The 72,089-nt window shown below is 31.3% G+C and overlaps 1 long non-coding RNA gene across 1 annotated transcript; it reads right to left on the bottom strand.

Annotated features, from left to right (window-relative positions):
• Positions 1-35,988: 35,988 nt before the first annotated feature.
• Positions 35,989-38,211, bottom strand: LOC112284364 (uncharacterized). Its single transcript, XR_016504205.1, has 2 exons — positions 37,843-38,211; positions 35,989-37,325 (listed from the first exon to the last, which is right to left on the bottom strand). It is a non-coding gene; the product is annotated as an uncharacterized LOC112284364 (long non-coding RNA).
• Between the last annotated feature and the right edge of the window lie 33,878 nt (positions 38,212-72,089).

The following is a 72,089-nucleotide window of genomic DNA, read 5'->3' as shown; positions in this document are numbered from 1 at the left end:
GCAACATCCCCAATCCGAATTTTGACATCTGGACAAGCTCCATATAATTTGCCTCGTGTGTTATTAGCTACTCGTATTGCCCATCTATGTTCCATATCAATTGGCCATTTTTGCTTCTTATAAAGATCTTTCGACATGAGGTTTATTTCAGAACCATGGTCGATTAAAGCAACAATTGGTTCTTCTATATCTCCTACTTTCACCAATACCTCAGTAGTTGCCCTTGCCCAATGCTTTCGAGTATAATGGCTCAAAGTTTCCATTTCCTTATCACTATAATCTTTGTAATATACTCATTGATTATATCCATTCTTTTCATTTGTTGGTTGCTTGTAACCAATATCAACCTCTTCTTCATCTTTATATATTCTTGCATCAATAGCATGATTCATTCCAGTTTTGCCCATTAATTATCTCTTTCGCTTAATGCTGTCAATGATAACATCATGAAACTCCTTCTTTGCAATTCCCAAGACTTCTTTCAATGTGAATTCCACCTTAGCCTTTAATATACATTCTTCCAACACCCCTTTCAAATTTGTTGCTGCTTCAATGTCAGAAAGTAGCTTATTAGTAATTGATTTGTCCTTATCTTTTGTCTCCCTTATTTTTTCTTCCAATAATGCTGAGGTATCTTTTACAAGCAATTCTTATGAAGTTGCCTCCCGAGCCTTGTCTCTTCGAGTTTGCCTCTTAGAAGAATTTCCTTCTCTAGTATTATCAAAATTTCCTCGTCTCTTTTCTTCCATCAAAGCTTCATGTTGGCTCTTAGCAATATATGCATGAACTGAAAGAGACTCAACAGGATCCTCCCAACCTGTTGCACCTCGTATTGTAGCTGCAGTCCTCAATAACGCTTCTCGAGATAATTTTCCTTTTTGCATTGTAGAAACGGCAGAAGCCCAGAATTCACTTGTTTTCGTACTTCCACCAAGGTCATCATCTACTCTAGTACCATAACTTGCACTTTCTCGTGCTGCTGTTTCATGCTCTTTTAAGTAATCTTGAACCAATGCTCTCATTCTTCCCTTGCCAAAATTGGTTTGAAGAAGATCCTCCCTATCTTGTAATGCTATCTTCCCATCTTTCCAATAAATAATTCCTTATCGTATCATATTATTAAATTCATTGCAATCTTTTCTAGTGAGTGAAGCATCATTATACCAAATGCATCTTTGTACATATCCTTATTTTGAAACATTCTTCAAATTCTTTGTAGAAGTATTCTCTTCAAGTCTTGCCAATTTGATTTGAAGATCTCGCATTCCTCATATAATTTCTTCCATCTCCATATCTGCTTTCTTTGATAAGGATGTCGAAGGTTGAACTGTAGGCATTGTTGGTGGTATTGTACGTAATGGAGCTTTGGATGCTTGTACTGTTTTTGGAATATTGCTCCTATCCTTCCTCCTTTCTCTTTTTGTAAGAAACCCCATCGCATCTTCAACATTCTTCCACTTTGTTGTCAATCCTTCATCTTCTTCTTTGTCTTCAAGAAGGAGTTCTAATTTCTCTTGCAATTCTCCATCAGCAGCTTGAAGAAATAGATCAACTTTGTTCGGCTCCAATGTCAATTTTTCTACCTTCGACAATTGAGAGTACTGCCTCTCAAATTTCCTTACTAGCTCTATTGCTTACAAATTCTTATTAGGTCGTTCAATCCATTCCAAAAACAGCTTTTTAGTAACGTGATCAGTATCTTTCAAGAAATATTCGTCTTTCAATGCATGTGAAAAAACCTCCCATAAATTCCTATAATGATCTGTAATCAATGTAATATGGTCTCTTATCTCCGGTATTGTGGCAAGCCCAAATAATTCAACCATTTTCTTCTCAGAAACTTGATTTAATTCCATTTCACGAACATAACATCTTAAATACCTTGAAATATTCCTCCCATCAAATTGATCAATTTTATTGATCACTGCTTACAATGCTTTGGTTGCCAAAGCTTCCTTTCGATCATTGCTTTGTTGTTGTTGTATTGATAATGAGAAGGCTTGAAACATACTAGCAATAGATGGATCCATGTGCATACTTTGTCCTTTAGAAGAACCCCCACCAGAAACTCCTCCCAAAAATCCTTCAAAATTTTTATTTTTATTTTCCATAAAAATAAAAATAAAATCAAACGAAATCCAATACCTTCCATCTCAAGCTTTCACGTCAAGTTCACCACTTTTGTCGTATTACGTGCTTTCTTGCTCGAGAACGCACCGGACGTCTGGTTGTAGAAGGTAGTATGGAGATTCGCTAATATTCAAGCAGTCTATTCGGTTTTGACTGTTGGAATATAAACGACTACAAGAATATATCGTAAATCTATACGGATGTCCTTCGACTGCTTGCCAAAGTCCTTTTTGCCCCAGCCGGTAGGTCTCTAGACATTACAGAGAACCTCGAACAACTCAAACTGCTAATCTTCGATACCGCTTTATACTCACGATCTTGTATCCACTGATTGTCTCGTTAGATTAATCCAATAAATTTCATTCACTTCGCATACTCAATCTTATAGATACCCTTTTAATTCTTCATCACAGACGTATCTCGATTTCACAACACAATCAAGAGTAATCACACCCACTTCATTAAAATCTCAATTCACCAATACAGCACTGACTTCAGCAACGATTGCCTCCGTCTTTCCAAAACCCTATGAAGAAAAAAACCCAATTCTCTGTCTTTTTCCCCGCTCCAAAGCATGAAGCTAGCTCTCCGACCCTTCTCCAAAACCTTATTCTCTCCTCCAAAAAAAAACCTTTATTTCTTAACCTATCCCCCTCTCTAACCATAATTCTCCCCTCTCTCAAACCCTAGCCTCTGAATATCTTTAATCTTCCGTCTTGGATCCGGAATTGGCTCCGTCGTCAGAGCTTTTCTCCTCTATTTTTACCTTTAAGAGATCTTTTTACCAAAAGGACGTTTCCAGAACGGCACAAAGGACGGAACACACTGAAACGGAATCAGAGTCCCGTAATCGGGACCACATTGAGTCGCCGACCAATTCAGGTCTCATATTGGGTAAGATGCCCGTAGCAAGACCTGGATGTTCCCGTAATTGGACCGCATTGGGTTGCCTGACCAAGTCAGGTCTCATATTTGGTAAGAAGACCCGAATTGGATGTCTTGAAATTCGATCCAATTGGCTCTTCGAACCAGGCTCACCCATCGTTGAATTGGTCCTTTCTCTTCTTGCTGACTCCCGTTATTGGAATCGAACAAAGCATTTCAATATGTCCATGTCGATTGTAATGGGTTGACTGAACCTAGCCTCTCAGTATTTGCACTGGAATTGGTCGTTCCTCCCAACATTCGAGGTAACTGAACATAAATAAAAGTCCCTTTTTTTTATATTTTCACGGTATACTCGTGTTATAACATGACAACGTGGCCCTTACAATTACTGCACCATACATTGGTCCTAGTATTGGTAGGCTTTTACCTCTTCTCCTTATTTTTGGCCATATTGACGACCATTTCTTCCATTTTCTTTGTCAAATTCAATAACAAGGTTTTATTGGAATCTTTTAGGGCTGTCATTATTGGTATCTCTGTCGTAATTAATGCTTGTTGATACGATGTCATATGGCATGATTTCCTATCTGGAAATATATGTGATATCTAGTTGTAGAGAGTGTACCTTAAACCTTTATATGATTCTTTTTTTAGCTTCCAAAACTCCTTTATTTTTGTATAAAACTCCAAATATAACAAAATCCCTTCAAAACATATTTTTTCCGCGAAGGAGTTTTCTCGCCCCGAACTTTAAAAAATCATAACTATTGATCTATCTGTTCAGTTTGTTTCAAATTTACAAAATAGGTAGAATTCACCTTTTAATTTTATCACAAAAAAAACCAACCACAAATTCACTCTTGGTCTTCAGGCATCTAAGAAACCCTAGCAAACAATCCAAACTCTAATTTGCAAACACCTAAAAAACTATTTTCCTTATATCTCAAAAATCCAAACTCTAAATGTTATAAAACTTATGCACAAAGTTTACTAATATGAAATTATACATTCTTTGAAAGTTTTAGCCAAAAATTTATCAAATTGCTCAAGATATAGCTCAAGAGACAAGCACTAGTAAATAGGTTTACTTACTACCCTTAGATTGCATGTGCTGACTTCAAAATCCAATTACTCCTTCATCCCAACTTAGAATCAAGTATATGAAAAGTATAGCCGCAAAATTGCCGATCCTCAATTGCCATCCGTACGCGTGCGTTATGCCCAAAAGAGTGACGGTATGTCCAAAACTAACATCTTAACTTTGAGCGCCTATAACTTCTTCATAAAAACCCCAAATGACACAAAACTTATACCAAAACCTTAACCAAAAACCTAAACCTTCTGACCCTAGCCTTCAAAGTTCGAATGCTCTCGAGAAACTAATCCTAATTCCTAATATGGCCTTGGGCAGCCTCTTCAAAGCCCATTGGTCATGATTTTTGACCAATAGGAATGGATATTTTTATTTTTCATCTCCATTCATCTATATTGGTGCCTTAATTACTCCTTTTGCTACCAAAATCATTCTTCAATCCTTTTTCTTATAAGATTTATATAATGTATGCTCTAAACACCAAATAAAAGAACCAAAATAAGTTTTCAAATGTCACCAATGTCTAACAAAGGTGACTCTAAATATTTAGAAGTTACTATCAACCAAAACCAATCTTAAAAGCCACTATCAAAAGGAAATTAAAGTTATACAAATTCTATAATAATCTTTTTAAACAACCTCTTCTCAAAGTAATAATCAAATTATATTCTACAACCAACTAAAATCTACTAACATGGCTCTCACCATGTTACTTAATAAATTATATATTAAGTATATAATTACATTATTTTTATATAGTAGCCAAATCACAACACGACAACAGAAAATATAGAGCATACGTTGTTGTCACGTTCGGTGGTATAGCTTGCAATGGGGTGATATTAATTGGCCCTTGAATATTGGTATTGGAATTGGCCCTTGTTTCTAACATCCGTGGATAACTACCCACTGATTTGTTCAATGTCGGATTTTGATATCTACCTTGAACTGGAATCATTGTGGCTCCCACAGTTAAAAATTGATCATAATGGCATTCCTCCCAAACCTTGGCTCTATTAAGGGACTCAGCCACCGTAACGGGTTGAGCTTCCTTTACAAACATTTTGAGCTCTGGTGGGTGCAAACCATTGATTAATATAGATAAGATAAATACCTCCGACATTTGGTGATTCGGCCACTTACTGAGTATATCAGCCACTCAGCCATAGTACAATTCCACTGCCTCCTCTAGGATCATTTTGCTATTCATTAACCTCTCTTGAAGGCGGTCCTCAAAACCAATTGGCTGAAAATGAGATAAAAATGCATTCTTCAATGCTTCCCAATTTGAAAATTGATCCACTGATTGGCGGTTGTACCATTCAAATGCCATGTCTTTTAAGGTCACTGGTAGCCATCGCAACCAAATATCTTCAATTTTGTCATTATTAGCTACACATACTATAAGAAATTGAGATAAATATTGATCGGGATCTGCACCCAAAAATCTCCAAAAAGTAGGTAGTGGCATGACACTAGTTGTACGATTGCCTACTGCACCCATTTGTACTGCAATCAGAATGGCTGGTCCTCTTGACGCCATTGAATTTTTTGTTATGCTAAACTCCATTTTAAAATAATCTCTACTTTTCCTTATTCTAATTTCCGAGCTCTCAGTGCTCCTCAATTTATTGTTATTTTCCACAAATAGTTTTATTGGTTGAATTGCAGGTGAAAACGTCAGATTTTAAAATACAATATAATTATCTTTATTGGCGACCAATTTGTGCCAATTTGAAGAGCCACTATTGCTCGTTTCAATGATACCTCCTACTAGAAAAATACCTAATAGAGTACCAAATTCTTCTACGCCTCCTTCTCTTTCAGTTAACGGCCTCAAGATTTCTATTGGAATGTTAACAAAATTTTTCGCAAGTGTTCTTGGCAGTTTTTCTAATGAAACATACGATTGCAAAATTAACAGTCTATTTAGTTCTTAATATGTTCGGATGCGTCGACAAGCTTGCAACCATAGTTTAATCCAATTCTATCAATGCTTCCTTTTAAGATTACGTTCTTGCTCTTCTCTAAGCAAGTTCCTTCCTTGCGCTCTTCCTTGTCTTTCTCTCAAACTGATTTATTTTCGTTGATGTAATGCTCTCGTTCTTATTAACCATAATCTTGCTTCAAATACTATTGAAATTGTCTTCCATTGCCAATTTTCTCACACATTTGGTAATTAATTCCTAACACTCAAAGCTATTATCATTCCCCGGCAACGGCTCCAAAATGTGATTGCTCGTTTTACTTATTTCAAATTAATGTGTGGGAATAAACCTGTATAAGGGGATTCAAACACGGTAAATGACTAGTTGCTTAAGCATTCACGTTAAAGTCACACAATCAATTACCTCCTGAATGTATCGTCTCTATTTTCAATATCTGAACACACAAGGAAACTATAATCTCCTCCTTCACCTTATCGGTCTCTTCCTTACAACAATTCAGTCAAACCAATAACTGCTATTTCCACCAATATATTCACCCTCATAATCTCTAACTGTAATACTACACCCTCACAGCTTTCAGTACACAATTACCCTCATTCCAATCACTGGAATTCTTCACACAGAACTGCCATTCACATTACAATGTTTCACACAAACACATACTCATTCTCTCTGCTGAACTACAATTAGATTTTAACATTCAATTTTTCTTCTTCTCAAATAATACCAATCACATTTCCATTCCATAATTCACTTCACAATATTCAGAAACTCTCAATCCTCTTATTCAAAGAAAATAACAAACAAAAGAAAAGAGATAGTACCAAGCTTACCTAGCCTCACAACTATCACAACGATGGCACCTTAATTAACTTCTACAATTCCTATATACTTTCTCTTGATTCTCCAGATTCCAATCGTAATTCTATAATTAACTAATTTTAATAACTAAATCACTCATCTGTCCTCTTGAATTTCCTATTATATGGACTATTAATATATTTTACCAATATCTTTCAAAAACGAATTAATATCTATTCTACAGTCATATATAACATCACCAAATAGATCCTAGATAGATAATATATAGACAGACAAGAGTAAAGCCTTCTTCACTCTTGTCAATTTCTTTTTTGCTTCTAGTCTAGATTCAAGAGTCTCTAGTTTCCTTGTCTTTTACCAATAGCCATTCTAATTTCTTTTTAATATTCATACTTTTTTATTTTTATTTTTTCACTTTTCTTTTGATACAAATTTCACAAATTTATGCATCTTCTTTCAATTCATGACCTCGACTGATTAACAAGAGTATACTTATAATATTAGAGCTTTAGTTTCTCTCAATTTAGAATACATTATTTTTTTTTATAAGACATAAATATATTAGAAGTTGTGGATTATTTTCTTCTAAATTAATAGTGTTCTTAATATCTTCTTTATTTTCAAGTTCTCTCTTGTACTTGTCTTGAATAATATTAGACATTTTTTTTCTAAGTATTATCATGACAGAGCTTCTTGAAATGAAGAGTGCAATGGCACAAATGGAAGAGCAATTGAAGAAGTTGATGCTTGTGATGCATCAATTCAATTTATCGCCACCAAGAGTAATAATAATAGCAAGAAGTAATGATATAGACATGATTGGAGCCGCTTCAACATTTATATCAAATCACATTCTTACTTCTAAAATAGAATATTTTTCTAATGTTAAAGAACCTAAATTTGTCTTATCTGAGAAGTTTGTTGGTATAAGATCCAAATTTTGATGATTTATCAATTAAGTATAACTTATGATTGAACTTAAATTCCAAAGCTATCCAACACTAAGATCACAAGTTAGATTTATGGATGCAATTCTTTTACGTTCAGCATTATCATGATTTTTATATTTTTTTGAACAACGAGATATAAAATTGGATAATCTTGAGGTTTTTTTGGCAGAATTTTGATCTATGTATAATAAAAATAATGCAATTTGTGTTGCAACCAATAAGATTCATATCTTGCAACAAGACAATTGATTGGTGACATCATACACTATCAGGATAGAGAGAGTTTGCTTCAAGAAAGCATTGGGCTCCTAGTTGCTATTAATTGCTCAATCAAGTCTTGAGATAAGAAAGACTAAGTTTGTATATATATATATATATATATATATATAACTTTTAGGAGCAATTATATCAAATATATAAGTCTAAAGTTTCCAAAAATACTTAAAATATGATAAAAAAAAAATTCTAAAACCTTACATATCCTTATGGAGTATTATTTCTAAACTTTAACAATTCATATCTTCTAATCGGACCATTCAAACATACTCAAATTTTACATGAAGTAATCATGTACTTCTAACAACTATTACAACAAATTTTAATTGCTAATTCATTGCGGATCATGAGATATCACCAAAACCCTAATAATAGCTTCAAACCCTAGTTTTTATATACCTGCATGCAATTTTCTTTGTATCTAACAAAATAAGCATTAAAATACCACAAAATTTTTATATATAGCTTTTTAATATAATAATCTACCTTCATCAAAAGATTTGAGCCTAAAATTTGTCAAAAAATTCAAGATATGGCTCCAATCATTATAAGAATAAAAATACTTACTTATTGCATTTGATTTGAATTTGTTGACTTTAATTCTTTATAAATTCTTCATTTCAACTCCAAATCCATCAAACAATATATGAAAAGTGTAGTTGAAGAATTTTTCTCTCCATTTCCAATCGTTGATCCTTTGTTGCTCTTCGTAAAAGTATGTTATGCTCCAAAGAGTGACACTAGATATGAAATTGACACCTTAACTTTGAGCACCAATAACTCCTTCATAAAAACTCTAAATCACATAAAATTTACATCCAATCCATATCCAAAAACTTAAACTTATTGATCCTAATTTTTAAAGCTCAAATGACTTCTGATGAGAAATCCTAATCCCTTATAAGGCCTTGGGCAGCCTCCTTGAAGCTCATTGGACATTGCCTTCAATCAATAGGAATGAAGATCTCCATTCTTTGCCTTCATGCAACCATGTTTTTTTTTCGTCCCTCCCAATAAGCCTCCTACTAGTTAAGATTTTTATCTTAAGGCTCTAATTTCCTCTTAAGGCTTTATATTAAATATTTAAGTCCTATAATTATTTTTTTAAATACTATAATCAAAACTCAAAATAAATTTTCTTATACCAACTTCTTTTAATTTAATCTACTAACCATCCTAACACACATCTAGATTTATTAACATATAATATATTTTAATTAATTTTTATATATTATAAGCATTTACAATATGACAATGTTTTATAATTTTGACAACTAGTGACTAATATCAAGTGAGATGATGCTTCTATTATTAATCAATTTCTATTTGGATTACAATATGAAATAAAGAAATTGATGCTCAACTTACTTGATCCTCAAACATTGAGTTAAACAATTGACTTTGCTATGAAGTATGACAATCTGCTATTTAAATTTTAATTTGAAAATCACACAAAAAAATCTTCATATTATTATAATTTAATAATACCAATAAACTATCAATTTAAATATTTAGAAATAGAAGAGATGAAAATTAATGTAGTATATTTTAAATATCTTAGTAAATAAGAAAAGACTTATTGTCATTAAAAAGATTGTGTTTATATTGTAGAGAAGCTAAGTACATTACTCAACATTGTCCAAAGAAATGATGCAACTATAAAATAAATAATACAACTATCAAAGATGAAAAAATGTTAGAAAGAAAATTTGTCCAACTACAATAGGGACTATGCAACTCAAATCTTATATAAATGAAGGTTGATAAAGTAAATGTTAGACAAACAAAAGATATTACCTAACGTAAGTTGTTAATGGTTAAAGGGCAGCAAAAGCTAATAAGAAAGTTAAGGTGGCGACTAAGGTTTATAGTTGCGACTAAGTTAAGTGGCAGCTTGGTTAAGTGGAATTTAGGATTTAGTTGGATGAAGTAAGGATGAATGAGGATGAAGTTGAGCTATAATGGATGTAAACTCTACCTATAAGTAAAGAGTGTTGGAAATGAGAGGTATCTCATTCCACACTTCTCTTGTGTCTAATCTTATTAATTTCTACTTACTTGTATCTTACTTATTGTATTTCTTCAATAGGTTATGGGCCCACACACAATTGATTGTCCTTCTAAAGTAAGTTGAAGTTATTTGCTAGTTGTTACTCTTGTGTGGAATAGATCTTATGGTGTTTGCTGATATAAGGACTTGTATAATCTAATCTTATATTTTTGCTTGTGGAAGTTCTGATTTGGGACTTATAGATCCCTAACATCTATTTGAAGGTTCTTAATTCTTAGGATTAAGTGATTAAGACCTTATACAAAGATCTTGATAGTATCTTAGGTGTTGTGGAAGTTTTAGTAAGAATGTGAGTTTTATGACTTAGAAAACTTGATGGTGAGGTTAATTGGAGTCCACATACTTGTTTGAAGCTTTAAAAATTGAATTGGAAGTATTTGGAGTGAAAAAACACTCATTTATTCACAAGAGGGCATTTTATAATTTTGCTAGTGCAAAATTGTTTTAATAATTTTAAGCACATAGAGACTCTTTTTTTTATATTATTTGATAGATCTATTCTTAGACATAGCTTCTAGTGAGGGTGAAGGTTTGAGAATGATTGAAAGGTTTAAAGGTGACAATTTTTACCATTGGAAGGTAAAAATAGAACTTTTGTTGGCAACTTTAGACCTTTGGGATATTATAAATGAAAGTAAAGAGCCTCCAAGCATGCATGCTAATGCTTAAGAGAGGAAGGACTTTACAAGACGCGAAAAGAAGGCTTTTGACATGATTTCTATCAATTTGGATGAAGCCAACTTTTCTCACATTATCTCTTACAAAGGACCAACAGAAGTATGGAAGATCCTTTGTAACATATATGAGAGCAAGAACTTATTCAATAACATCTTCATAAAGAAGAAATTCTTCACTTGCAAGATAGAAGAAAGTGATGACCCTAGGGCTCATGTCAATAAAGTAAAGGCTCTTGCTAATCAACTTGTAATTATTGACAAGCCTTTAGAAGAGAGTGATATTATCATGACCTTGTTTATGAGCCTTCTCAAGTCCTACAACTACCTCATTGTGGCATTCAAGTCCATCAAACTAAAAGAGCTTACAATGGATTATTTGATGGCAAGACTTACTTATGAAGTAACCAAAAGGAGAAAAAAAAAAAAAAAAAAAAAAAAAAAAAAAAACCTCAAAGTGAGGATTTGGCTCTCTTTTCAAGACAAGGAAAGGAGAGTTATTTTAACCAATGTGGTAATATAAGAACTTACTTCATTTGTAGAAAATTATGTCATTTTGCTAAAAATTACTACAAGGCTAAGAAAAGAGATAGAGAAAGTACAAACAATGCTTTTGATGAATATAGAGGTGATGATTATGTATTCATGGTAAGTGAAGGTACTTCCATGGTTGCCATGTCCAAGTAGATTGTTGATTTGGGTGCCACCAAGCACATGACTCCATACAAGTGTTGATTTGACACTTATGAAGAAATTTCAGCAACAAATATACTCATGGGAGATAATGGCTTAGTACAAGCTATTGGAACGGACTCTATTACATTAGAAATTGTTGTGAAAGGCTAAACTAAGAGGATCAGATTGAAGGACGTCTTACATGTGCCAAAGATGAAGAAAAACCTCTTCTCGGTGAGTAAACTTATTTCACATGGTTGTAAAATTTAATTTGATAAGAATGGGTATTTTTTTAAGACATTGAAAGGAGATGATGTTGCAAAAGGCTTTAGATATGGCAACCTCTTCTTCATCAAGTGTAAGAAGGTGAATGGAATTGAAGTAGTAGCATTTGCTGAATTTCTTCAAGATCAAGACAAGTTTGGCATTTGGCATTGACGCCTTGGTCATTTGAATGCCAAGAACATGAAGGAGCTTCAATCCATAGTAAATAGCTTAGATCTTGGTCATATAAGCCACAATGCTATGACACTTACTTGTAAAGGTTGCATTCAAGGTAAACAATAAAGGGCTATATTTCCAAATGGAGTTGCAACACATGCAACCAAGTTGATGGAAATAGTCCATTTTGTTTGTCGACCTTTGAGGACACCATCAATAGGAGGTGCAAGATACTTTGTTACATTCATTGATGATTTTTCAAAGAAGGTGTGGATTTTCATCCTCAAAGCAAAAAAGTGAGTGTTTCACAAGGTTGAAGGAGTTTAAGGCACTTGTGGAGAAGCAATGTGAATGCAAAATCAAGATATTATATACGGACAATGGAGGTGAGTATATGTCAAAGTAATTCAGTGATTTTTTGAAGATGTATGGTATTACAAGACAAACCTCTACTCCTTAGACTCTATAGCAAAATAGAATTGCTAAAAGAGAAAATCACACTATTGTGGAGATGGCAAAGAGTAAGCTACATGTACAAAACTTTGAGTTTGAGTATTCGGCAGAAGCAATAGTAACAATAATATATACAAAGAATAGGTGCCCTATAAGTGTACTTACATCAAAAACTCTTGAAGAAGCTTGAAGTGGGAGGAAACCTTGTATTTTACATATGAAGACTTTTGGATGTATAGCATATGCAAAGACACCAGATTGTATGATATCAAAATTTGATGCTAAAGGTACAAAATGTATGTTTGTTGGATATTATTAAGGTATAAAGGCTTATAGGTTCATGTGTTTAGAGACCAAAAAGATCATCAAAAGTCGTGATCTTTGGTGTGCTCCTAAAACACAATAGTACTTGTGAATACTTGGAGATGTGTCCAAGCAGAAGTAATAGTGTATTTGTAGACACATTCAAATTTAGAAAAGAAGGAAGAAGATGAAGATAATGATGGTTGTAAAGATAAAAATGAAGATCAAGAGGCAAAGAAGGTAGAGAACAAGGCCTTTAAAAATACTAAAACTAGCAATGAAGAGCATGAAAATGTTGATGATGATGGAAATGAGGATTATCAACCTTTGAGTGAGAAAAGACTACCTACAAAAGAAAAGAAGGTTGGAAGAGATTATAGAATACAACAAGTTGAATCTTCTTCAAATGAAAGGAGATATCCTTTGAGAGATAGAAAACAATATAGCGAATAGTTGAAGAATCACATCTTTCTTCAAGTAAATGAAGAATATGTCAATGTTACTTTTCTTATTGATCCATTGAGTTTATGTAATGCAATAAAGTCTACGGATGCTTTTAAGTAGAAAAAAGCCATGGAAGAAGAATAACAATCACTCATAGACAATGGAATATAGAAATTGACTCAACTTCTACAAAATCAAGCTTCAATTGATTGTAAGTAGGTATTTAGAACAAAGAAGGATGGAATAGTCAATGTTGTGAGGTATAAGATAAGATTGGTTGCCAAAGACTACTCTCAAGTTGCTAGTGTTGATTTTAATGAGACATTTGCTCCCGTGGCCAAATTCACCACCATTAGAACCATTGTGGCAATTGGGGCAGCAATGGACTTGGAGATACATCAAATGGATGTAAAGATAGCTTTCTTAAATGGATAGTTAGAAGAAGACATCTAAAAGAATCAACATCATGAATTTATTGAAGAAGGCAAGCAACACCTTATTTGTAAGTTGAAAAAACACTTATATGGACTCAAGCAATCACCAAGGACATGGTACCAATGCATAGACATATTCTTTATAAATGAAGGATTTGTGAGAAGTGATGCTAATCATTCCATATATGTAATGCAATCAAAAATCTTCTTGCTGATTATTATTCTCTATGTTGATGATTTAATCATCTTGACCAATACGTTACAAAAGATAGATTGGTTGAATACAAAGCTAGTAAAAAAATTTGAGATGAATGATTTGGGAGAGCTTGACTATTACTTAAGAGTAGAATTTGTGACAGATCGAATTAAAAAGATCATTACATTGAGCCAAAAGAAATATATTAAAGAAGTATTAAAACAATTCAATATGAAGGAGTGTAAGTCTATTAGAACACCATTAGAGGCCAATATGAAGTTGATAAAGCTCACGGATGAGGAATTTTTTGAAGTTGAAGACAAAATGAAAGATGTTCCATACAACGAAGCAGTAGGCTCACTTATGTATGCAATAGTTGGCATAAGGATGGATCTTGCATATGCAGTGAGTGTTGTGAGTCAACACATATCAAAGGCTAGACCAATCCATTAGAAAACCATTAAAAAGATCATGAAGTACTTAAAAGGTACTTTGAATTTCAAATTATATCTTGAAGGTGATAATATTACATTGCATGGTTATTGTGATGCAGATCAGACTGGAGATGCAAATGATAGAAGGTCAATAATGGGATATGTATTCTTTTTTGGAGTGGGAGTAATTTCATAGAATTGTAAGAGACAACCAACAATTACAAGGTCAACAATGGAAGCAGAGTACATGGTAGTAAGTCATCGTGCAATGGAGACAATATGGCTAAGACAAATTTTAGAAGACATTGGACTTGTGCAATTGGAAGCAACTCCAATGAAGTGTGACAATCAATGATGCCTTGCCTTTGCAAAGAATCTAAAGCATCATTCAAGGACAAAACACATTGACATTGAACATCACTTTATATGAGAAAAGATTGAAATGGAAGTGATTGGCATGAAATATTCTGCAATAGAAGACATGCTTGCTGATTTGCTTACAAAAGCATTGATAAAGAATAGATATTACAAATTAACAAAGATATTAGGATTAGAAACCTTTAATCAATAACAAAGTGAGAGTGATAAAATAAATGTTGGACAAACAAAAGATATTACCTAACATAAGTTGCTAATGATTAAAGGACAACAAAAGGTAATAAGAAAGTTATCAAGGTAGCAGCTATGATTTATAGTAGCAGTTAGATTAAGTGGCAGCTAGATTAAGTGGAATCTAAGGTTTAATTGGATGAAGTAAGGATGAATGAAAATAATGTTGAGCTACAATGGATGTAAACTCTAGCTATAAATAAAGAGTGTTAGAAGTGACAAGTATTTCATTCTACACTTCTTTTGTTTCTAACCTTGTTGATTTCTACTTACTTGTGACTTGCTTATTAAGTTTCTTCAATAAAGGTCCTATCTTTTGCTTAGAATCATTTCCTTATTTTACGATAGATGTGCATTTAGAACCTAATTATCACAAAGCCTCTACATTAATAGATTCAAGAACCTCAGCTTGTTTCTTAAATGAAAACTTTGTTAAAAGTTATAGAATATCATTAATACAAAAAACTAAATCCATATATGTAGAAATTATAGATGGCCATCCATTACCTTCTAGAGATATTACTAATGAAACACTTCTTGTACGTATAACAATAAATGGTCATAATAGTTACATAATTTTTAATATAATTAGATCTCCTTTTTATCCATTTATTTTAGATTTATTGTGACTAGAAAAGTATAATTCTTTGATAGATTGAATTTTTTGTAAACTTGAATTTTTTCAAAGTATTATTAAGAGTTTTATAAAAAAATTATAAGTATAGTATAGCCAAACTCATACTCATAGACACAAAAGCTTTTTTGTAAGTTACAAAAAAAGAATCACCTTTTATTATTTATGTCACACTCATTTTTAATAATGGAAAGACTTCAAGTGGTATTTTAACTAAATATCAAGATTTTTAAGATATTTTTGAGAAGAAGAATGTAGATAATTTTTTAGAACATCATCCATATAATTGCTCAATTAACCTTAAAGAGGGAAGTTAGCTGCCATTTGGTCCAATCTATAGTTTATTACAAAATGAGTTAGATGAACTCAAAAAGTACATTGACAAGAATTTGGCAAAGAATTTCATGTGCTATTCAAAATCTCTTATTGGAGCTCCTATCTTATTTGTGAAGAAAAAAGATGGATCACTGCAAATGTGTATAGATTATTGAGGATTCAACAAGATTACCATTAAGAATAAATATGCTTTACCTTTGATATTTGGAATTCTTGATCAACTAAATCAAGTTAAGATCAATACAAAAGTAGAGCTATAAGGAGCATACAACTTGCTTTACATTAAAAAAAGAAATGAATAGAAGATTCTATTTTAAGCAAGGTATGGATACTTTAAATATAATATCATGTCTTTTGGACTTGAGAATGCAACAACTACTTTTCAACATCTTATAGATGATGTTTTTTGTAAATTTTTAGATGATTTTGTTGTCTATTATTTAGATGATATTTTAATCTATTCTAAGAAGACAAAAGAGCATAAAGTTTATATTTGTCATGTGTTACAAAAATTTAGAGATATAGGATTATATGCTAAGTTAAAAAAGTATGTATTCTTTATTATTCAAGTTTACTTCTTAGGGCATATCATTTCTAATAAAGGACCTATGATGGATCTGAAGAAAGTTTAAACTATTATAGATTGGAAATTTTCAAGAATAGTAAAAAAAATTATAATACTTTTTGAGATTTACCAATTACTATTGGACCTTCATCAAGAATTTTTTTCAAATTGTAGCTCCTCTTATATGTCTTATATGCAAAGACAAACTTGATTGAAGCAAAGAAGCTGAAACATCTTTTGAAGCCTTGAAGTTGGTATTTATTTCTGTACTAATCTTATATCACGTCAACTTTTCTAAGTTATTTTTTATGGAAATAAATGCATCAGATTTTGCTATGGATATTGTTTTGTTGCAAATAGAAAAAAGATGACAAGCTCTACTTAGTAGCTTTCTATTCCAAGAAATTTTCAATAGCCAAAATTAGCTATCAAATCCATGATAAAGAACTTCTTACAATTATAGATTCTTTTTAAAAATGACATCATTATATAGAAGGTGCTTCTTATCCAATTACAATATATATAAATTACAAGAATCTTGAGTATTTCATATCAATACATATTTAGAATCATTATTAGGCTTACAAGAGCATATCTTTGTTAAGATTTGAATCCAATATCACTTATCGACCAGAAAAATAATAAGATTTATTTGATGCCCTTTTTAGATGTTGTTGTCTTGTATCAAAAGAAAAAGATATAATTTTTAATTAACAAAAGATTATTTTATTGATGCCAAAATAATTTCATCTTTGAATAGTGAAATCAACATTGACTATTGATTCAACTTTTCTCCAGCAAATTCAATCAAGTATGTCCTCTAATCTTCTTGTTTATGATATCAAAAATACTTCTTTTAGATCTCGTGATACTTTCAAGTTGAAGTTCAAGAACAACCTATTTTTATTTCAAAGGACGCCTATATATTCTAGAAGAAGAAGCTCATTTATGAGTTCTTTAAGCATGTCATGACTTTTGAGCAGCAAGACATTTTAGATAAAACAAGACTTTGAAGCTAATATCTAGAGATTTTTGGTGGCCACAAATTTAGAAGGTTGTAAAAGACTTTATTCAATCATGTGATATTTGTTCAAGGTCAAAAATTCCTCTTCATCAACCTTATAAACTTCTTCAATCATTATCTATTCCAAAATAATTATAATCTTCTATTTCTATAGATTTTATTATGAATCTTCTAGTCTTAGGTTCGTGTGATTCTATATTTGTGATAGTAGATTGTTTTACTAAAATGACACATTTTATACCATGTACTAAATCTATCACAAATGAAAAAACTACTAAGCTTTTTTTTCATAATATCTATCAATATCATGGATTGCCAAAAGATATTTTATCAAATAGGGGAACTCAATTTATATTAAGATTTTAAAAAATACTTTTTAAGATTTTAAAGGAAGACATAAAATTTCTTCAGCCTTTCATCCTCAAACTAATGGATAAACAAACTACGTAAACCAACTTTTGGAGCAATACTTAAGGTATGTCATTAATTATCAACAAGACAATTAAAGAACCTTCTTGATATTAGTATAATTTACTCATAATAATATGATACATTTTTTTATATAATAAATACCTTTCTTTGCTAATTATGGTTATCATCTATAAGTTGATATTTTTTACTTTTCAAAAGTTAATAATCTTCTAGCAAAAGATTTAGCAAATCATTTATTAGAGCTACATGCAATAATGAAAGTGCAATTAAAAGTAGCTCAAGAATGACAAAAGATCAATGCAGATGCCTATCAAAAAGAACAATAAAAATTCAATGTAAGTGATAAGGTATGATTACTTTGTCATAATATCAAGACTACTCATCCTTGTGATAAGTTGGAATACCACAAGCTTGGATCTTTTTTTCTTTGTGGAAAAATCAATCTAGCTGCTTATTGATTATATCTACCAAAATCAATGAAGATCCATCTTAACTTCCATGTGTCTCTTCTTGAACTATACAAGACTGTGAATATATCAAGAAGAAGACAAGTCTCACTTCCTCCTATAGAAATAGACAATAATAAAGAATTTGAAGTGGAAGAAGTTTTAGACTTAAGACTAAGCCAATATAAATTAGAATATCTTGTCTATTGGTGTGGATATGATAGAATGCACATAGGAGCCAGGAAAAAATCTTACAAATACAATAGAGAAGGTCAAAGTTTTTCATCAATAACATCTATCAAAATCAAGATGAAAGATAGCAAATCCTTGCTATAAAAGAAACACAATTCAAGAAAGATTACATTCTATCTTCTATCCTTGTTTGTAGTTTTTGTATAATTGTGATATTCTCATATTATGTGAAGTCTTGCTCAAGAATGCATCAAGCGCATAGTTGTAGAAGGTAGAATGGAAATTGCTACAACAAAATTTTAACTCTAATAGAATAATAAATAAATTTTAATTAAACCTTGATAATATTAAATAAGCTTCAATCAAACTCAAAAAAAACATTAAAGAAATTATAAAAAATCTTAAAGGAATTTTTAAAAAAAAAAAAAAAAAAATCCATAATAAACCTTAAAAGAATCCTTAAGAAATCTTTCAAAATATTAGAATAATCAAAAATATATATTAAATAAATCTCAATTAAGTTCTAATTTAATACTCATTGAAATTCTAATAGACTTTAATCAAACCTTAGACAAATCTCAAACTCTAAACCAAATCCCAGATAAATCCTAAATTCTAAATCAAATCTTACACAAATCTTAAGTACTAAATTAAATCCTAAAAAAATCCTAAATTCTAAATTAAATTTTAAATAAATCTTTAATTTTAAATCAAATCCTAGACAAATCCTAAATCCTAAATCAAATCCTAATCCTAATAATATTTATAACTTTAATATCTATCAATCAAACCATTGATTTTATTTAAATATTTATACACTTTTAAAAAATTAAATTAGCAAGAAAAAGATAAAATTTAAAGATAATTGCATTTACCAAATGGAAGAAAAATCCTAAAAATTACTCAGGTATTGACTGGCCTCCTATTCAATTCTAAATATCAAACTTCTAGTATTAATATCTCTTTTTTAAACTATTCAATTTTCTCAAATTTTACATATATGTAGCAAATCAAGTCTATTATCTTCAAACAAAAATTCTACCCTAATCCAACTAATAAAATATTAAAGATCTTAGAAATCCTAATTACTTTTTAGAGTTCTATTTCTCAGACTTCAATCTACTTGAAATTCAATAATCTTTAATTTAACTATTTGATCAAGCTCAAACTTATAGCATAAATTTTAGAAAAATATTTTTATAAGTTCTCAATATTTGAACTATAGATCTACTACCAAACTCACAAAATTCTCAAAAATATAATACTCTTTTTATTTCATAAATTCTAAGGTCATCTAGAACAACTATGACTTTACAAAGCTCTTGTAAAGTCATTACACACTCAAATCACTCAAAATCAATGTTTAAAGAAATCCTTTCAATTTTGCTTTCTAATCTCACTCGTCAATTTACTAAAGACTCATTGAATTACTAATGATGCTCAATTCTGTACCTTGAGATTTGATTTTAACCTAGGTTGATAATTGGTCCTCTTTAGATATCAAATTTTGATCTTTTGAGTTAATTTTTGTTAATTTCAACTCCTAACTTCCTTCTATATATTTTCATATTCTTTATTTTTCTAATTTATCTTTTTTTTATTTATTTATGGTCTTACAAAGTAAGTAGAAGCTTACTTTATAAAAAAGTAGCATTTACACCTTTAATTTTATTTTCTTTTTTACTATTTTCTATTTTCTAAGATGATTTGGTATAATATTTGAAGTTAGATCTTCTATAATATAATAATTTCTTCACCTTTTTTACCTATTAGTCATATTATATTATATCAATATTAAGGAGATAGAGAATCAACAACCAGTGGATGCAATTCAAGAGCCATCATTTGTTGACTTTCCAAACAAGATATTATAATTATCACAATCTTTAAGATAATATAATAGGAATAAAGACCTTCAAGAACAACATGTTCTTTCTCAAATAGATAGTGAGATACAATACATTTGATATCATGACCTGAGAAAAGACTTTCAATGTTTGGTGATTTTATTGGAGGTAGGTACAATTTTCGATGGTATTATAAATACTTTTTTTGAAGAAAATTACAAAGGTTTCATCAATGATTAAATTACAAAGTGATCTTTTTGCCTTGAAATAAAATATTATTGATTGCTAAAAAGACCTATCAAGTACTTTCAAAAGAAGTAAAGATCAAAGTACCTAAAAAATGTAATTTGTCACATCTTAGACTTCCTTGATATATGATTGCCGCTCCTCAAGAAACTCATCCCTAAAAGAGGAAGTAATGTCACAGATATATATTTATTATAATTATTATCTAAATAATATAAATAAATAGAAATAGATAAAAATAGATTAATTTCATAATATCTTCTAGAAAAGCTTTCTAAAAGCTTTTTAGATGTTATTTTGGCTTTACATATGTTTGTAGTTGATTGGTAGGTTAGAAACTTGATCAACAATCTATCTATGTGCCATATATATTAGTAGCTTGTGAGACAAGCTAATTATGTGGTGCCTATATAGAAAATTTGCCTTACAAGTTAAGATACATGTAATGCATAGTCAACACATTTTTGGAGGTCCTATAGAATGTCACCACATAGATCCTACATAGATAGTATATATAGAAGCAAGGATGAAGCCTTCTTTACACTTTTCAACTCTTTTCTTGCTTCTAGTCTAGATTCAAGAGTCTTTAGTTTCTTTGTCTTTTGGCAATAGCCATTCTAATTTCCTTTTAATATATATACTTCTTTATTTCTATTTTTCACTTTTCTTTTGACATAGATTTCAGAAGTTTATGCATCTTCTTTCAATTCATGCCTTTGATACTTTTGTTTCTATAAATTTTATCATGGATCTTTCAATCACAGGTTCTTATGATTCTATATTTGTGATAATGGATTATTTTATCCAAATGGAATATTTTGTACCATATATAAAATATATTATAGGTAAAAAAATAAATAACTTTTTCTTTGATAATATCTATTGCTATTATAGACTATCCAAGGATATTATATTAGATAGAAGAATCTAATTTGTATCAAAATTTTGGAAATTTCTTTTCAAGATTTTAAAAGTAGACATAAAGCAATCTTCAACTTTTTATTCTCAAATCAATATACAATAAAGTGATTAAATTAAGTTTTAAAATAGTATTTGAAATATACTATCAACTACCAACAAGATGATTAGATAATTCTTTTATTATTGGTAAAATTTGCTTATAATAATATGATACATTCTTTTGTACAACAAAAACCTTTTTTTTTTAATTATAATTATCATCCATGATTTGTTACTTTTAATTTTTTTTAAATTAATAATCCTAAAAAAAAGATTTATAATTTTTTTTATTTGAGCTACATATAATAATGAAGGCACAATTAAAAGAAGCTTAAGAATGAAAAAAGACCAATGCAGATGCCTATCATAAGGAACAACCTCAATTTGATGTTGGCAACAAGATATGATTACTTTGTTGCAATATCAAGATTAGTTGCTTTTATAATAAGTTGCATTATTATAGCTTAGACCATTTTTCATTTATGAACAAATTAATCCAATTGCTTATTGATTACATTTATCAAAGTCTATGAAGATCTATTTCATATTTAATGTATCTCTTCTTGAGACATTTAAGAGAGTGAATATCTCGAGAAGAAGACAAATGCCATTTCTTTATAGTGAATAATAATTAAGAATTCAAAGTAGAAGAAGTCATAGACTTAAGGCAATATCAAAATAGGTTGGAATATCTTATTTATTAGCATGGATATGATATTAATGAATCTTTATAAAAGCCTATCAAAAATCTTATAAATGCAATAAAAAAATTTGATGTTTTTTTATTGATGATATTTATTAAAATTAAGATGAAGAATAATAAATCTTTATTATAAAATAAATTAAATTCAAAAAAATTAAATTTTATTTTCTATCCTTATTTTTATTTTTTGTATATTTGTAGCATTAAAGAAATGAACAACCAATAATGAGTAGATTCTATTCAAAAACTATCATTTTCTAACTTATCAAAGAAGACATTGCAACTATCACAACCTTTAAGACAATGTAATAGAGATGAAGATCCTTAAAAACAACATGTTTTTTATCAAATAGATATCAAAATATAATGCATTTGATATCATGTCCTTAGAAGAGACTTCTAATATTTGGTGATTTTACTTCTTCTTTTAACATCTTTTAAAGTAAACTTGATATTAGATATTTACTAATTTATGGCTATTAATTAATTTATCATATATATTTTGCACTTATTTCATCATAGTTTTTAGAGTTAAAGTTCTATTCTAAATTGATCCATTTAAATCTATATTTTTATTTTTATTTATTTTTATATTTTAAAAATTATTTTTATACTATACAAGATATTTTCTATATTAAGATACAATCTTACAAGCACCAATTTAAAAGCATTATATATTGTATCTTTTATTTATAAATAATAAGTGAAAAAGATGAAAGTTATCCTATACCCTATATTCATTTAGAAATGATGTCAAGCTTCAACACCCTCTCATTTCAAAATTAATCTAAAAGTTGAAAATATTCAATTTCTCTAGCAATGATATCAAGCTTGAATAATTTTTAATACCAAATATAGTTAAATATTTTTACAATGATGCTAATCTTGAGCAACTCTACAAACTACAAGTAATCAAGGATATCAAATTATCCAATGATTTTGGCAATGATGTCAAGTTTGAGCAATCAATCATATTAAAGGTAGTAAAAGATGTAAGCTTGATCAATTCCTTTGGTAATAATAATAGGCTTGAATAATTAATAATATCAAAGATATTTATTAATGGTAGGACTTAGAATAGATTAAGACAAATTTTAAAAATAAATATGTCAATAAAATTAAATACATCTATATAATCTTATATTTTAAATTTTTAAATCTATTATGTTAAAAATCAAAATCCTAAAATCAAAATCAAAGCACATATATCTTCTAAACTAAGATCTTATGGAGCAAAGAATTTATACAATTGAAATTATTAACCTCAAAAATAGGAAGGTATATTAAGTCAAAATTAAAAAATAAAGATATTAAAAAACTAAAAATATCTACATAATTTCAACTTGTAAATCATAAGTTATAAATCTTAGACTTATTATTTCTTTTAAAAACTAATCAAATTAGATAATTTAAGTGTGTGCTTACAATAATCTTGTTGTATATGTAAATATCTTATTTAAACTTAATTTTATGTTTCTTATTATCTTATGAGTGTATTATCAATTGATTTTTGACCTATTTTAAAAAATATTTTTTTAACAATGAATTGATAATTCTATTTGAAAATAATATCAAGCTTGAATGTGAGGTTGCCTAAATCATTTCGCAATGATTTTAAGCTTGAGCACCAACTTATATCAAAAGTAGTCAAAGATGTGAGATTGCTCAATTCATTTCGCAATAATGTCAAGCTAAAACACTGCCTCATATCTAAGGTAGTCAACGATGTAAGGTTGTCCAATTCATCTAGCAATAATATTAAGCTGTAGCACCTACTTATATCAAAGATAGTCAAAGATGTGAGGTGGATGAATTTATTTGGCAATGATTTCAAGCTTGAGAACCTAAATATTTTTAAAATAGTTAAAAGTATGATGTTGCTCAAATCATTTGATAATGATATTAAGCTTGTGCTTTTACTTATATTGAAGGTAGTCAAAGATGTAAGATTGTCCAAGTCATTTGGCAATGATATTAAGCTTAAATATCAACTTATATCAAAAATAATCAAAGATGTGAGGTTGCCTAATTCATTTGGCAATGATGTTAAACTGTAGCACCTATTTATATTAAAAGTAGTCGAAGATGTAATACTGCCCAATTTATTTGGCAATGATATTAAGCTTGAGTACCTAGATATTTTAAAAGTAATAAAAAATGTGATATTATTTAATTCATTTGGCAATGATTATAAGCTTGAAGACCAACTTATATCAAAGGTAGTCAAAGATGTGAAGTTGCCAAATTCATTTGGCAATGATGTCAAGCTGTAGCACCCACTTTTATCAAAGGTAGTCAAAGATGTGGCATTGTTCAATTCATTTGGCAATAATATAAAGCTTGAGCATCTAGATATTTTTTAAATAGTTAAAGTTGCCTAATTCATTTGACAATGATTTCAAGTTTAAGCACTGACTTATATCAAAGGTAGTCAAAGATGTAAGGTTGTCCAATTTATTTCACAATGATATCAAGCTTGAACACTTTCACATATCTCAGATAGTCAAAGATGTCAAGTTGTTCAATTTCTTTGGCAATGATATCAAGCTTGGGCAATTTAGTAGAAAACATCTTAAGTTGATTAAATGCCTTATTAACTTTAAAAATATGCCTAAAATTTTCAAGTCATCTCTTGATTTATCATCACCATCATTATAGATTAAAAATTTAAGTGATAAAAAGAATGTAATTTTTATTTCACTTAACTTCTTGTTATTTTATATTATTGCAACACAATCCTTTTAATTATAATATAACATGATTTAAATATACCACAAGATTAGATACTTTGCATTAGAAGTCAACTTCATATATATACAAATTTCAATATAATACAACTTAAATACTTAAAACAAGAAATTAACATCAACATGCTCTTCTAACATACAATAATACCTAAACAATACAATTGCATTACATCTTTTATCTTCAATCCTTTGTTCTTTCCTATCATTATTAGTTCGATACATACCATTTGAATGATTTTCAAGTTCATTACCTTTTTACTAATTACATCTAATACCTCTTCATTCACAATTCATATTTGTGTGTCCTTATATATTATTTTTGTTTCAACAAACTTTCTATCTATGTCTCATAATTGATCATGCATTCTTATAACTCCATCTTCATCTACCTTTATCAATGATTAGTTAATCAATGTATTTAATGTATATTTTATATCATCTTCCATTCTCTTTTTTTCTATATTAGATCATATTTACAATGTTCTTTCTATCAATATCCCTTGACGATACACATCAATACTAAAAAAATAACATATGTCTAAAATCATTTTTTTCTTCAACTCTTAAGTTATCAAAACTTATTCTCAATATATTCCAAAGCTTGTGGTCACTATTCTTTTCATCTCTATTCAATTCACTTCTTCTCTTCAACCTTTGAAATTCTTGCTTTTAACATCTCAACATCTTTTTTTCTCTTCAATATGCATTGATAACTTTTAAATGCAATGGTAGGCTATTGCATGCTTTTACTATCTTTTTTCCAATTTCAGCAAATTCATTAGGCAACTTAACTTTGGATCCACAAGAATGAGTAATAAACAACCTCTGACTTGTTTCTTCATTAAGTTTTTTAATATTTATTTTACAAATTTTAATACCACAATGCTCCATGACTTCTTAATCTCAAGTTGTGACTATTCATGTATTGCCACTCATAGCAAATAAATAATCTATAGCTACATCTTCAATTTGACTTTGATTCTTTACATTGTCAAAGACTATAATGATTTTGTTTTTAGTGACAAATGATTTCAGCTTTTCTTATGCTTCTTTTAAGTGCTTTGGTTTTGCTTCAACTTTCAATTGTTCTAAAATCGAACAAGAGGTTTTGTAACAATTACTACCACTTTCATCACACTCAACAAAGCATGAAGCATCATACATGTGCTTCACATCATTTAATGTTGCCTTTGCTATTGTGGTCTTGCCTATTCCACCTATTCCAACAAGACACAATTCCTTCACTTTACTTACATATAAGCTTGATATTTGTAATAAGCATTGCTTTCTATATAGCACTTCTTCATCTAAATCAACCTATAATAAGAAATTAAACTAAGCATTAATACAAAGAATAAAATAAATATACATACCATAGATTAAATTCAAATCTAGATCTTCAAACTAGCACTCCTATTAAGACACCATCACCACATCATATTATATCATGTATCAAATTATAAGAGGGATGTGTTACTTACATGACATATACATTGTACATCACAATTTGAAACTTAACATTTTGGTGAATATTGTAGAAAAAAAAAGTGATAAATACATTGTGCGACATGCTATTGTAAAAGTGATTGATTTTAGAATATGTAAGATTGAAGTTGATAGCAATCCAAAAGCAACAGAGAATAATAATATATAAGGTAATACAATTTATATTGTTCTTGAGGTATTAAAGAATAAGTATAAAAGAATGACAATGTGCTCTTTTGATACAGATGTGTTTTCATTTGCAATGATGTGTTATAAGATTCTTTCCAAAAAAGATCCATTTGATGATTGTAGGAAAAATGAGATCTTTGAAAGATTTAAAAAAGGTACGAAACAAGAAGTACTTTTAAATTGTGATGAATTAATGGAGCTTATTGAAGAATGTTGGAACTTAAATCCATTGCATTGACCTAGGTTTGCAAAAATTTGTGAAAGATTGAGTGTTGAAGAAAAAGATTATGGATGGAGGTTTTGTGGTAAAAACTAATATCAAGCGGCTCCTACTTTCAGAAATTCCACCCCCAATCAACACATTGCTTCAAAAATTGTCAAATATCTGCTTGCACAAATCTCATGTTTGTTTCACTTGCAAGATTATCCGTACAGTGCACAGTACAGCCTCGAATCCTCACGTATGCTCTTCCGCTCTAAGCATAACATCAATCATGTGTACGCATTAACCACGGATCTTGGCTAAGACTGTTCAGAGAAGAGGACGTCGTCAAATAGCTTCGCGATGCATTCTTCTATCAGATACTAAATTGGAGCAAGTTTTTGTCTTTGTTGCAAACACAACACAACCTTCAAAATTCATCCATCCAGGTACAGGTATAAACCAAATTATAAAAATCCCTACAACATATCCCCCTTTTGTAAGAGACAAACAAATGAACAAATCCAACCAAAATAATTAACCAAATATACATACTTGCGAGTTATAAACCATCCAAAATGACATCTGTTTCACTGCAAGCTCCCCAAATCTTTATTTTCTCAGGTTCAGGTCCGAGAGCCTTGTTTAGATCTTAGATTGGTTCTTTAGTCTTAAACCTACACTTGAATCGTACCAATCATCCCAACCTTTCACAGCTCTTTAACACACGCATACCTCATTGCTGTTTGGTGCCACTTTGGTCAGTCATTCTATGAGATAATCCAAGACGTGATACAATCTCCAACCCAAAGCTTCTACAACTAATTACTGACACCATGACTCTTCTCATGCCACAAACCATCATCTCTCACCAATCATCTCCTCCACCATATCTGATTGTCTACTGTTCTCACCACCGCTCTCTCAACTGATCCGACTAACCTTAAAAGCTCTCTTATTCACTTCAGTTCCCTCCACCCGCTTCACATGAGGTGCCAAAACGGCAACCTCAACTTTCACCTCATCCTCATCTCTCGCCCACCACAACACTAGTTCCCAATTTTTTCACATTCAACCACGACAAAAAAATCCTAAAAACAAAAGTCAGCGTATGATTACTTGAGACTGCACCCTAAGCTACCGTTCGCCGTAATAAAACCCTTAGGGTCACAGATTTTGGCCAAGGACGTCCATTGCAGCAACAATACCTGGGAAAAATCTAAACTTTGGCATCCACTTCACTTAGAAGCCACCAAACCCTCAAACCCACCTCATAAAAATCCAACTCCTGCACTTCAACTTCACACCACTGCAACGAACAGCGGCGACGTACTCACTTCAGTGCGCGAAGAGTCAAAACCCTACGCTTCTGAAATTGCTCGCATTCCTCGACCTCCCAACGCAATCCACCTCACATCTCCCCGCCCCACTCTAACAAAATCCTAGAAATGCTTCCATTCCATGGCCGCGACGAGAATTCACACAAAGCCATTGGTAGCACTAGTGGCCTAATGGCCTACACTCCCCTGGATCATTGCACTATGTGCTACTAATATCATTCATTTCATTATACCGATTTCACGCTTTCACAAAGAATTCATGCTAGCAAGCATATAGAGACACTCCAGTGACAAATGGCTACCAATACTTAATTCTCTCTCACCAACACACTATGCGTGAAATAGCACAACCATGCATGTTATTCTACAATATTTTAAATAAAAAGAGATGAGTTCAAGTTTTATGGCATGTTATTAGAAACAAAGATAGAGAAAAATATATTAGTCTTGGCACACATTCACAGTTTATCTTTCTCAAATATAAGAAGAATGTTTGGGTTGAAAATCCCAACATGATATACTTTCATACTTAACTAGAGGAAACCCATTTAGCAAGCTAAATCATTGTCTTGTAATTTGTAACGGTAATATGTAATACAACATAACAGCAGCCAAACGATTTACCAAGGAGGAGATCACTTTGAAGCCTTGAAGTAATGCAATGCACCTCAGGAAGTGGGCTTCTGTGCAGCCACTTACAAAGCGTGTTGCCCTGTCAAACATCACGAATCAGCACAGTGTAGAACTAATAATATCATATATAATTTTAAAAAGATAAAGAAAAAGAAAAACAATTTCAATTATCATTGTTCCATATAACCAAACATTAGTTATAGCTTCCAAAACAAATTTTACATAATTATCTTGAATTCCAAGCTGTAAAACTGTTGAAAAAGCTGAAATAAAAATCAATGCATAATAGTGAATCAAAGAATTAATTTTAAGGATTTATTTAACCAAATTTAATGTATTTCTTAACACCTTATTGTATTTGATTTTTAAATTTTTTTGGTTTGTTTTATCTTCAAGTGTTTTATTGATACAAAGTTGTAGACTTTTCTTTTCTTCAAATTGTCTTACAAATACAATGCAAATAATTTATATTGATCTTTTATTTATTTTGATTTTCTTTAAAGTGAATACTTTTGGATAAATAAATCACAATATCAATAACAATGATTCTCATTAAAAATCTAAGTTTTTTAAGATTTATTTTGATACTCCATTTTAATTGCTTTAAATAAAATAACTCTCAATATGATTTTTTTCAAGATCTTAATCCAATATTAAATATGAAAAAAATGCAATTCTGGATATCTACAAAGAAACATGTTTCATTAGATTCTTAATCTTATCTTTATACTTCAATTATATATATATATATATATATATATATATATTGAACACATTTTTGTATCCAACATCAATTTTTAATTTGTACACATAAAATTATGATCAGATAGAAATACTTACAATGAATTAAGGCAGAGAAATTCAAATTCAAAAAAAAGAACAAAAAAAATAAACTCATTAGAATTTTTTGTAATTATATAATTTTTCTTTCTTCTTTTGCTATAGTTGTAAACACATTGTCAAAAAAAAATTCAACATTTTGATACCAAAAAACTATCTCCAACCAATCCAAAGAATGAATGATTTTATCTTTATACTTCAATTGAAGTATCTCAAATCTAATATGATCTCATCTTTATACTACAAAAGTACACATGGTAATCATTGCAATTGTTGTCTAGTAAAAGCAGGGTATATGTGGTGAATAATTATATGAAAAAAATTCTTCTATACAATTCTAGTCTCAATTAGTGCGGTGGATGATTTACCTAGGGGTTAGTAAAGACTTGCAAAGACTAGATGTTCTATAAGACCTACTGCGTCGGCTGAAAGAGGAACTCCCTATTGGGGCCTGATAAAATCCGATGTGGGTGGCCTCCCACCATTGTTGTGCAGATTCTTTTACTACACTATCTATCAAAGAAACGTTAGATGAATATGTCTTTCTAGACCAGAGATTGGTTGTATTGAGACTTAACACACTCCCATTCTACTCTTCCATAGTCTACGAGACCTAGCCATATTTTCTGGAGTATTTTTTTTGCCGGCAAGTAAATCTGTTTAAAGGCGGTATCGTTGCTCTATAACCACAAAGCCCATAGGATGTTCGTTCGCAATTCCATCCAGAAGCAATTGATCTTTTGGAGCTTCCGCGAGATGCGATCGGAGAAAATTTTGTGCTTCCATGTCAGTATTTGCGAAGGGCCTAAAGCGTCGCATGTGGTGAGAAGAGTGTTCATGACGTGGGATGCCTCAGTGCGAAGCCCGGCGGGCTGAGGGGCATTCTTAAAAGCAATGTAGAACAGATTCTTTACTCGACTAGGGGACACTGAGCAACGGGTGTTGATGGCCGCACTCACCCTACCGCGCCTCATGTTGACTGCGACTGCCCTGTGCCATACCAGCTAGAGGAGTCTGGCTTCCTCTGGCGTGCGCCGTTTAGGCCAGACTGATGACCATCGTAAGCGGAAATCGAAGGGGAGAAGCCTTGACACTTTCGCTCCACAACGTTTGGTGCGACATACTGCTGCTGAACGAGGTATTTGCCTAGCTTAACCAAAAATTCCATGAATGGAACTAAGGATTCTTTCCCTAGCCAGTGCAACCTGCCGAGGTTACACTCTAGGCTATCCACTCTGCCGTAAAATATGAAGATGAGAGTTTTCTAGGGGCCCCCGGTGGCCTGTTAGACTTTTATTCTCTACGAAGCACCTGAATATTGAGAGGGAGGTAACTGTCGCCTAGTGGAGTTGGCGGGGATGGGGATTGGACGAGAGATCAAGAGGTCGGTAAGACTATGAAAATTGGGGTGCTCGCCGCGATGGACCAAACTTGTGAGGGGCCTCCTGTGGAGATGGGCATGCCTTGCAAGAATCAAAACATATAGCTTGGCAGACCGTTGGTATCTTCTTGATAATAGCCCAACCATTCCTGATTGCACAGTGCCGACTGAATTGGAGTGGGGAGCCGCCGCCAAACGTCCGGAAGATTTCAAGTGGCAGCGTCCCATGCTCCGTTTTCATCTGGCAGAATCTCAAACCGTTCCGAGGCTCGCAAGCCTTTAAGATCCAAAGGGTTGATAAGATCGAGGCCACCCCTCTTTTGGTTGACAACATTAGAGTTAGGATACTTTGCTTCGAGCTTGGTGTAACGAGCCGGACCACATGTAGTTCTGGATGCTGGCTCTTGTCGTTGAGATCCCAGCCTTGGTTCCTTCCAGATCAATGCAAAATAGAAAGAAGCGGACAACACTTTATTTGCAATGACTCCTCGATCGATAGAGTTGATTTTGGCCACACACCAATACTATAATTTTTTATTGATCTTCTCCTGTAGAAAGTCATCAGCGTTTTGCGAGGACATGGATAGCCGGGGTGGCGTCCCTAACACCTTGTTGATAGCTTCTCCCTTAATCCATGTAACACCCAGGTGGTTGGTCCACATGGGCAATCAGTGGTGTTTCTAGTTTTCCAGTAACCACAAGATTTCCGCCAGTTGATACACAGGCCCAATCCTACACAGAATGAGTCCAGCACATTAATGACTGCTTTCGCTAAGGTTTCTTCTCCCATGATTGTTAGAGACGTGTCATCGGTGCACTGCGCGATGATCTGCTGCCGATTGTCAACTAGGAGTCTGATGCTTCTAAATCGGCCGAAAGCCGCTCTTTTTTTGATTACTACGTTGAGACACTCAACAACAAGGAGGAAGAGATACAGCTCCAGGGGGCACCCCTAGCGCACTCTTCTTTCGATTCTCAAGGCCGGGGATACGACCCCAATAATCTTGACGCTCGCAATGGCATCCACGAACAGAAGCTGGACCATAGAGATGAATTCACTTGGGAACTCAAAGGCCGTCATGGCTCGGTGACGGAACCGCCAGTCAACCATATCATACGCTTTACTAAAACAAGTATTAAAAAGATGAGCGATTGGTTAGTGTGGGAGGCCTAGTCAATCATTTTGTAAGTCAGTAAGACATTATCAAATATGAATCGCATTGTCAAAAATGCCGACTGGTCATAACTGATGATTTCCATCAAGATCGGTTGGAGGGCTTTGGCAAAAAAATTATATGCTACATTTAGCAACATTATGGGTCGCCAATTCGTGAGTTGGTTCCGCTGCCCACCTTTGTGGAGTAGAAAAATGGGCCCATTAGTGACCTCAAGCGATAATTGTGAAGTTTTTTTGGCTTACTGCAGCATGCGGAGATAATCGCCCTTGATGAGATCCCAAATTTTTTTGTACAATTCTGTGATCACTCCATCGGGGCTTGAGGCGCGTCCGACTACCATCCCATTAAGTGCGGCCTCTAACTCGCTCAAACAAATGGGGCTTTGAGGCGCTTCTTGATCTTGGGGAGAGGCGGTCATGAAGTCCGCTTAGAATTTGGTCCACCGCGCCTACCTGATTGACAAAGTGATTACCTTCTGAGTACAGGGTTGCGTAGTACCCGCAGCATAGTTTTTCCAAATTGCCTTGATCAGTGAACACATCACCTTGGTCGTCTATTAATTCAGTGATGCGGGATGCTCTCGAGAATTTTCGGGTATCTTTGAAGAATTCTTTTGAGCATGAGTCGCCGATTCTCTGCCACTTGACCCTACTCCAAACTTGTTGACCCTCCATGGATTATTGTTTGTGGGTTTGTAACCGGTCCGCGACGCCACTGAGGTGGATTTGTTTGAGCGGGTCGAGTGGATCCGTTTGGAGAGCCATAATTGCGTCAGACAGTTTGGATCGTAGGTCGGCTTTTGCGACACTCTAGGCATTGGCTTTGCAGATACAAAACTCTCTGTAAAACTTTACCACGCAGCAAAGCTTCCCCATGAAACCCAGAGTTGGGTTAGCGTGCTAAATTCGGGTGACACCTTAAACCACCTCTTCCGTGTCTAGAAATCGGCTGTTTATCTTGTACGATGACTTCCAACTTTCTTCAACTTGCAGCCGGATCTGTTCCCACATCATAAGATGATCCAAGTAGTTACAGTCACTCTTTATGATACTCTGTGATTGATTGGGACCCCGCACCGACAGATTGTAAGATATAGAGGCGGTCTAGTCCAGCTAGAACTCGTACTCCGTCCTTTCGTTTGTTATTGCAAGACATCTAACCGGACTACTAGCCGGGAACTTATCAACCACATGCAATGGAGTAATAAGCCGATCGAACAACCGCCGCTCTACCTCTGACATGATTCTGCCGTCAAGGATAGATTTGTCAGCACGTCGTTCTACCACACTCCAGTTCGTGCCCATCACCCATCGATAATTTTTTGGGAGACTGTCGAAGAGCTCAGACCACAGCTCTAGCCTCTCCTCCACCTCCAAGGACGCACAGACGTTCAAGATTGCGAGGTCCCCCCCGGACGTACCTCTGAGGCAAATCCATTAGGCGCATCGGGAGTGACCGAAATCGAAAACCATGTGCATAATGTGGGAAGAAACCCAGAGGCACACTCTTCCTTGTCGGCTCCGACTTCGTCCGGCTTGTGTCCATAGCCGACCACTGCCTCCCTAGCAAAAATATCTTGCTAGTGGCCAGATTGCATGATTTAATGTAAGAAGCTTGTCCCCGCGGAGTTTGTGTTCTTGAAAGCAAAGAATGTCAATATTTGGCAAGAATGGTCGAAAGTAGTTGCATACTACTCCGACCTTCTGAGCGCAGTTCATGCCTTGGAACATTTTGGGTAATAATGTAATCCTCATAGCGGGTGGACAGGGGGGGGTTTGTTGGGAAACTGAAGGGGGCTGCGGACTGCCTCCGGTCTATTAGTCATCTTTGGTGTACTACGGTGAGAATGTAAGATCGTCGACTTGTGCCTCCCAGCCGACTCAGAGATGTCTTGACGGTGCTGGAGCTGGAAGTTTGTAAGCTTTTGAGCTTGAGAGGTGAGAAATCCTCCATTCGGGGGCACCAAGCCCCTCTCTTTAAGCCATTCAAGGAATTGCAAATGTAGGTGTTGCGGTACAAGGGTGCCCGACGGGGTCATCGAGAGGGAACGCGGGATGGAAACTGTTGATGGGAGGTGCTCTCTTTGGGTGGAGATCAACAGTTAGGGTGGATAGGCTGCTGACGCATCTCCCCCACTTCCGAAGACCAGAGATTGGGATGGAGGAGCAACTCCATTGAGATCGACAGCCATCCTATTGGATGTGTGTGTTTTACTAAGGAGGCGATTATGGGAGTCCTCGGTCCGCTCATCAGGTCCCTCAATTAGATTATGTTGAGGTCGAAGAGGTGACAAACTAGCCAGATGGAGGCTCAGTGCATTGTCCGTGGACATGATGGGGGTTTTGGACTCCCCTTGGTTGTTCAGCGGTGCCAGTTCCTCGTGGAGGGTGAACCGAGGGGGAGTCGGGGGTGGTGAGTTGGAGAAAAGCTTCCAATTGTGCCTCGGCTCTGGTGTTACGCCTCCCTGTTTCTACTCAGTCCATGCTCCCTACTGTAGAATGTTTGTGCGCTGGACCGGGGTCGTTGGAGATACGGGCCTTTGGTGTAGTTATAAGAGGCTTAGTCAGTTTGGTACTAGGGTGGGAATCAGAAGCAGGGGTGAGTCTTTGGAGTAGGCGGGGAGGAGTGTCGAATTGAGTACCACCCTCAACTGTGGCCATACCCTCCGGGACTCGGGTATCCCGATTACGGGTCTGGAGAGACTCAATCCTCTTTTGTTGGGGCTGGATCTCGCTTTGCAAGGGCCCACTAATCTTTCTTTCCCTGCGTATTTTCTCCCACCCGTTCCACTCCTACTCCGGGGTCGTTCTTGACGAATCCAAATTGCGGTCCCCCACATTATTGTGCAGATTATTAGATTGGGACCCATTGGCCTGCAAGTCATTGCACCTTCTAGTGCCTCCAGATTCGATAGAGTTGCTAAGCAGGATTATGGCACCCAGCGCATCGTTTTCAACATTTTCGGACCAGTTGCGGATCAGCGCAACCTCAGATTAAGTATTGTGGACTACAGTAATCCACCGCGTCTCTGAAGGGCTTGCGAAACTGTTTTGACGGTGGCGAAAGTTTGACACTGTCCGAATATAAACAATTCCGGGCATGGGTTTAGATTTACTACATTGGGGGTCAAGCTGCAAACAACTGCGTGGAATCCAGAAATTGTCAGAGAAGATACTAGGTAGAGGGTCTTCTTTTAGCAAGGCTATATATCCATTAAACACAACGAAATCGACTGTAGCTGCGCTCCGATAGGTAGGGAACGCAGACTTATCTCCTCCCTGTGTGGCTTACAACCTGACATGATATTGAGCACGGGAGTTGAAACGGTCCTAAACAGACCCGTTACGTTGCTAGGCAGTACCAAGGCAAGGTGTAATAAGTAGCTATAAGGTTGTCAGACAGTCCGGAACATTCTCGAATGAGAATTCAGTTGACACAGGTAACAAGTATGTCGCAAATCAATTTTTGAAGAGGCTGACGATTTCGATTGCAGCTTTGTATCAGATTCAGGGCTTGAATCCAGCAACGGATCATATAACACCATATTTTTATCCCCTCGAATGGCCGCAGATGAGCCACAGTAGTAGCTTTGCAGCGGATTGCCCACAGACAACAATGACAGACTGACCGAAGGAATTTATTTTGCAAACGTTAAAATACGTGTCGACAACATATGCAGCTTAACGTACAAGATATGCAGCTTTTCAAACCAAGACAGACGAACAGCTTTGCATGCGTGAGTATATCTGACTAGCTGAAATCACAATCAATTTAAGAGTGAGTTCTAGAATCATTTATTTCACAACCAACCAGCAAGTTGGAGTCAGCACGTGGCTACGCAATAGCAAGCGCAAGTAGTATCAGAGCAGCTTCTGCCGGCTAAGTCTACAAAAGCATCTCCAGACCTATGTTTCCAAAGGATATGCAGCACTCGCACACCTTAGCTCAGGAGTGATATAAAACCGACATGGAAGTCGCGCAAATCAGCGCTACCCATCTCACAAGGGTAGGTGGGCCGGGCAGAGAGTGTGTGCCGGGCTAAGCAGTCATCACACCCCATGGAGCTACAGCTGACGTCTTAGATCGGAGCGTCAAGCGCAAGTGCATAACACCCCGCTTACAAGGCGACGTCGACCCACCTGGCTTTGCTCCCAAGGAGGCCCTTGACTTCTTTCTAAGCTCAGGAGGGATAGCGCCCACTAAAAATTTAGTCAGGCAGACAGTTGGCAACGTCTACAGTACGAAAGAGCTGTTCACATGTTTCGATCGATGTGTCCAGCTGAGCAATTGCGCGTGGGCACTGGGGTGTAGGTAACCCGATGAAGGACTTTGACGCAGAGAACCACGCATCAGAATGCACCATTGCAATAAACTGTCGTTGCAACACAGGGTTTTATTCTAAAATTGACATCCACAAGGCCGAAGAAAATATAGGAAGCCACCAGTCACTGCACACTTCCGTACACGTTGCAGCAACGATTACTACAACCACACATGACAATTAGCCAGAAGTTACAAGTTCATGTAACGAAGACTTCGACATGAAGTACATCCCCTCTAACACCTGGGCACACCGAAGCTGGCGATTCTACAACCTCACACGCCACGCTAGACCACTGTCGTTGACTGCTTGAAACAACAGATTATGGAAATCATAACAGTTGAGCGTTGGCATAAACTGATCAACTCGGAGAAGAATTCAGAAGCTGACAGTGCAGAAATAAGTGTCACATACAAGAATGGACAGAGCAGAAGAGAGGCAGGCACAGTCCTAAAAGGTTCAACAACATCCAATTGGGGTTTGGCTTGTTTCAGAAGAAGAACTCAGGTACTACGAGACACGAGACCGGGGAGGGAATTGGCTAACCTCAAATAGTAATGTGAACCGACAGACTCGACGGCTTAGCTTTGTACTTCCGCGACCTGATGCATATGGGTAGGAGCGAAGTATCCACAGGTAAACGTCGATATATTGAAGCTTGACAGAAAAGAGTGATCACACGCGACAGCGCACTGTCCTAGCTTACCGCGCAGCGTGAAGCTTTTGACGGAGAAATAGTGTAGATCTTGTTGGAAAGAGCTTGGCCACGGCCTTCAATCTATCTGGTATGCAGCAGCCCGGAAGCGGGGTCATGACAGTGAAGAGAGAGAGCACATTTGAAGAGTTTGAGAGTGAGCACAGCTGCGTAGCTACGCTTACAAAGCAGCCACAGATGTGTGCAGTGTCAAAGGACCAATGCCGTGCAAACAATCAGACTAGCGAATCCTGGCGCTGTCAGAAATGTAAAGCATCGCCAAAGGGGTGACGCGCTACTGATGTGGGTTTGGAGAACTCACAGACCCTGCACACAGTGACCAGAGTATCGAAACAGTCGGTGGGACCAACTACCACCAATGGCGATTCCAACCACGTGACAGGGAAAGAGACTGAAATCAGACTTGGAAGCAGAAACACATTCACAGCAGCGCAGAAAGCAGAATGTAGATCTTGCGTACCCCAGCACAACTTACTTAGCTAATACCACCAGAGAGAAAATGAAAACGAAGACTATTATCTGGCTATCATACCCTTACTCCACCACCATGACTCTCAAGCTACCAGTCCAGATTGCATGCATACATCAGATGGCTGAAACGAAGCCTTTATCACACGTCGAAGAGTCAAAGACAGCCTCCGATGCACACCGACGAACCAGACAAGCACTCGAACGGTTAATGATTAGCTAGCGTGACGAGGAGAGAGGAATATAGAGTTGCCGCTCCTAGCGCTGCTGCAAAAGCCGCAGATTACGCCGGACAGATCGTCCACCGCCAGACACTGGGGCAAGCCCCTAAGAGGAGGAGAGAGATGCTCTGTGTGGAGTTGTGCTGCTGGTAGAAGAATGCCTGGTACGAGGGTGGAGAGGCCAGTTTTATAGCAGAGAGCAAGTCCCGTTCCAGTGAAAAGCCCCTTGGCCCTTCCCTCCAAGTTCCAAGCCTCCACATTGTTTCCCCCCCTTTTTCTCTCATTGACTTCTAAACAACCAGGGCTAGGCATCGGTATTCGGCAGTTAATTCCCACTGTCCGGCTTGAGAATAGTATCCCTCGGGCTCACCATGCGTGGCGCCTGCCACAAGGATTATTACGTGTATGACCAGACCCACCGCCATTCCCATCATCCTCGCTGGGTCTTAATGGCTCCGACGCTTATTTTAAACCCAGAGTCCTATTATATTCATTTCACTATTGGACCCACTCCAGCGCCAGTGAGTCATCCAGTGGGCCAGGCCTTGGTTAGGTTCCCCACCGGTGACAGAGAGTTAGTGGGATGGAAGAAGGATGGAAGAAGGATGGAAGAAGGGAGTTTGTTATGGGGGGGGGGGGGGGTTACTCAAACTCCAACTTGATGTTTCCTCCTGGACCCAGGCTTGAAGGAGGCGCCTGGCCACAGCACCATCGCACATGATGATTGTGTGTTGACGAAGCGGAGAGATCTCATCAGGCAACTGCCCTGGCGGCATCTTGCAGTGCCCGTTACTCTCCCTTCATCTGCCAGCCCACGCTCCGCGCTGCGATGCCAAAGTTACTCACCCTGCTGCTGCAGCATCAGCAGCGCAGGGTCAGGGAGCCTAGGCCCAGCCTCATAGAATTGCGTAGCAGACACCTCCGAACTCAATCGACTGTCTCCGCCATCGTGGGCCGTCAGATCGCAGCTGCCTCTCAGATTCAATCTCAACCGGTGATCGGATTTCAAGGAACGGGGTGAGGGAACGTAGGGGAACCAGTGTGGCGGGCAGGTTGGGAACTCAGAACCCATTCCTGATTGGGCCCCCACTAATCCATATTCTCCCTCATTGGGCCCACACTGATCCACATTCACACAAGTGCTAACGTTTGTTCAATCCCAATTTTCAACCGTCGCTCTTCCTGAAGATTTCTTTTTTTTTCTTTTTTTTCTTTTTTTTGTTGTTGTCATACATAACACTATCTCTTCCATTGCTTGGACCATCATCAATAACATCTTTTTGGTTGAAGAAGTCACAATCTTCATATGCGCTTGGTAATAAATCCAACAAATGTGGATAATTTTTATTAACAATCCATCTCATAATCTACATAATAAAGTTAAGGACCTCAAAGACTTTGTTAATAGTTTCCATAACATTCCCATCTTGCAAGTTCTAAAATATCGTACTTATTTCATGTTCATAAACTACACACAATATGGTTAGTATTGCATAAAGTTATTACCTAATTCCAATATTTAACTTATTAGTAGCAATCTCTACTACTAAATTTTTACATTGGTTGTTGCCAATATTTAAAAAATTCCAACTTAATGGTAGTGGATTTCACTATTGAGTTGTCCAATAGTGACAATTTTTTATACATTTTTCATCTATTTTTCACCATTTGTTTTTCCTTGGTGGTGAAAAATGGTCACCAACTATGTTTATTTGTAATTTTTTCTATCCATTATTTATATCTATTTTTTACATCTATCTCAATTATCTTTTTTTTTACTACTAATGGTTTTTTATGGTAAAAAATAGTCATTATTCGTGCCTATTTGAAACATTTTTCATTCATTTTTTACTACCAATTTCTATTAATTGGTCAAAAATAGTCACTATCCATGCCTATTTGTAATTTTTCCATACATTTCTTACTACCAAATTTTTCTTAGTGGTAAAAAATGGTCACCATCTATGCTTAATTTTTATTTTTTTCATCCATTTTTACTTAAAATCATACCTTGATAGTAACATTCACCATTTTATTTTTCCTTGCTATTTCCTTTCTTGTAATTGCCACCATTGTATACTACAAGAAGTTACTACTCCTATAATAGTATTTTTTGTAAAATTTGGCAACTCCTTGGTTATAAACTACTACCCCTAGTTGCACAATATAATTTTTTTTGTATAAGACTACTTATTCCAAGCTATTGGAATCTTGCTGCATAATGCTATTGGTCTAATAAGAAGGTGGTTGGAACTCACAACTTCTTCCTATAGAGGAACAAGTTAAACTCTTCACCCTTCGACTATGAGGCCACCTATCATACCATGACTACTATATTCTTCTTATACTTTTGTTTGGTGCCTCTTTAGGTTCTCAATAAATTTTGTAAAAGTTAGGATTGAAACTAAAGATATGACAGTCGAGATGCCTCAAGCCTATTGATTGAGTAAAGAGGTTTTTGTAATGCATAGTGACAAGGTTGGTCAACATCCAACCACTAAATACAATTACAAGTGCATGCACTTTTAGAACCACTTTACATTATAGAAGTTTGCTTGAGCCAATTTTAGATAATTTTACTTAGATAAAAGACCAATGTAGAAGTTTTTAAAATATAATAAACATAAATTTTAAATTATTAGCTTAATTAAGAATTATTTAGCTTAATTCTTCTTACTTAATTTTTTATTGAATAGATAATTCTTTAATACAAAAATTACCATAAAGTGTTGTCAAATAGAGACTTTTAATTAAAGTGTTGATTGACTATTTGTATCTAATGTGAAGACTTGGAATTCAGTTCTTTTCTCTCAACCAATCATTTTATAAGAATGTTTGATTGCTAAACAATAAACCATAGTGTGAAGTGATTCTCAAACTTACCTAAATGCTTCAATCGGAAATATATTCTTTAATAGATTTTGTAATTTTTGTTATAATAGGAAGTAATTTTATTTTTGTATCTATATATATATATATATATATATATATATATATCAAATTTTTATTTTTTTAATATTATTAAAAATATTATTATTAATAATAATAATATTATTATATTTATGTATATATATTAAAAAAATAAATATTTCTTGTATATATCAACAAAAATAAATATATAAAAGAAAATATTTATTTACAAATACATTTTTTTATAAAAAATAATTTAGATTATATCTATATAATTAATTTGAATATGTTTATATTATAATATTTAAAATTTTTGGTTTTTTAATTATTAATTATTAATTTTGAATCTTAAAAATATATTTTATTTTTTAAATATATATATATATATATATATATATATATATATTAATAGAAATATATGCCACTGGTTGTAAAAAAACTATAAAATTTTCATTTGTGATTACTTAGTCAAGAATTGACTATTCTTGAAGATATATTGATCAAGAAAAAGAATATTTATATATATATAAAAGACAATAAAATAATTTTTTTCTTTATTATAATTAAAAAATATCATTTTTTATTATAAAAACTTAAATAGCTAAATTAAAATAATTTTAGAATTAACTTTATTTATGGTGATTTTTTTTTCTTCATTATTTTCATGATATATGATTTTAATCATATTCAAAGAAGTGCATTTCAAAAACCTATGCTATTAGATTAAAAAAAAAAATTGTATTTTTGTACATTCTTTTGAGTTCTTTTGAGTTTTTGTATGTTTTCCAAGTTTCCATGAATTCTCCAAATTCTTCTGTATTTATGATTTTTTATTTTTATTTTTTTATGGCCAATCAAAATAATTTTTTTATCTTTTTGTATTAAAACCAAGTTATTTTATATAATTTTTTATAAAGTTCTTCAAACATTGCTCAAACAATAATAAATCAAGATTAGATGATATATGAATTGAACCAAGATCATAATCTCCAAATGACTTGAATATATAAAAAAATACTATATTATATTTTATCATATTTTTATTTTATATATTATTTATTATTATTATAATTATAAATTTATATAGGTATTATTATAATTATTATTTTAGAGAAAAAAAAATTTTAAATTAATCTAAGCTTTTTATTAAATCAATCCATTTGCCTAAACCATCACTACCCTCTTGTCTATGTTCTTCCCATTCTTAAGCCACAACTTTGTTTTCAACCTTTGTCTCTCTTCTAAACTCTTATCCTTCATCTTGATTTTTCTTCCCTTGTCGTACATAATTGACATTGTCATCATTTTCCAATCTGTTTTTTATTATACATAATTACAAATATTATCAATTATTTTCCTTGTGAAATTTATGCAGAGCTCACGAGATGATCTCAAAGGTCTAAATAGCAAGATGAAGGTGGTTAGGAATAGAGATTTTGGATGCAAAACATGTGTAATTTAACCTTTGCTTCTCACTACAATTAATCACTTCTCTTTTTAGGACTTATGCGAATAACTCGCTTGTCCAAAAATATTTCTCCAAGAACTAGTTGCTATCGATGGATGTCGCTATATAGTGGCCTTCAAGATGTAAATTCACTATTTTTTTGCCTCATTCTAGTATCAATGCATCACTTGTAAGATGCGTGAAGAAAGACATGAGCTAGTAGTGATTTAAGTAATTCTTTCTAAATTGCATCTACTAATTTATTTTGTTGGAATCTTGTAAGAACATCTATAGACATTGTTTTAATTCTAAGATTGTAATAAGCTTTGCTATTCATCTTACAACATTTACTATAGGTAGTAATCAATTAATCTCAAGTTGTATTGCATGTTTACTTTCTAAGTTAAGATGTTGATGTTGTATTGTAACCTGCTAGTACTTAAGAGCTATATGCTTGATACCTCTATTGCAATGGCATTACATGTCTAGAAAAATTCCAAACACAATAGATTATAGCAATATATTTTTAGATATACAATTTTTATCTAATAGATGAATAATTGTAAATTGCTCTATTTATAAATTAACAAGCTAATCTATGCATTCTAATGCCATGGTAACAAAGAAGTACAAACATTTTTCAGGGTCATTAAAGCACAAATCAACATTGCAATTAATAAAGACTCATATAAGAAATTAATGGAAAAGAGATAGAAAGGCAAATATATATTAAGTACTTTCCATCAAGCTTCAATGTTATTAAGATTGTTATTAAAAGTATCTACTGAAATCCATATTTATAAGAGGCTATATTTCCTAATATCAAGGACATATATATTTACCTAAATAAGAAGTACTAGATAGAAAGTCAATATAAGTAGATTTGATATTACCTTATGGCAAAGCATCTTAGAAGCTTTATAGATGCATATTTAACTTTATACATGTTTATAATTGATTAATAGGTTAAAAACTTGGCCAATAAGTTAGCCATATGTTGCACATATTAATAATTTGTGATATAAGCTAATAATTTGGTGTGCATATAAGAAGCTTGCCATGGAAGTTAATACATGTGTCTTACAAATTGAACATGTGTTGGAGGTTCTATAGAACATAGCCATGTAGCTCCTAGTTAGATAGTATATATATAGAAGTAAGAATAAAGCCTTCTTCATTCTTATTAATACCTTTCTAGTCCTTAGTCTTATTTCAAGACTTTCTAGTTTTCTTGTCTTTGGCAATAGCCATTTTAATTTAATATTTTACCGACTTTGAGTGATTTTCTAGTTTATTTGAGTGATATAAGAATTTATTGATATTTTAATACTTTAAAATTTGTATCTTTGATAATTTGATAAGAATTCTAACTTATTGTTCTTATTTTGTTTTAGAAGTAAGTACATTGTCTCATTTCTACAATTGTGTTTTAAAGATTACAAGCTACCTACTTTTAAACTAACTTTTAATTTTTTAAATATTGATTATTTTTCTTAAAAAGAATAGACCATCTTCTTTGTTAAAATTTTCATTTGGTAAAAGAGAATGTGTATTATCATCTTTTAATTTTATTTATGACTTTATTTGATTATCTATAGAAGAAAAAATTATGAATGCTACTCATGGTGGAAGTGAGAATAGATTTGTAACTATTGCAGATCTTCATGAGTTTGTCAACACTCCTAAGATCAAAATTTCATGTATTTTTAATATAAACTATAGAATTACTATTTTTACTCCTATAAAAAAAATCAGTAATAAGATTCAGATTTTATGCTAAAAAGTTGTGCAATTGAGAGAGGCAAGTAGATCAAATTTAGGAATAAATACAAGAAGACTTATTTCTACAAATATGAGAGAGATAAGGATAAGTATGCTAGAGAAGTTTGATGGAATATAATTAAATTTTTGAAGATATTTATAACAAATAAAGCTCTTCCTAAGGTTACAACCTTTCTAATATCCTGGCAGATTTACTCAAGTAAGATTAATAAGTATACTTCTATCTAGGAATGCTCTTGCTTGATTTATATCTTTGATGGAAATGGATTTACAACTCATTTATGATTTGAATTCATTATTAAAGATCTTTATGGCCACATTTGGAGAAAGTGATTGAAAAAAGGTAATAAAGACCAAACTCCAATCTTTACAATAAATATCATATTTAGCTACTATATATGCTACAAAATTCCAAAACCTTGCTTGTAATGTGGATTAAAATGAAAAAGTCATATCAATCAATTCAATATGATTTGAAAGACAATATCAAATATTTATTGTTGATAATACCAAGAATAGATTCATTAGAGCAATTTATTGCTGAAGCCATTTCATGTGAAAATTGACTCTTTGAAAGATGATAAGAACAAAGGTTTGGTTGGAGAGATACAAGTCAAGTCATGGCAACAACTTTTAATTTTATAGAAGTTTATTCATTAAAGCCAAAATCTATACAAATTAATATAAAATATTTCAAATTTCTTACTAAGCATAAAAAGACTTAATATTGTCTAAAAAAATTATGCTTATATTATAAAAAATATAAGTATACTATTCAATATTGTTTAAAGAAGCAATATAATTACAAAATAAAGACCATAGTTGCAAAAAAGACAATGTGTTGGAAAATAAGTTTTTTCAACTACAGTAAAAACTATGTGGTTGGAATCTTGTATAATACCTATAAAGGTTGTATTCTTTCTTTAGATTCTTCACCTTATTTTACAATAGAAGTTTTTTTTAAGACCATAAAAATCACAAAGTCTTTACATTGTTAGATCTAAGAACCTTTGCTTATTTTATAGATGAAGCCTTTGTTAAAAAATAAGAAATTTTTTTAATAAAGAAAAATAAACACGTATATGTAGAAGTCATGGATGATTATTTATTTTCTTTTGAAGAAATTATTTATATAAAAAAATTTGGGTATAGCAACTTAAATTCATATTAGATTAATAATATTTGATGTGATTAGATTTTCTTCTAATTTAATTATTTTAGGATTATCATGGCTAGGAAAATATAACTCTTAAATAGATTGAATTTCTTGTGACCTTGATTTTTCTTATAGTTTAGCCCTTAATTTTGCTGGTCAAATTAAAACCTATATGTCCAAAACATCCAAATCATTATTGGTAGGTGCAAGAGCTTTCATGTATGATGCAAAATAAGGATCTACTTTTGCTACATATGCCATACCTATTTTGGATGAAAAAATGATTTCAAGTTATATTCTAAGCTAATATCAAGATTATTAAGATATTTTTAAAATAAAGAATGTAGATATTCTTCAAAAGCATTGTCTCAAAGACTGTTCAATTAATCTTCAAGAAAAAAATCAAACACCATTAAGACCAATCTATAGCTTATTACAAAATGAGTTAGTTACACTCAAGGAATTCATTGTCTAAAATTTGTCTAAGAACTATACATCCCATTTTAACTCTTTAATAAAGGCTCCTATCTTATTTCTAAAGAAAAAAGATGGATCTCTTTGAATGTATAGACTATTGTAAATTAAATAAGATCACCATTAAAAATAGGTATTATTTATCTTTAATTTCAAGACTTCTTAATAAATTGAATCAAATAAAGATCTATATTAAAATAATTCTATGAAGAATATACAACTTTGTAAGCATTAAATATCTTTTAAAGCCTTAAAATTAATATCTATTTCTATATTTAGCTTATTTTGTATCAATTTTTTTAAAGAAATTTTTATAGAAACATATTCATTAGATTCAACTATAGATGTGGTATTGTTACAAATAAAAACTGATAACAAGCTCTACTTAATAGCTTTTCATCTTAAAAAAATTTCAACAATTGAGATCAATTATGAGATCCACAATAAAAAAAACTTTTTATAATCATGGATTCATTTTTAAAATGACATCATTATCTAAAAAAAGCTTTCAATTTAGCCATTGTTGTCATATAGACATTTTATGGTTCTAAGAACCATCATGTTATTCATTCTAGTATTAGCCAATATATTGATATCTATTTTGAATGCTCCATGAAACATATATCATGGAATTCTTTCAAACTATCTTTAATCTGTACAGATTTTAATGTTATGCAGATTTGAAGGATATAATTAAAATATATATATATATGAATAAATAGCTTTTTTATTCAAACTATATGGAATTCAAGTATTATCAAATTGATCACTCTTACTATTAGAGAATAGCAATTAGAATTTACTTTCAACAAACATTCTATCCTATCCATCATCAATAGTTATGAGTAACATTGAAACAAAGATTACAAAATAATTTATATATATATATATATATATATATATACTATTTCTACATGAGCATTTGAAGGCTTTTTTATAGCTATGGCAACCACAACAAAGAGATGGAAATTATGTGATTAATTTATTTGAATACCATTTTACTCTTTGTATTTTGCATATATTTTGTATATAAATGCATCAATACTAACATGTCCTACAAAAAGAATCTATAAACTCAATAATATAAATCAATACTCAACTTGTAGATGAATATTTGAGCTTCAATAAGCGAGGACCTTCTATTGACAATTTTTTTAATATTTGGAAAGATTTTCTAAGGCTATATCTTATGGTTAAAATGGATCTCTTCAAGAAGCAATTACAAATTTTGAGGTTGCACATCAACATTTTTGGTTACTTCAAACTCTAATTTGATTTAGTTTTGTGCTTGAAATTGATTTTGATACATCAAGGAATGTCAGAATAGAATACAGAAGCAAATCAGAGAGCATCAACAAAGAATTCACCAAAATAATTATAAAGATTGGACGATAAAAAGAAGATGAAACATAATTTTAAACGAATATCAAATAAATACATACATAGTTGGTTCAAAATTCACGAATCCCTCTTAAAGTTGTATTTTTTTTATTTAAATCATTTAATTTAAGTAAAACACATTCACGACAAATAAAAAAGAACATGAAATATGCAAGTATGTATTTCTATTGAAGAAAATCATCTCCATTTTTATTTATGCAGTAGTACTAATAAGGAACGTCAACAACTTTTAAGCTCACTCTTTAACCATTAGTCCACATGTGGCTATATAAAAAAAAATACACAAAAAAAATATTAAAAAACACCAACAAGAACAAGTTAATTTAAGTTCCTGTGGGTTGGCTTGTGTGTTGCTTGATGGCTCAACTAATGGGGAGGGGCAAATATTGTGAATTTAACTCTTTCAAATTTCTTTTAATTTTCAAATTTCATGATTATTTTGTAACCTAGTATTCTATTTTAGGTTTTTGAGAAGTACTCTTGTGTTGATTTCATGGAAACTATAGAAATTTGTAGATATTATTTATTTATTTAAATAACTGAGAACAAAAATGGCAATGATCAATTGTATCAATGATGCTCATATGTAAAAATATAAAGAAGTAAATTATCTTACAGGTTTTCAAAGTTAAACATGAGTTTGTTGTTAATAAGAATTAATTATGAGTATTTACAAAATGCATAACATCACTATGAAGAATGCATCAATTGTTTTACTGAACCTCATTTTGAAGTTTTCATTGAGAAGTCAATTAAAGTAGAATGAGACACAAGGAGTTTAGATTCTTAGATTCTATACAGCATGTTTTAAAGTGTTACAGTGTAAGACTGCAACTATTCGTGATGAAAAATTAATTATTTAAAGTATTGTTGAAGCTGTAGAGAAATAAACAAACGAATAAATATTTGTTGTTATTTGAAGAATCAGAACGTCATTATGGTAAAGAAATCCATATTTGAAATCCATCCAAAAGTCATCATGGATTTCTTTACCAGAAGGTTAATTTTTTGGAAAGCATATTACATTCATTAGCAAATAGACCATGCATGGTTTTAATTACTTATGGGACTTTTGTATAGCCCAAAAAGACGAACTTCCAGATATATATATATATATATAAACTAAAGCATATATAAAACTTTAGCGATTTTTTATTTTTATTTTGTATTTTTTATATTTTTATATTTTATCAGCAAATTGGTGATTGAATGGTAATATTGTGTTTACTTTTGTTTTAGAATATCATCTCATCGAAAATAACTGTGTCCATTTATATCTATTTATATTTTCTAAATCTAAGTTTGCTACTATACCACTTTCTTTCTTTAAAGTTCAAGCACCGTGTAGAATAAATCACAACACACTTTAGAATGAGCTGGTTTATAGCAATGAGTAAATTATCAAAACTTTGAATGTGTGATAGGGTTGTAACGGATGAAGATTATGTCCCAATGTTTATACTAATAGTAAACCAAAAAAATAATATTGTTATCATGCTGCCTGAGTTAGATGATGCAAAAGAATTTACTGTAATTTAATAATACATGGTTTTCTACAATCAGAATATCAAGTTTAAAAATGGATAAAAGTATGTATTTTCAGGAATATTTTCAATTACAGCTGATTTATCTTATTTTGCCTGATTTTTTGAAATGTATGTTAAAATTCTTATACACACCATGTGAATTTTTTATTGAATGAAATATATCAAGTATTAAATTTGAAAAAAAATACAAAGAACTAAATAAAATAAAATAAAATAATGAACATGCACAGAAGGCAAAATTTTGTGCAATGTTTTACAACTCACATTTGAATAATGGCTAAAATCATTTTTGATTTAATATGGTTCAAAATCATATATATATATATATATATATATATATATATACACCACCACCACCAAAATTTTGATTTTTTCAAAATTAGGATTTTTCATGCTATCTTTATAGAAGTACATGAATTTATTACGATTTTACACATCTTTTTTGTTATATTATAATAAATAAAAATATAATTTATTTCTTTATTAGTAATATTTGGCATTATTATAGATAATTTATAATACAAAATTTAATTTTTAAATTTATATTTTAATGTTTATAATTTTATTTAATAAAAGACTTATATATATATATATATATATATATATATATATGTATATAAAGTTAATATAATCTTCTTTAAAATTCTTCAAATTATTTCATATGTAAATAGGATATAGAAATAAATATAGAAGAGAATTGGATCTATATATGTGCTGAGTCAATAGTATCTTTTTTCAAATATATATATATATATATATATATATATATATATATATATAGTGATAAAACCACTAAAATATGGTTTTTCAATGTAGTCAAAGGGCCTACTAGACTTGTAGGCCTTAAAAGCTTCTAAATAGTTTTTTTTCCTCCTAATATATACAAAAGCAAAATTAATGACATTAAAAATCTTATCAATACTTTACTTATATCCAATTTTTTTTTTTAAAATCATTCAATCTTTTTTACTTAGTAATAGCTAATCTATTATGTTTTATTATATACATATATAGTTATATATAATTATATAGTTAATTTTTTCTAGTTGCATAAGAGTATAATTTCTTTGAATATAAGTGACCAAATTTAGATCTTTGATATATTAAAAAGACTAATATTTGTATTATCAAAGTTTGCATTTTTAGAAATTCAAAGATCATGGATTAATATAATCTTAATTAATCTTATTTTAGGTTTATATCTTCTCCCATTAAATTTTCTTCTATCAATGTTTTATATCCAATAATTCTCAAATGTTTATAATTTTTTTTCCAATATAGATTTAGAAAAATTAATGAATTTTTTACTACAAATAAAAATTAAAATGAGAAAAATAATGCTTAAAATCCATCACTTATTTTGCCAGCACAATCAATTTTAAAAATAATTATCTAAGAAATAAAAATATTATAATTTTTCTTTTTAAAAAAATACCACTTAAAGTTACATTCTTATTTTAGATTTCTATAAAATTTTAGATCCATGGAGTAAATATTTAAGTTTTATTTTGTAAGAATGTTTAATCAAAAAAGGTCTAAATTTTAGAGATGTAGTAGTTAACTGCAGCTTATTATAAAGCTACAACCACATAACTACATAATTATAGTATCTTGAGTTGAAATTATTTTAGGATTAATAAATAAATAGTTATGTGTTTTTTATATTAAAAAACCTCAAATAACTAAGATTATATGTTAAAATAGAAAAGACTTATATTTTTTTATATTTAAAATAGAATTTTTGAAATAACTTTTTTCAAATAGAAATTTGAAAATGGATGCTAAGAAAATATAAACTATCATATAGTAGACAAGTTCAAAGATCATATAAGATATTTAACTATTATTAAGACTTGTAACTATCTATCATATATTTATTACAATTTTTTTTTTCAATCTTGTTTGTTTAATTGCTTAGTTGCCTTAGAAGAATAAATTATAGCACATTAAAAAGATTAAAAAAATATTTAAAGAATAATTATTTTATTATTTAAAAAAATCTTAATTTATTTTTTATAAAAACAGATTTATTGGATTTTGAATAATATATAGCATTATTACAATTATATGTAAATAACAAGCTTTCTCATATTATTATTTATTTTTAAAGAAATCAATCATAAGGTTTATAAGTATTTTTTTTTTTTGAAAAAAACTTAAATATCAATGTCATTAATTAGTAGATATTTCTATTTTAATCATATTTTATATAGATGATAAGGACTTTAAATATTTCTTGTCAAATGTATTGAATTATTGCTAAGCATAAAAGAACATTTTTTTATATATTTTTTAGCTAATAAAATATAATATTTTTAAAATAATAAATCTATTTAAAAATCATCTTTAAATATTTTTATCTAATGAAAAAAAATTTAAAACATATTATGTATAATTAAAAATCCATTTTTATTTTGAAATAACATAAAACACGTCTTGAAGCCATGAAGTCTAAAAAATTCTATAACTTCACATTTTCTTTTTTTCAATTTGTTTTTACATTTTTCTATTATATCACATTTTTTATGTGAAAAGATTGGTGAAGATCCATAGTATGTAGAATGATTCAAGTTCAAATATAATAGATTTTATTTTAGGCCTTGATAGCTAAGAAATATAGTTTAGCTACAAGGTTTATATTTCATGTTACTTTTAATATTAAAATAGCTTTCATCTCCTTGTAAGAGTCATTAATGATAAAAAAAAGAAAAATAGATAGAAAATAATATTATTATCTCTAATATACAAGTAATGTTAAATTCTTATAAAATTCACTATAATAATGGTAAGATCAATAATAAAAAAATAAACATTTATAAATCTTGGCTTATTTTTAAATCTAAGGCATAGAAAACTACAACCACCAACAAACATGGATTCTTTTTGGAAAGTGGGAGGTGAAATTAAAAAGCTTGTCATAAGAATATTCAAAAAATGTAAAATTTTGAAGATTAAATCTTAGAAATAGCTTTTAATTAGGAAGTCAAATTAAAGGTTTTGTAGACAACAAAATTTTAAAGTAAATAAAATGATTAATATAGATTTTAGAATTATATTTAATACCTTATATTTGATTTATGGTTAAATCTTTTAATTATGTTAAAAAATAAATTAATTAAAACGCTTCTTTATTTTTTAAATTTTTTCATTTTAATTTAGAGATATTTTACCTTATATATAAGAAAATATTAAAGCCGGATAATTTAATGCCAATCAAAATTTCTTAGATATCTGAAGTTTTATAATTTGAATAAATTATAAATATGATTTTCTAATAGAAAACATTATGACCAAGCTCTATAAAAAGTTTAAAAAATGTTAATAATTGAATTAAGAGAATTTACTTTAAAAAATATTTGTAAATTTGGAATAAAAATCCAAGTAATGAAAATGAAAGTTATATTGCAATAACTATTAATTTTTCAATTTTATATGCTTTTAATTTTGTTACTACTTGTATAACTTTAAAGAAAATTCTATGAAAATAATGAAGCTAATTCAATGGCCAAATTAGAAGCAATATCTTGTTATAATTTATTTATTAGAAATTTAGATTTTTAAAGATTTTTTTAGGAGTTTTTAGGATTTTAAGTTTAGAATTTGATAGAATCTAAGTTTTAAAATTTATATAATATAAGCTTTAGAATTTTAGGATTTTTTGGATTTAAATATATTAAAAAATAAGATTATCAAAGAAGAGTTTTTTTAACAACTTATATTTAGTAATTATTTAATAATTATAGATTATGAAATTATTAATCTATAATAAAATACTTAATTTATTTTAAAACTAAATTTTATTGGATAAAAAAATTATGATTTTTTATTATCCTTATAATTGAAAACAAATTAATTACAATTCTTTAAAATTTTATTTTATTCAAAATTTTTAAATAGATGCATATATTTTTAAAAAATCAAGCATAACATATCTTTTTAATAAGAAATAATTCTTTTAAATATAAAAAAAAATAAAACCTTATAACGAAGAAGTTTTGATAACTTTAAATATTATAAGTTATTAAAGTGTTTATTGTTAAGACTCTTCTATGATCTAAGAAAGTTTATAATGTTAATTTTAGATGTACTATTCCTACATCCATTAAAGAAGTAAATAATGAAGTTTAATTTCTATGCCAAAAAATTGTGTAGTTGAAAAAAGTAAGTATATTAATTTTACAATTGAATATGAGAAGTCTTGGTTTTATAAATATAGACACAATGATCAATACACTAAAGAAGTTTGATAGAACTAGATCAAAATTTTGAAGGTTTTTACAACAAGTTAAGTTCTATCTAAGATTACATCTTTTTCAATACCATGATGGATTTACTTAAGTTGGATTCATAAGTGTAGTTTTATTTGGAAGTACTCTTTTTTGATTTGCACCTTTATTAAGAGAAGGGTTTAAGATTTTTTTATGATCTAAATTTATTTTTGAAAGTATTTATATTTATATTTAGAAAAAATACTTAAAATTGATAGAAAATATCAAATTCTTATTTTTATAATAAAGATTATATTTAGCTATCAGATATGCTATTGAATTCCAAAACTTTACTTATAACATAGATTAGAATGATAAAATTATTATCAATCAATTTTGATATAGATTAAAAGATAATATCAAAGAATTATTGTTGACAATATCAACAGTGGATTTTTTAGAATAATTTATTCCTCAAGCCATTGTATGAAACAATCAACTTTTTGAAAGATGCTAAGAACAAAGGTTTGGTTGAAGACGAACAAATCAAGTTATGATAGAAATTCTTAAGTTTTCATAAACTTATTTATCAAGACAAAAGTCTATGTAAATTGATATAATATTTTTTAAATTTTTCACGAGGAAAGAAAAGACTCAACATTGTCAAGAAGATTTATGCTTATATTATAGAGAACCTAAGCACTATACTCAATACTATCCAAAAAAATAATACAATCACAAAATAAAGAACATGATTGCCAAAGAAGATAATGTATTAAAAAATAAGTTTTATTAGCTATAATTAAAATTATATAATTAAAAACTTGTATAATATCTAATAAATATTATATTTGTTTTTTAGATTCATCACTTTACTTTATAATAGATATTTGTTTAAGACCAAATAATTGTAAAGTTTTTACCTTGTTAGATTTAAGAGCCTTAGTTTTTTTTTTTTTTTTTTTTTTTTTTTTTTTATAGATAAAGACTTTATTAAAAAATATAAAATATCTTTAGTCAAAAAAATAAAGTCTATACATGTATAAGTTATAGATATCCTTTTTTATCTTTTGGAGATGTTATTTATGAAATTATTCTTTTAGATGTAGCAACTAATGGATGTAAAAGCTTTAGTATATATTTCACACAATTCAATTATTTTTTGTACAAAAATATCCAAATCAAACTATGTTTTTTGTGTGATATTTTTATAAATAAAATCAAATGAAAAATTATTAAGGACATGAATCTCAAAAAAAAAAAATCCTTAATGTACTCTTATGTCATTCAAAAAGACTAAAAAGTTACTTAAAGATGGTAATATATTAAATTAGAATGGCTATTGCTCAAAGACAAGAAGATTAAAAAGTCTAGAAACAAGACAAAAGATAATAAAAGCATTAACAAGAATAAAAAAGACTTCACTTTTGCTTCTATATATATTCTTAACTAAGAGCTTTATAGTGATATCTTATTTTGAAGGACATAGATTGGAAGGAGATGCATAAACATGAAAAGTTTGTGTCAAAAAAAAAAAAAAAAATAGCAATAAAGTGTTATACATGTTAAAAAGAAACTAGAATGGCCATTTCCAAAAGACACTAAAACTAAAGATTCTTAAATCTAGATTAGAAGCAAGAAAAGAAATTGAAAAGAGTGAAGAGGGCTTCACTCTTGCTTCTATATATACTATCTAACTAAGAGCTATGTATGTCACGGACATACATATAATTACCTATATGAATAGATAAAAGTATGTAAAAGTAGATAAAAGTAGGTTAATTGTGTAATATCTTCTAGAGAAGCTTCTTAGAAGCTTCATAGACGCTGCTTTGACTTTATAGGAGTCTATAGTTGACTTTTAGGCTAGAAACTTGGTCAACAAGTTAGCCATGTGCCACACATGTTGGAAGCTTAAAGAACAAGCTAACTACATGGTCCATCCATAGAAAACTTGCCTTGTAAGCAAAGGCATGTGGCCTAGAAAGTCAACATATATTGGAGGTCTTATAGAACATCGCCATGTGGCTTCTAGTTAGATAGTATATATAGAGGCAAGAGTGAAGCCCTCTTCACTCTTGTCAACTCCTTTCTTGCTTCTAGTCTAGTTTCAAGGGTCTCTAGTTTTCTTGTATTTTGGCAATAGCCATTCTAATTTCTTTCTTAATATACATATTTCTATTTTGTCCTATTTCTTTGAGAAAAGTCTCACTTACTCTTTAGCTTTCATCGAGTTCTTGTCCTTGACAGATTGACAAGAGTACACTTACAATATGAGAGCTTTGTCTTTTCTTGATTAAGAGTGGATTACCCTTTTTTCTTGATAAGACATAAGCGCATTAGAAGTTGCGGATTACCCTCTTTTAAACTGATATTGTTCTTAGTATTTTCTTTGTTATCAATTCCTCTCTTCTATTTGTTTTGAACGTTATTAGACATCTTCTCTTTTCTAAGTGCTACTATGGCAGAGCTTGTTGAAATGAAGAGTGCAATGGCACAGATGCAAGAACAATTGAGGGAGTTAATGCTTGCGATGCATCAACTCAATTTACCACCACAAGGAGCAACAAGAATGGTAGGAAGTGAAGATATAGAGATGATTGGGGCTGCTTCAACATCTGCACCAAACCATGTCCCTTCTCCCAGAATGGAACATCCTTCGAGTGTTAGAGAACCGAGAGTGGCCTTGCCCGAGAAGTTTGATGGTACCAGATCCAAGTTTCGAGGATTCATCAATCAGGTCCAATTAGTGATTGAACTTCAACCCCAGAGCTATCCAACTCCAGGGTCACAAGTTAGATTCATTGGTACACTTCTTTCAGGTTCAGCATTGTCATGGTTTTCATCTTTTCTTGAACGACGAGATCCAATATTGGATAATCTGGAGGCTTTTTTGGTGGAGTTTCGATCCATGTTTGGAGAACATGATGCAATTCGTGTTGCAACCAACAAGATCCATATTTTGCGACAAGGCAATCGATCAGTAACATTATATGCTTCGCAATTTTGACAACTTGCAACTGATATCAAGTGGGATGATGCCGCACTTGTGAGTCAATTTCTCTACGGATTACAATATGAGGTAAAGAAATTGATGCTTAATTTACCTGATCCTCAAACATTGAGTCAAGCAATTGACTTTGCTGTGAAGTGCGACAATCGACTTTTTGAATTTCGATCCGAGAGTCGCACAAGTAGGCCTCAACGTTACTACAATTCAATGGCAACACCGACGTCTCCTCAACACATACCTTCAGAAGTAGAGGATATGCAAATTGATGTGGTACGTTTCAAACCTCTTACTGAGCAAGAAAAGTCTCGTCGTCGACAAGAAGGATTGTGCTTATATTGTGGAGAACCTAAGCACACTGCTCAACATTGTCCAAAGAAGCGACGTAACTACAAAATGAGGAGTACGGCTGTCAAAGAAGACAGTATGTCGGAAAACGAGTACGTCCAGCTACAATAGGGACCGTGCGGCTGGAATCTTGTACAACTTCTAATGAAGGTCCTATCCTCTCCTCAGAACCATCTCCTTGTTTTATAATAGATGTGCGTTTAGGACCTAATAATTACAAAGCCTCTGCCTTGATAGATTCAGGAGCCTCAGCTTGTTTTTTAGATGAAGAATTTGCTAGATGTCATAGAATATCATTAATACAAAAAACTAAACCTGTACACGTAGAAGTCATAGATGGTCGTCTGTTGTCTTCTGGAGATGTAACTCACGAAACACTTCCTGTAGATGTAGTAATAAATGGTCATAGTAGTTGCATAATTTTTAATATAATTAGATCTCCCTCTAATCCAGTAATTTTAGGCTTATCATGGTTAGAAAAGTATAATCCTCGAATAGATTGGATTTCTCGTAAACTTGATTTTCCTCGGAGCATTAGTAACAGTTCTATTAATCAAGTAAAAAACCATGAGTCTAGTATAGTAAAACCCGCACTTATAGGTGCAAAAGCATTTATACACGCAGCAAAAGAAAGATCAACTTTTGCTATTTATGCTGCACCTATTTCTGAAAGCGTAAAGACTTCAAGTGGCATTCCAAGTCAATATCAGGATTATCAAGACGTTTTTGAGAAAAAGAATGCAGATATTCTTCCTGAGCATCGCCCATACGATTGTTCAATCGATCTCAAGGAAGGAACTCAGCCACCATTTGGACCAATTTACAGTTTATCGCAAGATGAGTTGGCTGAACTCAAGACATATATTGACGAGAATTTAGCGAAGAATTTCATACGCCATTCAAAATCTCCAGCAGGAGCTCCAATTTTATTCGTAAAGAAAAAAGATGGATCTTTACGAATGTGTGTTGACTATCGAGGACTCAACAAGATCACAATCAAGAACAGGTATCCATTACCTTTGATATCAGGACTCCTTGACCAGTTAAATCAAGCTAAGATCTATACAAAAATAGATCTAAGAGGAGCATATAATCTAGTACGGATCAAAGAAGGAGATGAATGAAAGACTGCGTTTCGAACCAGGTACGGACACTTTGAATACAATGTCATGCCTTTTGGACTCACGAATGCACCAGCTGCTTTTCAACATCTCATGAATGATGTATTTTGTGAATTCTTAGACAATTTTGTCGTCTGCTACCTAGACGATATCCTGATTTATTCTAAGAATGTTGAAGAACATGAAATACATGTTCGTCAAGTATTACAAAAACTTAGAGATGCAGGATTGTACGCCAAGATAGAAAAGTGTGTATTTCACACTACTCAAGTTGACTTTTTAGGATACATCATTTCAAATGATGGTCTTATGATGGATTCTAAGAAAGTCCAAACAATCATGGATTGGAAGATTCCAAAGACTGTAAGAGATGTCCAATGTTTCTTGGGATTTGCCAATTACTATCGGATCTTCATCAAAGACTTCTCACGAGTTGCAGCTCCACTTACACGCTTGACGAGTAAAGATAAATTCCAATGGAATCAACAAGCGGAAGCAGCATTTGAAGCCTTGAAGACATCGTTTGTCTCTGCACCAGTCTTATATCGTGTTGACTTTTCCAAGGTATTTTTTATGGAAACAGACGCATCGGATTTTACCTTGGGTGCAGTTTTATCACAAATGGGAACAGATGACAAACTTCATCCGATAGCTTTTCATTCAAGAAAATTCTCAGCAGCCGAGATCAATTATGAGATCCACGATAAAGAACTTCTTGCAATCATGGATTCTTTTCAAGAATGGCGTCATTATCTAGAAGGTGCTTCTAGTCCAGTCACTGTGTATACAAATCACAAGAACCTCGAGTATTTCATGTCAGCACGCGTGTTGAATCGTCGTCAAGCTCGTTGGAGTATATCTTTGTCAAGATTCGACTTCATTATCACTTATCGGCCAGGAAAACAACAAGGTTTGTCCGATGCCCTGTCTAAACGTTCTTATTTTGCACCAAAAGAAGGAGATGCAGCTTTTGAGCAACAAAGAACGGTCCTCTTGAAACCGGAGCAATTTCATCTCCGAGTAGTGAAATCAACATTGACTGTTGATTCAACTTTTCTCAAGCAAATCCAGTCCAGTATGTCCTCAGACCCTCTTGTTCATGATATCGAGAATAATTCTTCCAAGTCTCATGATTCTTCTAAGTTCGAGTTCAAGAATAATCTATTATATTTTGAAGGACGCCTATATGTTCCAGAAGGAAAAGCACGTTTGCGTGTTCTTCAAGCACGTCATGACTTTCCAGCAGCAGGTCACTTTGGATATAATAAGACTCTGGAACTCATATCAAGAGATTTTTGGTGGCCACAAATGTGGAAGTCAGTCAAAGACTTTGTACAATCATGTGATATTTGTTCAAGATAAAAAATTCCTCGACATCGACCTTACGGACTTCTTCAGCCATTACCTATACCAGAACAACCATGGTCTTCTGTTTCTATGGATTTCATCACAGATCTTCCAAACTCAAGATCTTATGATTCTATATTTGTGATAGTAGATCATTTCACCAAGATGGCACATTTTATGCCATGTACAAAATCTATCACAGGTGAAGAAACAGCTAAGCTTTTCATTGATAATATCTATCGCTATCATGGATTACCTAAAGATATCATATCGGATAGGGGAACTCAATTTGTGTCGAGATTCTGGAGGACTCTTTTCAAGATTTTAAAAGTGGACATAAAGCTATCTTCAGCTTTCCATCCTCAAACTGATGGACAAACAGAGCGCGTAAACCAAGTCTTGGAACAGTATTTAAGGTGTACCATCAACTACCAACAAGATGATTGGACAATCCTTCTGCCATTGGCACAGTTTGCTTATAATAATACAGTACATTCTTCCACGCAACAAACACCTTTCTTTGCCAATTATGGCTATCATCCACGACTTGATACTTTTGATTTTTCAAAAGTTGATAATCGTGCAGCAGAAGATATGGCAAATCGGTTGTCAGAGTTACATGCAATAATGAAGGCGCAGTTGAAGAAAGCTCAAGAACGACAAAAGATAAATGCAGATGTATATCGTAAAGAGCAACCACAACTCAACGTGGGTGATAAGGTATGGCTACTTCGTCGCAATATCAAGACTACTTGACCTTGTGACAAGTTGGACTATCGTAGGCTTGGCCCCTTTTCTGTTTCTGAACAGATCAACCCAGTTGCATATCGGTTACATCTACCGGAGTCAATGAAGATCCATCCTGTATTCCACATGTCTCTTCTTGAACCATATAAGACAGTGGATATACAAGGAAGAAGACAAATGCCACCGCCTCCTATAGAAGTAGATAATAATGAAGAATTTGAGGTGGAAGAGATATTAGACTCAAGGCGGCGCCGAAATAAGCTGGAATATCTTGTTCATTGGCGCGGATATGATATTAGTGAGCGCACATGGGAGCCATCCAGGAATCTAGCAAATGCATCAGCTAAAGTCAAAGTTTTTCATCAACGACATCCATCAAAACCAAGATGAAAACCTCTCTTATAAAAGAGACAAGATTGAGGCAAGATAACATTCAATTTCCTATCCTTGTTTGTAACTTCTTTGCATTTGTGACGCTAATTAGATGGAGAGCCAACAATCAGCGGATTCAACTCAAGAACCTTCGTTTGCTGACTTACCGGATGAGACATTGCGATTGTCACAACCTTCAAGACGACGCAACCGAGATGAAGATCCTCAAGAACGACATGTTCTTCCTCGAATAGATGGTGAGATACAACGCATTTGGTATCACGACCTTGGAAGAGATTCTCGATGTTTGGTGATATTATTGGAGATAGGAACGACTCCTGATGGTGTTTCAAATGTATTATTTGAAGGAAGTTATGAAGGCCTCAACAGTGATCAAATAAGAGGGTGGTCTTCTCGCCCTGGAATGGGACACTATCGATGGCTAAGAGGACCCATCAACTATCTTCGAAGAGAACAAAGATCAGAGTATGTAGCAAATACAATTCGCCGCATATTAGATTTTCTCAATATATAATCACCGCTCCTCGTGGAACTCGTCCCTAGAAGGGGGGGTAATGTCACGGACATACATATAATTACCTATATGAATAGATAAAAGTATGTAAAAGTAGATAAAAGTAGGTTAATTGTGTAATATCTTCTAGAGAAGCTTCATAGATGCTTCTTTGACTTTATAGGAGTCTATAGTTGACTTTTAGGCTAGAAACTTGGTCAACAAGTTAGCCATGTGCCACACATGTTGGAAGCTTAAAGAACAAGCTAACTACGTGGTCCATCCATAGAAAACTTGCCTTGTAAGCAAAGGCATGTGGCCTAGAAAGTCAACATATATTGGAGGTCTTATAGAACATCGCCATGTGGCTTCTAGTTAGATAGTATATATAGAGGCAAGAGTGAAGCCCTCTTCACTCTTGTCAACTCCTTTCTTGCTTCTAGTCTAGTTTCAAGGGTCTCTAGTTTTCTTGTATTTTGGCAATAGCCATTCTAATTTCTTTCTTAATATACATATTTCTATTTTGTCCTATTTCTTTGAAAAAAGTCTCACTTACTCTTTAGCTTTCATCGAGTTCTTGTCCTTGACAATGTATTGATGTTCTATAAGACCTCTAATATGTGTTGACTTTACAGGATACATACCTTAGCTTATAATGTAAGTTATCTACGTATGGGCCATATAATTAGTTTGTTCTTCAAGTTACCAACATGTGTGGCACAAGGCCAACTTATTGATCACGTTTCTAATCTAAAAAATCAATTATAGACACCTATAAAGTCAAAGCAATATCTATGAAACTTCTAAGAAGCTTTTATAGAAGATATTATGGAATTAATCTACTTTTGTTTACTTTTATCTAATCATATAAGAAATTATTGATTTACATGCATATGTTTGTGGAATTATCTCCTTTTAAGGAACAAGTTCTATAAGGAGTGATCATTATATGTTGAGAGAATGTAAGATGTGGTGAATTATATTTGGCACATATTCTAATATTTGTTCTCTTTGAAGATGGTTGATAGGGCCTTTCAACTATCGATAGTATTTTATACTAAGGCGAGAAGACTATCCAGTTATTTGATCATTATTGAGGCTTTTATAACTTCTTTCAAATAAAATATTTGAAACACTATCAAGAGTTGTTCCTACCTCTAATAAAATCACCAAACATTGGAAGTTTTTTCTAAGGTCATGATACCAAACATATTGTATCTCGCCATCTATTCAAAGAAAAACATGTCATTTTTGAGGGTCTTCATCTCAATTGCATCATCTTGAAGGTAGTGATAATTGTAATGTCTCATCTTGTAAGTTGGCAAATGAAGGTTCTTGAGTAAAATCCGCTAGTTATTGGTTTTCTATTTCTTTAATGATACAAATATACAAAAACCACAAACAAAGATAGAAGGTAGAATGTAATTTTATTTGGACCTTGTTTCTTTTATAGCAAAGACTTACTATTCTTTATCTTGATTTTGATGGATGTCATCAATAAAAAGCCTCTACCACCTTTGCTGTATTTGCAAGATTCTTTACTGGCTTTCATGTACATTTACTAATATCATATCTATGCCAATAGATAAGATATTTCAATTTATTTTGGCATCCCTTTAAGTCTAGAACTTCTTCTATTTTGAATTCTTCATTATTATCTACTTCTGTAGGAAGAAGTAGAACTAGTCTTCTTCTTGGTATGTTCTTAGTCTCGTAAGATTCAAGAAGAGATGCAAAAGATAGGATGAATCTTCATTGATTCCAGTAGATATAATTGATAAGCAATTGGATTGATTTGTCCACAAATAAAAAAAAGTCAAAGCTTGCGGTAGTCCAACTTATCAAAAAAATAAGTAGTTTTGATATTACAATGAAATAACTATACCTTGTCACTTATATTGAATTGTACTTTTTTCTTTCGATAGACATTTGTATTGATCTTTTGTCATTCTTGAGCTTCCTATAATTTCACCTTTATTGTTGCATGTAGCTCTGAAAAATAATATGCCAAATTTTTTGTTGTATAATTTTCAATTTTTAAAAAGTCAAAAGTATCAAGTTGTGGATGATAACTATAATTGGTAAAGAAAGATATTTGTTATGTAGAAAAATATATTATATTATTATAAGCAAACTCTGCTAATGGTAAGTAGATTCTTCAATTACCTTATTGATAATTGATGGTATACCTTAAGTATTGCTCCAAAACTTGGTTTATACACTTTGTCTATCCATCAATTTGAGGATGAAAGGTCAAAGAAAGCTTTATGTCAACTATAAAATCTTTAAAAAGTTTCTCTAAAATCTTGATACAAATTGAGTCATCATATCCAATATAATATCTTTTGGCAATCCATGATATGTATAGATATTGTCAAAGAAAAGCTTGACAGTTTCTTCATTTGTGATAGATTTTGTGTATGGTATAAAATGTGTCATTTTGATAAAATAATCTACTATCACAAATATAGAATCACACAATCGTGAGACTATAAGATCCAAAATAAAATCTATAGAAATAAAAGACCATAGTTGTTCTAGAATAGGTGATGGTTGAAGAAGTCCATAAGGTCAATGCCGAGGAGTTTTTGACCTTGAATAAATGTCAAATGATTGAAAAAAGTCTTTTATAGCCTTTTACATTTATGACCACCAAAAATAGATATTAGCTCTAAAATCTTATTGTATCTAAAATATCCTACTCCTAAAAAGTCGTGATGTGTTTGAAGAACTCGTAAACATGCTTGTCTTTTTGGTATATATAGGCATCGTTCAAAGTAAAGTAGGTTGTTCTTAAACTCTAATTTAGAAGTATCATGAGACTTAGAAGAAGTTTTCTTGATATCATAAATAAGAGTATTAGAGGACTTACTTAATTGAATTTGTTTGAAAAAAGTTGAATCAACAATCAATGTTGATTTCACTACTCAAAGATGAAATTATTGTCTTCAATAAAATTATTCTTTTTTATTCAAAAGCTGCATTTCTTTCATTAGATTCAACATAAGAATGTTTAGAAAGAGCATCAAATAAAAAAATTATTTATTTTTTGGCCAATAAGTGATATTGAATTCAAATCTTCATAAAAACATACTCCAACGAGTCTGGTGATAATTCAAAACATAAGCTGACATGAAATACTCAAGGTTCTTGTGATCCATATACACAATGATTAGATTAGAAGCGCCTTCTACATAATGATGCCATTCTTGAAAAGAATCTATAATTGCAAGAGACTCTTTATTATAGATGTCATAGTTAATCTTGATTGCTGAAATTTTTTTGGAATGAAAAGATATTAAGTGAAGTTTATCATCTATTCCTATTTATGATAATACAACACCTAAAGTAAATTTTGATGCATCTATTTTCATAAAAAATACCTTAGAGAAGTCAATGCAATATAAGATTAGTACAAAAATAAAAGTTATCTTTAAAGCTTCAAATGTTGCTTCTACTTCTTGATTCTATTGAAATTTGTCTTTACAAGTGAAACATGTAAGTAGAGCTACAATTTGAGAGAAGTCCTTGATGAAGTTCTAATAGTAGTTGGCAAATTCTAAAAAATATATGACATCTTGGACCGTTTTTGAGATCTTCTAATCCATAACAGTTTAAAATTTCTTAGGATCTATCATAAGTGCATCATTTAAAATGATATAATCTAAGAAGTCAACTTGAGTAGTGTGAAATACACACTTTTCTATCTTAGCATAGAATCTTACATCTCTTAATTTTTTTAATATATGACAAATATAAAGTTCATGTTCTTTCATGTTCTTAGAATAGATCAAGATATTGTCTAGATAAGAGATAACAAAATTATCTAAAAACTCTCAAAAACATCATTCATAAGATATTGAAAAGTTGATGGTGCATTTTAAAGTCCAAAAAGCATGATATTATATTCAAAATATCAATTATCGCATTACATATTGTCTCGTTAGGAAATGCACCAAGCATCTAATTCTGAAAGGCAAAGTTATGTTTTACAAGTATGCAAGAAACTCTAATAGGTTTTATCCATATGAAAAGAATATAATCCAATTTTTAATTCAAAAGTACTAAAAAACACTTCTCTTTGTAGCTTCAATCATATATAAACTCCAATTATCTTGTTACTTTCATATTTAAGTAATTTAGATTTTTCTTATAAGTCCTAATTCTAATTAGTGAGCTTTGACAAGCTGTAACTTCTAATCTAATTGTCTACTTGATTTAAAATTTTGCATGAAATTGGCAATATAAATCTTCTATATGCTTAAGAAATTTCTATCCAATCCAACTTATAGATTGTAAAAAAACCTCTAGAAACTACACTGATGTCACTTGGTTGCCAACTTGAAAGGTGATGCAAAAGTTCCAGTAGTGATTTTTTCTTCTCCAACTATTAATTTCAACTCAAAATTGATATATAGCTTGATCTTCAAGTTCTCCAACACCATGCGAAACTTTACGTTGATCCAACTAGTAGATTTCTAGATATCATAAAAATCCTATCCAACCTCAAACCATGTTTAGATATCTTGAATTATTATTGAACCAAGATAATTATATATTAATTAAAAATTTAATTTTGATTATAATTTCACTATATAGTTGTATTACATCACATCAAACCTAGTTGGAAATGCAATCTTCCATTCATTTCCTTCTTTGATGCGTATTAGATTATATGCTCTTTATAGATCTATTTTTATACAGATTTTACCTTGATTCAAGTGATCAAGATGTCTAGATATTAAAGATAACGGGTACTTGTTCTTTATGGTGATCTTGATGAGCCCTTGATAGTTAATACACATCCATAATGATGCATCTTTTTTCTTCATAAATAGAATTGAGGTTCCTGCTAGAGATTTGGAATAGCATATAAAATTCTTGGCTAGATTTTATTCAATATATTCTTTGAATTTGTCCAACTCATTTTGTGATAAATTGTAGATTGGTCCAAATAGTAGTTGTACTCCTTTTTGAAGGTCAATTGAGTAGTCATAGAGATAATATTCTTAAAGAGTATTTGCATTCTTTTTTTCAAATATGTCTTAAAATTCTTGATATTGGCTTGGAATACCACTTAAAATCTTTGCACCATTAGAAATAGATGTGGCATAAATGACACAAGATGATCCTTCGTTTGCAACATACAAAAAATCTCTTGCACTTATAAACATAGGTTTAATTGTACTAGACTTGTGATTTTCTACTTAATTAAGTATATTCTTAGTTATCCTTTTGAAAAAGTCGAGAGTATAAGAAATCCAATCTAATCAAAGGTTGTATTTTTTTAACCACAATAAGCTTAAAATGATTGGATTAGAGAAAGATTTAATGATATTAAATACGACAAAGCTATTATGGTTATTGGTTATTATTTCTATAGAAAGAATTTTGTGAGTTACATCTCCAAAAGACAATAGATGACCATCTATGACTTCTACATGAACAAGTTTAGTTTTCCTTATTAAAGATATGTTAAGTCTTTTAGCAAATTTTTCATCTAAGGAACACACTAAGGCTCCTAAATCTAATAAGACAAAGGCTTTGTAATATATAGGTTCTAAAATAATGCTTAATATAAAACAAAGAGAAGGTTTTGAGAAGAAAATAGGACCTTCATTAGGTATTGTATTAGGTTCCAATTGCATAGTCCCTATTGTAGCTGAACAAACTCATTTTACAATATATTATCTTCTTTGACATTTGTGCTTCTTATTTTATAATTGTGTTGCTTCTTTGGACAATGTTGAGCAATGTGCTTAGATTCTCCAAAGTATAAGCATAATTCTTCTTTAAAATGACAAGTCTTTTCTTGTTCAATAAGAAGTTTGAAATGTACCACATCAATTTGCATATCTTTTATTTTTGAATATATGTGTTGAAGAGGCATTGGTATTGCCATTGAATTATAGTAACATTGAGGTTTAGTTATCCAATTCTCAAATCAAAATTTAAAAAGTCAATTGTTACACTTCTTAACAAAATTAATTTCTTGACTCAATGTTTGAAGATTAGATAAGTTGAGCATCTATTTCTTTACCTCATATTGTAATCCATAAAGAAATTGGCTAATGAGTGCAATATTTTTCCATTTGATATCAATTGTAAGTTGTCAAAATTATGAAGCATATAATGTTACAGATCAATTACTTTGTTATAAAATATAGATCTTGTTGAATGCAATATGAGTTGCATTATGTTCTTTATATATGGAAAGAAAATCCACTAAAAAAGTCTCTATATTATTCAATATTCAATCTCATCATTCAAAAAAAGATAAAAACTATAATAATCTGAATTTGAAAGAAGTGTACCAATGAATCTAACTTGTGATCTTAGAATTGGATAGCTTTGGGTTTGAATTTCAATCACAAATTATGCTTGATAGATAAATCTTCAAAACTTGGATCTTGTACCATCAAACTTCTCAAACAAGGCAACTCTTGGTTCTCTAGTATTAGAAGAATATTCTACCATAGAAGAAAAGACATGATTGAATGCAGATGTTGAAGCAACTTCAATCATATCTATATCATCACTTCCTACCATTCTTATTGTTCCTTATCATTGTAGATTGAGTTGATGCATGACAAGCATTAACTTCTTAAATTGCTCTTGCATTTGTACCATTGCACTCTTTATTTCAACAAGTTTTTCGATAATAATACTTAGAAATTAAAATGTCTAATATCACTCAAGACAAGCAGAAGAAGGGACTTAAGAATAAAAAAAGATACTAAAAAAATATTAATCTAGAAGATGATAATCCGTAACTTTTAATATGCTTATGTCTTATAAAAAAAATGAGTAATATATTCTAAATTTAAAAAAGAAAAAGCTCTAATATTGTAATTGTACTCTTGCTAATCTATCAAAGATTGAACTAGATGAAGATGTAAAGTCTATGTTAATAGAAAAGTGACAAAATAACAATAAAATAATATTTATAGTAAAAGAAAATTAGAATGGCTATTTCCAAAAGATAAGAAAACTAGAGATTATTAAATCTAGATTAGAAGCAAGAAAGGAGTTGACAAGAGTGAAGATAGCTTTACTCTTGCCTCTATATACTATCTAATTAGAAGCTATGTAGCAATGTTTTATAGGACCTCTGATATGTGTTGACTTTGTAGGATACATGTCTTAGCTTACAAGATAAGTTTTTTATGTATGGGCCATATGGTCAACTTGTTCTTTAAGATACCAACATGTGTGGCATAAGGCCAACTTGTTGATCACGTTTCTTACCTAAAAAATCAATTATAGACACCTATAAAGTCATAGCAGCATCTATGAAGCTTCTAGGAAGCTATTATAGAAGATATTATGGAATTAATTCACTTTTATTTACTTTTATCTAATTATATAGGTGATTATTGATTTACATGTATACGTCTATGACATCTACAAGATTTCTAAAATGTGTTTACTTTGCAAAATATATATCTTAACTTACAATACAAGTTTTCTATAAATGTGTCATATAATTAATTTGTTCTACAAACTATCAATATTTGATTAACTTGTTGACTAAGTTTCTAACCTACCAATCAACTACAAATATATATAAGGTCAAAGTAGTATTTATAAAGCTTATAGGAAGCTACTCTAAAAAATATTATGAAATAAAACTACTTTTATCTACTTCTACTTAATCTTTATAGAAAAATATTAAAATAAATATGTAAATTTGTCATACTATCCTTTCTTCTACAAATGAATTATACAAAGAGTGTCCATCATATGTTGAAGAAATCCAAGAAAAGGTGAATTGTATTTACTACATACTTTGATCTTTGTTTTCTTTGAAGATGATTCATAGATCTTCTTAGCAATCAATAGTGTCTTATACCAAGGCGAGAAGATCACCTTTTTACTTGATTATTGTTAAAGCCTTCATAACTCTCTTCAAATAAAATATTTAGAACATCGTCAAGAGATGTTCTTACCTTTAATAAAATCACCAGACATTAGAAGTCTCTTCCAAGGTTGTGATATCACACACATTATATCTTGCCATTTATTTGAAGAAGGATATGTTGTTCTTGAAGATCTTCATCTCAAATATGTCATTGTGAAGGTTGTGAGAATTGCAATGTTTTATCCAATAAGTTAGCAAGTGATAAGTCTTGAGTTGAATTTGTTGGTTATTGATTCTTCATCTCTTTAGCATCACAAAAGTTATAAAGAAGAGTAAAAGATAGAATTCTATCTTTTCTAATTCTTGTTTCTTCTGTAGTACAGATTTACTATTTTTCATATTCATTTTAATTGATATCATCGATGAAAAGCCTCAACCTTCTTTGTTATATTTACAAGATTCTTTGCTAGCTTCCATATATATTCATTAATATTATATTTATTATCAGGGTAGAAAGACTTTGCATCAAGAAAATACTAGGCTTCTGGCTATCACTAATTGTTCAATCAAGCTTCAAAATAAGGGAAGTCCTATGTTTATATTAAAAAAATTCTCTTTTTTGAGCAATTACACTAAATAGATAAGTCTCAAGTAACCAACAACATCCAAAATATGATAAAATCCTCTAAAACCTTATATATCCTTATGTAGAAATTTTCTTGAACTTCAACAACTTATATCTCCTAATTCGACCATCCAAACAAATTCAAATTTTATATGAGATACTAATGTATACTTATTAATTTCTAAAATAAATTTCAACTACAAATTCATTAGAGATCTTGAGATATCTTGAAAATCCTAATATTTGTTGCAAATCCTTGTCTTTATATACTTAAGTGCAATTTTTATATCTCACAAAATATAAGTTCAAATGCCACAAAATTTGTATGTAAAGCTTTTCAACACAAAATATCACATTTTCCAAAAATTTTGAGCGGAAAATTCATCTGAAAACTTAAGTTATGGCTCCAACCATTACTATAAATAAAACTGCTCACTTATTACCTTTGATTTGAAAACACCATCTTCAACTCCCTATAACTCCTTCACATCAACTGCAAAAGCAACAATTCTTTTATAAAAGATATAGGCCTTGAAATTAATGTTCTAATTACACCTTTTGATCTTCAAAAGTTATCTTACAATTCTTTGTATCTTGAAAAGAGTAATAATATATCTTCTTCATTCTAATTCCAAATCCTCTAATTTTTGTATACAAATTGTAATCCAAATCCTAAATTTACAATCCTAACTTCTAATTTCCAAATGCACTCTTTAAAGTCTCCAAAGTCCTTGTTAAGTTTGTGGACAGCCTCTTCAAAGCTTATTGGACATGGTATTCAACCAATAGGGATGAAGTTTTCTATTCCTTATCTTCATCCAACCATGCCTTGCTTTCATCCCTTCCAATTAGCCTCCTACTAGTTTAGATTTTTATCTTTAGGCTTCCACCTTCTCTCAAGGCTTCATATTAAACATTTAGGTTATATATATATATAAATAAAAAAAAAAACAAAAACAAAATAAAAAAAAAAAAGTTTCTTATATCAACTCCTTTTAATTTAATCTATTAATCATTCCAACACACATTTAGATTTATTAATATATAATATTTTTTAATTAATTTTTACATACTATAAGTATTTATAGTATGATACCATGCCAATGAATAAGATATTTTAATCTATTTTGGTGCCACCTTGAATCTAAGACTTCTTTCACCTTGAATTCTTAATTGTTATCTATTTTTATAAGATGGGGTAGCATTTGTCTTCTTTCTAAGATATTCATTATCTTATATGGCTCAACAAAAGATACATGGAATATGAGATGGATCTTCATAGACTCCAATAGATGTAATTGATAAGCAACAAGATTGATTTGTTCACAAATAGAAAAAGGTCTAAGCCTATAATAGTCCAACTTGTCTTAAAGACAAGTAGTCTTAATATTGTGATGAAATAGCCATATCTTTTCATTTATGGTGAATTTTAGTTATTTCTTGCAATAGCCATATGCATTGATCTTTTGTTATTCTTTAGCTTTTTTTAATTGCACCTTCATTATTGCATGTAGCTTTGACAAACGATTTGCTGAATCTTTTGTTGTAAGTTTATTAACTTTTAAAAAGTCAAAAGTATCAAGTTATAGATAATAACCATAATTGAAAAAGAAATATGTTTTTTGAGTAGAAGAATGTACCAAATTATTATATGCAAACTCTACCAATGACAAAAAAGTTGTCCAATCATCATGATAATTGTTAATGATATATGTCAAATATTGCTCCAAAACTTGATTCGTCTATTCCATTTGTCTATCAATTTGAGGATGAAAAGTCAAAGAAAGATTTATATCTATCTTTAAAATCTTAAAAATAATTTTTTAAAATCTTAATACAAATTGAATCTCCTTAACTGATATAATATCTTTGGGCAATCCATAATAGCAATAAATATTGTAAAAAAAAAACTTTATCATTTCTTCTCTTATAATATAATTTGTATATGGTATAAAATATATCATCTTGATAAAATAATCTATTATTATAAATATAGAATCATACAAACTTAAGATTAAAAGATCTATGATAAAATCTATAGAAATAAAAAAAATTATGGTTATTTCAAAATAACTAATAGCTAGAAAAGTCCATAAAATCAATGAAAATGAGTTTTTGATCTTGAACAAATATTACATGATTGTACAAAGTCTTTAACTACATTTTACATTTGAATCCATCAAAAATCTCTTGATATTAGCTCCAAAGTCTTATTGTATCTAAAATGTCCAATAGCTAGAAAGTTATGACAAGCTTGAAGAACACATAATTATGCATTATCTTCTAGAATATATAATTATTTCTTAAATTAAAATATATTATTCTTGAATACAAACTTAGAAGTATCATGAAACTTAAAAGAATTATTCTTAATATCATGAGTAAGAGAATCAAAAAAACATATTTAATTAAATTTGCTCAATAAAAATTGAATAAACAATCAATGTTGATTTTATTGCTTGAAGATGAAAATACTTTTTTTTCAAGAGAATTATTCTTTATTGATCAAAAACTATGTTTTTTTCTTTTGGTGTAAGATAAGAATGTTTTAAAAGAACATCTCACAAACTTTGTTGTTTTTTGGGTCAATAAGTAATCTTAAGATCAAATCTTTATAAAAACATGCTCTAATGAGCTTAGCAATGATTTTAAATACATTCTGACATGTAGTATTCAAGATTCTTGTGATTCATATATATAGTGACTAAATTAGAAGTGCCTTCTAAATAATAATATCATTCTTCAAATGAATCTGTAATTGTAAGAAGCTCTTTGTTATAGATTTCATTGTTAATCTTAGTTGCTGAAAATTTCTTAGAATGAAAAGCTATCATATAGAGTGTAGAATAGATAGTAATTCGTTTTTGAAAGATATTGATAAAATATATTAATAGTCCAAATAATAGGAAATTCAGGAGGACAAATGAGTGATTTAATTCTTAAAAGCAGTTAATTACAGAATTACGGTTAGAATCTGGAGAATCAGGGGAAAGTATATAGGAGTTGTAGAAGTTAATTAAGGTGCCAAATTGTGATAGTCATGTGTCAAGGGCCAGACTGTGATAGTCATGAGCCGAGGGCCATCGCTGTGATAGTTATGAGCCGGGGCAAGCTTGGTGCTACCTCTTTTCTTTTATTTGTTATTTTCTTTGAATAAGAGGATTGAAAGTTTCTGAATATTGTAAAGTGAATTATGGAATGGAAATGTGATTGGTATTATTTGAGAAGAAGAAAGATTGAATGTTGAAATTTGATTGTAGTTCAACAGAGAG

Source organism: Physcomitrium patens, chromosome 7 (assembly GCF_059467195.1).
Source record: "Physcomitrium patens ecotype Gransden chromosome 7, ASM5946719v1, whole genome shotgun sequence".
Taxonomy (NCBI): domain Eukaryota; kingdom Viridiplantae; phylum Streptophyta; class Bryopsida; order Funariales; family Funariaceae; genus Physcomitrium; species Physcomitrium patens.
The sequence above is the reverse complement of the archived record's forward strand: the minus strand, read 5'-3'. Positions and strand labels throughout refer to the sequence as shown.